Source organism: Microtus pennsylvanicus, chromosome 11 (genome assembly GCF_037038515.1).
Source record: "Microtus pennsylvanicus isolate mMicPen1 chromosome 11, mMicPen1.hap1, whole genome shotgun sequence".
Lineage (NCBI taxonomy): Eukaryota > Metazoa > Chordata > Mammalia > Rodentia > Cricetidae > Microtus > Microtus pennsylvanicus.
Genome location: NC_134589.1, coordinates 100,115,465 through 100,187,553, shown reverse-complemented (window position 1 = coordinate 100,187,553; position 72,089 = coordinate 100,115,465). Strand labels below are relative to the sequence as shown.

General features: G+C 41.4%; 1 protein-coding gene across 2 annotated transcripts; it reads left to right on the top strand.

Annotated features, from left to right (window-relative positions):
• The first annotated feature begins 27,599 nt into the window (after positions 1-27,599).
• Gspt1 (G1 to S phase transition 1) lies at positions 27,600-62,168 on the top strand. Of its 2 annotated transcripts, none has more exons than XM_075942058.1 (15): positions 27,600-28,226; positions 39,375-39,416; positions 39,601-39,642; positions 40,720-40,947; positions 42,311-42,344; positions 48,280-48,357; positions 49,358-49,538; positions 51,057-51,211; positions 51,373-51,513; positions 54,176-54,269; positions 55,435-55,515; positions 57,907-58,080; positions 59,152-59,241; positions 59,839-60,007; positions 61,679-62,168. In XM_075942058.1, the coding sequence occupies exons 1-15, from the start codon at positions 27,887-27,889 to the stop codon at positions 61,729-61,731; spliced, it is 1,902 nt and encodes a 633-aa protein (XP_075798173.1). In that variant the 5' UTR covers positions 27,600-27,886; the 3' UTR covers positions 61,732-62,168. The 2 variants fall into 2 exon arrangements, with proteins under 2 accessions (XP_075798173.1, XP_075798174.1); XM_075942059.1 differs by having other exon boundaries at positions 27,748-28,226; positions 40,723-40,947.
• The last annotated feature ends 9,921 nt before the right edge of the window (positions 62,169-72,089 follow it).

Below are 72,089 nucleotides of genomic sequence, written 5' to 3'. Positions count from 1 at the left end.
GCGGCTATTGGCTGAAGTAGCGGAAAGAGCTCCTGCAACAGAACTTAACTCAGATCTTGATGCCTGAATGGAAAGCACCTTATCTAATTAGCTACATCCTTAACAATTTAATTCTACATTGACAGTTTCATTTTTTTTTCAAGACAGGGTTTCTCTGTGTTACAGCCTTGGCTGTCCTGGAACCAGCTCTTGTAAACCAGGCTGACCCTAACTCACCTGTCTCTGTCTCTCGAGTACTGCCATTAAAGGCATGCACCACCACAGCCCGGCCTTGTGGACAATTTCATAAGTTCACATGAAGTATATTGATTATATCCACCCCAACTTTCATCCCCCCCCCATTCACTGCCCTGCATGGCCCCTTCCACCTTCATGCCTCTTTGTCTTTTTTCATCTTCATAACACATGGTCCAATTAGTACTGCTTGCTTGTAAATTCGAGTGGGACCATCAACTAAAGCAAGGGTAACTTGCCAATTACCACACCCCCAAAGAAAAATGACAAGCGTAAGGATAGACAGGGAGTAACCATTTAAGAAGAACTGCAGTTCCCAGGCCCCTGACCTGAGCAGACAGAGCCCTACCCCCGAGAAGGCAGGAGCAGGAGGGCACGCACATCTGCCAGTACTTCTCTCCAGCTGCCTCAAGCCAGGAAGCCTTTCCCATTTTGCTGAGCTCAGCAGGATTCTAGTGGTTTGGACTTTCCAGTCTCACTGGTAACCATCTGTTAACAATCTAAATAAGTTAAATTCCTTTTATTAAAACATTCAGTTCCTCAGTACCTCTAGCCACATTTCAAGTACTCAGTAGCCATAGCCCATGTGTCTGAGGGCATGACATGTCCCATCACTGCAGAAAGTTCATTTTAAAAAGCACAACTAACAGAAGCCAGGGACAGAGCTGCAAAAAGAGCATGCAATGGATTAGAGCTATAATCATCTACCAAGGAATGGCTCTCAAGGGGTCCTCAAGGTCACTTTGGTTATTGTTTGCTCCTCATTTACTCCTTTGACTGTGAACTTTACAGATCAGGATGAGCACCCTTCCAGCTGAGTGCTGGCATCCCGGGATATGGTTTTCCCAAGTGTGTGCGGGGACAGGTGGGATGGGCTGCCAGGAAGGCCTTAGGATGCTTATTTGGAAAGTAGGGTTGTGGGCTGGGGATTTTAGTTCAGTGGCACAACATTTGCCTAGTTATACGTGAAGCCCTTGGTTCCCTTCGCACTAAAACCTAAATTAATAATAATAACATGAATACACAGAACTCTGGACTTCCCACCAGCTATTCATGAATTCCTAGGGCAATTCTCTTGTTGATAGGAACTGGCCCCTGAGAAGTAGGAAAAGACTGTGCTGTCAGACAGGTGTAATGCTACAAGTTGTGGGAGCAATTAAAAAGCCCGCTCCACCTCCCAGCAGTACTGCATTTGCTGTCCTAACAAATATTAAAAGAAGAAACATCAGGCTGGAAATGTCTTGGTAGAACACTAAAAAATAAAGAGATCAGGCCATGGTGGCATAGACCTTTAATTCTACCGCTCAGAAAGCAAAAGCAGATGAATCCATGTGAGTTCAAGTCCAGCCTGGTCTGCAGATTAGCCAGGGCTACAGAGTGCGACCCTGTATATGATAATGATAATAATATCATTATTATTAAAATAAGATAATAATTCAACAAATCTGGATTCCTGTTGCAATTATTTGTGACTGATAAACCTAGTGTAGCTGGTCTAATCTGAGAGCAGGGTGACCATGGGTCTCACATAGTCTTCAGTCCCAGGTCAGGGACAATGAGCAGGAGATCAGCTTCAGCCTGAATAAGTTAGAGAGCCTGCCCCAACGCTGACAGCTAAAAGAGGCCTGGGATGTTGCTTAGTGGCAGAACACTGGCCTAGTTTATGACAGACTTTGGGTTCAGTCCCCAAAACTAAATAAACAAACAAAAGAATAGAAAAGAAAAACAAAAGAAAGATTAAAAAAATAAAAAGGGCGTGACAGAAGTCAATATCTAGTCGGGGGCTTCATCCCTGCCCCTGGCGCCCATTTTTGGAATGCTGGGCAGAAAACTCCATTCCAAGCTCCGTCCCCTGGGAGTTGCCACAGTCCAAATTCCATCTCTGAGAAAGCCTGCCAAACGGAGACACCTCCTCTTTGAAAACTATATGTAATAAGAATAGATATTAAGTATAAAAATTAGAGTTACAGGGACTGGAGAGATGGCTTAGAGGTTAAGAGCATTGCCTGCTCTTTCAAAGGTCCTGAGTTCAATTCCCAGCAACCACATGGTGGCTTAGAACTATCCGTATTGGGGTCTGGTGCCCTCTTCTGGCCTGCAGGCATACACACAGACAGAATATTGTATACATAATAAACAAATAAATATTAAAAATTAGAATTACAGCTGGGTGGTGGTGGCGCACACCTTTAATCCCAGCACTCAAGAGGTAGAGGCAGGCAGATTTCTGGGAGTTCGAGCCCAGCCTAGTCTACAAGAGCTAGTTCCAGGACAGGCTCCAAAGCTACAGAGAAACCCTGTCTCAATATATATATATATATATATATATAATTACAACCAGCATAAACAATATCAAGCAAGAAACACGTGCTAAATGTTTAAATAATTATTCTATCCTTACAAGTCGAAGTCTTATATTAGAAAAGGCTTAGCCAAGTCATAAGAGGAAAGTAACTATGACTATCCAGTCTTCAAATTCACTGAAGGCCTGAGAATGGAGGAAGTACAATCAAGTAGCTTCCAAAATGTGCAGTAGATGACAGAGACAACTGGCCACCTGAGCAATCACCCAAAGTCTCATTTGCAGCATTTGAGAAACCAACTTTGGCTAAGGCCTAGAGTAACTGACAGACGATTTTCAGAGGCAGGAAAAATTTTCAAAACTGTCTTAGTCTGTCTTGGCAAGGTTTGGCAGTCTTTTTTCTTGTATCCTGCTTGTCCAGTCCAGACACTGTGCATTTTGTCAATGGCCAAGGCATGGGCAGTTCCTTGCCCAAAGGCCGGTATTGCAAGAAAACAAGCTCCAAGTGGAGTGTCTTCGGTGCTCAACATTCTCTCGGGAATAGATCCGTGCTGCCAGGAGCAATTGTGTCTCATGTCAACAAAACCCTAAATTCTTTAAATGCTATGTTCTACAGTCCTTTGAAGTGGTTGAAGATTACCTATCTACATAGAATACAATCTCTATGTATCTAAACAACCTGATTAGTCTAACTATAAGTATGATAAACATGGATGACTATTGACCTATAATACTTAATACCTGCATAACTTAAAGACTAAGACTTTATATTAAAATATTAAGCAATCTTTAAACAATTGTGCAGTAAATGAGGACAATGACTTCCAAATGTAAACAATGTATAAGTATCTTGATCAGAGGTAGAAATGTATCATGCAATATGATAAATATATCCTAAAATTGTATCAACATACAAAATGTCTTAAAAAGAGGTAGAAACATGCATGCATATAATCTGACAAAATAACTTTGGTACAAAAATTGTAGACAGAAATAGGAGTATATTCAACATAACAAATATAATTTGAATTTATATCAGTATACAAGAATCTATACCAATGTAAATTGTCTATAAATAATAGATCACAAGTATTAACTGTATTACTCACTGCTATTATTAGTAGTAGTATAAAAAAGCTCACACTAATTTATTATCCTTTTCAATGACTTCTTTTTTGAGACCCTTGAGCCTACTAAGTTTTCACCCCAATCCCCAATCCTATGCCAGTAATAATCAACCCCTAACTGATATCCCTAACCCTGAGGACAAACTTTGTTAGGATAAGGGCCATTGTCTTCTAAAATTACTTCCAGCTGTCATGGGGACGATGTTCTTTTTATAAAATCCTGTGAAAGTAAAATGATGGTTAAGTTTCAAGATTACTGTCGGGTATAATTGCAAATAGTCTCTGAGTAGTCTATAAAATTTTTCTAAGTTCTTATTTGGAGTTCTGTCCAGAATGTTGTAAGATGGTGTACTATATCAGCTAACTAATTTAAAACCATCTTGAGCACCTAGTACCCAAAACTGGTCTAAAAATAGTGCTTTCACCATCATGACGTCATATCAACCAGGTGGAATCATTGTTGTGGGGCCCCATCTTCTTCCTGGAATCTTCAAAGATTACTGCAGGAAAATTTGGTGTTCATTGTGGAAAACATAAACATTATTCACATAGACATATATTCAACAAAAGATACAATATAGGGAAAATAGGAGAGAAAACAGAGAAACATTAAATTTTTCCTTAAATTCTTTCTTCTTTCTGTCCCATACCAAATGGCTCCTGACATGAGACAGAAATTCTCAATTTTTCTTTTAACAACATGTTTGGATTTAAAGGATAGCCATTGTCCAACTCTAAAGCCAGCTTTGATTTTTAAATGAGTCTATAATTCTACTAGGTAGTAGATATTAATATATATGTACAGACAATGAAATTTTACCCTATAGATGACCTGTCCTCATAAGTCATATTCCTCTTTGTTCAGTGATCCTTTCTGGATAGTTATCTTTTCCTCTTTAGGCATCCAAATGGTCTTTGACTTTTTGAAAATGAGTATTGTCTGCAAAGACAAGAATAGAACCCTGCCCCAACCCTTATGAGGTTTTCTTACCACCTGTATAATTGTGACATGAGCTGTCCTTTCTTTTTCTCAAGAGGTTTCTCCTTTTCAAATCGAATCTTTATTAATTTTGATGGTATCCATAGCTTCTCTTCTCTTCTCCTGTGGAAAAAGTAAAACCACTTCCCCAACATAGCACACACATCTGGTTTCCTGAGGAAACACATCTTTGAAATGCATTAGTTGATTTAATTCAGAAGACTTTCCTATTATCTAATATCTCTCTGCTGCCATTGTTCCTTTCTCATTAGCATTAAGAAAAATTCAAGGTTAATAAAGCATTATGCAATCTATTTCTGGATATTTTCCATTCCTTTCTGTTTGTTTAACATATCCTTTATACTTTGTTTTGATCTTTCTATAACTGGATGACCTATAGGATTGTTTGATATATCTGTAATATGCTTTATATTAGAATAAACAAAAAACTATTTCATTTTCTTAGACACATATGTTGCACCATTGTCTGTCTTTATTTGTGTAGGTAAACCCACAATGGCTATAACTTCTAATAAAAGTATGATTACTGAATCAGCCTTTTCTGAGCTCAAGGCAGTTGCCCATTGAAAACCTGAATGGTGTGGTGTACATGTTTTAATTTTCCAAATTCTGTAAAGTGGAATGCACCCATCTGCTAGATTTCATTCCTTTGAGTACCCTTTGGGTTACTCCCTGCAGGTAACGGTATTTAGTTATAGAAAGAGCAAGTAGGACATCTCTTTATAATCTCCTTAGCTTGTTGCCAGATAATATAAAACTCTTTCTTTAAACCTTTGCTATTGGCATGATGTTTCTTATGAAATTCTGAGTCCTTCAGTCAATTTCTGCATTATTTTGTGCTAGAGAACCTGGCAACCCCATATGGGATTGGATGTGTGTTGTGTATATAGGACAAAGCCTGTTCCTGATTATATCTTGAACTGTATAAATAATGAAGTCAATTCCATGTCATCTGGTATGTATAAATTCAGCAGTTTCAATATGCAAGACAACTCTTTCTATATATTGTGAATCAGCAACTATCTTGAAAGGTTCTTTAAAATTTCTTAGTACCACGAAAATAGCACAAAAATCTGCCTTTTGGACAGAATTATAAGGGCTTTGTTCCACCTTACTTAAATCTTCTGATTTGTAACCTGCTGTTCATGATTTATTTGCATCAGTATAGAATTGGTGTGTCCAATGTGGGGAAGGATACAAGTAGTCCTCTTTATAAGGTTCTATCACTTTTCGGATAATTGCTATTAATCTCACCTAAAAAATTAGCACAAGCTCTTTGCCATGGTTCATTGTCTTTCCATATTTTTTTTAATTTCATCAGTAATAAAAGGCACTATAATCTCTGCTAGGTCTATTCCTGCTAGTTTACCAAGTCTCAATTTTCCTTTTATAATTAATTCAGAGACCTTTCCTACATAAGCTTTTAATTTTACTTGTTTTATGTGGTAAAAAGATCCATTCTAAGATAATATCTTGTCAGGAGCCAATTTCCTCCTAAAATCATTACAGGAACCATCACCCTGGGGAGTCTGCAGAGAACCCCACACCCCTAATTGTGTTAAGAATGGTTCTATTGACAGAGCCTACCCCACACCCAAATTGGCTGTTAATGAGAGCTATCTGTTAGCGGAACCCACCCCGCATTCCAAACTATCTAAAGATCTAGGTGTGTCGACTTGTGACTTCTTGGCCTACAGTGACTTGACCGAAGATAACCTCCTGCCTACGTGACCAACTCAGACCATGTGACCAACGTGAACCACGCGGCAAGAGCCCAGACCCCTGTGCCCATCCCCCAACTCTTTACCATATATAAAGCTGTACCCCATCTGTAATAAACGGAGGCTCTGACAAACCTTGCATAGCCTTCTTCCTCTTTCTTAGCCCATTTATCTTCCAGGTAGTGCCTCTCCGTGACCCTGGAATAACTGAACTGCCAGGCGGGCTACTAACCCTAGACTAAGTAACCCGCCTAGGCAATCAACAATATCTTCCCACTGCATTAAAATTCCTGTAGGGAAAATTCTGGAAAGCAATATGACTAGAATACAATTAAGATTTGGACCTACCCCATCCATATGTGTTTCCTGTAATTTCTCTTCAGCAACAAATAATTCTCTCTCAGCTTCATCTGTTAATTCCCTTGGAGTATTTAAGTCTTTGTCACCATCTAAGGTTTTGTTTAAATAAATTATTAGATCAGGTGTTATCCCAACTTCCGATCATAGACTGGGAATGTCTCCTAACAATCTTTGAGAATCATTATGAATCTGCAATAGGTTTCTCATAATTTGTGCCTTTTGTGTTCTTATTTTCTGTAAACCTATTTTATAACGTAGGTAATTGACAGAATCTCCTCTTTGTATTTTTTCAGGAGCAATTTGTAATCCCCATTTAGGCAAAACTTTTTTTTACTTCTACAAATATTCTTTCTAAGATATCTGTGTTTGAATCAGATAGCAAAATGTCATTAATGTGATAATAAATTATAGATTTAGGAAATTGTTGCTGTATCATTTCCAACACCTGACTTACAAAGTATTGGCACAGGGTGGGACTATTGAGCATTTCCTGTGAGAGAATAGTACACTGATATCTCCTAGTAGGCTGAGAAAACAGTAAAGGCAAAATTTTCTTTATCCTTTTCTTGTATAGTAAAGAAACAATCTTTCAAATCAATAATTATAAGAAGTCACCCTTTGGGTAATAGAGAAGGCAAAGGAATTCCAGACTGTAGAGGCCCCATAGGTTGAAAAACATTGTTGACAGCTCTTAGATCTGTCACCATTATCAATTTTCCAGATTTCTTTTTAATAATGAATACAGGAGAATTCCAAGGGCTGGTAGATTCTTCAATATGGTGAGCATCTAGTTACTCTTGTACCAGCTGTTTTTCTTTTTTTCTTCTGTTAAAGGCCCTTGTTTAACCCATATTGGTTTCTTAGTTAGCCATTTTAAAGGTAGGGCTGTTAGTACCTCTGAAGTTTTGCTAGTTGCATTGTGTTCTTGTACAGCCTGAATGGCTGGTGACGTTTGCTCATAGTACCTTATATTATTCTTCCCAGAAACATGAGTTTTTGAGACTGTAGGAATGTTAATCTGCGTATCCCATTGCTGCAGCAGGCTACGACCCCATAAATTCACTGCAATATTAGCTACATACGGCTTCAGTCTTCCTTTCTTTCCTTCTTAACCTATGCATTCAACCCATCTTGTGGTTTGTTTCACTTGAGATAGAGTTCCAATTCCTAGGAATTGAATATCTGCCTCTGGAAGAGGCCATTCTGTATACTAAGATTCTGGAGTAATAATAGTCACATCCACACCAGTGTCCAGTAACCCCTCAATTACAATGTTATTTATATAAACACTTAGCTTTGGTCTTTCATCATTTATAAAAGTCTGCCAAAATATACGATTCCTATTTCCTACTTGAGTTTTTGCTTTATCCTCCATGTCTATTCCATCATCCAGAACAGTATGTTTTTTTACAGTAGGCACTGGAATATTAATTTTCTTGGTGAGACATGTTCTCCACAATGACTGAGAATGACTGGACCATGTTTGACATGGGGGCCTGTCAGAGAACCCCCAAGGAGTTTCCTGATGATATCAGGTTGCCTTGTCTGTCTGTTGTTGATCTACATTCATTAGTCCAATGTCTCCTACATATTCCAGAGGGTTGAGACTGCCTATTTTTGCCATTCCCAGAGGAGACATTATTCCTAGGAATTCCTTGTCTACAGTCCCTTCACAGTTGTCCTATTCTACCACAATTAAGACATTTGGCATTTTGGTATCTCCTCACACCTTTGGAAATTGCTTCTCTTACCCAAGCCTCAGTACTATAATCAAAAGTCTCAATGTTCATTGTACGCAGGATCAGATTCATTCATCCATTGGTGCTGATCTGACCTTTAAAGGCCCAAGTATCTTTTTGCATTCTAAATTGGCATTTTAAAAAAGCCAGAGATTAAATAAGTACTTGTCTAGCTTCTGGGTCTGTTACTCCTGCTTATACAGACTTAGCTAATCTTTGTAAAAAGTTACTAAAGGGTTCTCTCTGGCCCTGTTTAACTCTGGTATATGATTCAATTCTTTTTCCTAGTTCTTGAATCCTGTCCCAAGCATTTAAGGCTGCTGTGTGGCATAGAGAAAAGGTGTATTCATCATATATATCCTGGCCTTTGGGTCTGATAATAGCCCTCACCAAGAATTTGATCTTGAAGCCAGGCGGTGGTTGTGCACACCTTTAATCCCAGCACTCGGGAAGCAGAGGTGGGTGGATCTCTGTGAGTTGGAGGCCAGCCTAGTCTACAAGAGCTAGTTCCAAGACAGGCTCCAAAGCTACAGAGAAACCCTGTTTCAATCCCTCCCCCCAAAAATGAATTTGAGCCGGGCGGTGGTGGTGCACGCCTTTAATCCCAGCACTTTGGAGGCAGAGGCAGGCGGTTCTCTGTGAGTTCGAGACCAGCCTGGTCTACAAGAGCTAGTTCCAGGACAGGCTCCAAAACCACAGAAAAATCCTGTCTAGAAAACAAAAAAAAAAAATGAATTTGATCTTGGAAAGCCTAAAATCCTTTTGCTTTCCCCTGTTGTTTTCATAGCAGCTGTGGTCCATCTTCAAGGACTGCTGAAACTAATCAGAGTCATCGTATGAGGTGGCCTTATTGCTCAAAGCCCACATTTTCACCATTTCCCTAACAAATGGTGAATTCAAGCAATAAGATACTATTTCTTGCTTAATTTCCTATAGATCGCTCATACCTATATATTGTCGTTTACATTCTTTGAATACTTTAGGATATTTGGTACCCAAACGCTTCTCAGAGATTACTGGATATGCAGATGAAACTCTGGGTAAGTCAATCCAGACTCTGGCACATATTGGCAAGGCTAAATCCTATTTTGTACCTTCCCTCCCTGCTCATCAGTTCTAATAATTTCCTCAATTGTGATGGAGGAAGGTCATTGGTTAAAAAATAAAGAAACTGCTTTGGCCCATTTTATTGGTTAGAACATAGGTGGGTGGAGTGAACAGAACAGGATTCTGGGAGAAAGAAGCTGAGTCAGGGAGACGCCATGCAGCTCTCTCCCGGGCAGACGCCATGCAGCCAGCCACCAGGTCAGACATGCTAAATCTTTCCTGATAAGCGCACCTCATGGTGCTACAAAGATTATAAGAAATGGGCTAATCCAGGTGTGAGAGCTAGCCTAGAAGAGGCTAGATAGAAATGGGCCAAGCGGTGTTTAAAAGAATATAGTTTCTGTGTAATTATTTCGGGTAAAGCTAGCCATGGGGGTGGCCGGGTGCCGGGGATGCAGCCCCGCCGCACCTATTTCAACACAATTGTTTCAAATCATTTTACCACTGCCTTTTGTAAAGTCTGAATCACCTGTCCTATGTGCAGTTCTAGTGTCCTGATTCATTTAACTTCTGGTTCTTATTCTTCACATATGATTCCAAGTTATGAAGTTTGTCCAGTAAAGATAACATCTCATCCTTGAACATTATTTGGATGGTGTGCATATTGCCTTTCTGGAAAGATACCCTATTCATAACCTATCGTAACTTTTTAACAGATTCCAATCCAGATTAAATTCAACAATATGAATTCTTTTTTTTATTCATACTTTATTTATTATGTGTATTTATTTATTATGTATAAAATATTCTTTCTGCATGTATGCCTGAAGGCCAGAAGAGAGCACAGATCTCATTACAGATGGTTGTGAGTCACCATGTGGTTGCTGGGAATGGAACTCAGGACCTTTGAAAGAGCAGGCAAAGCTCTTAACCACTGAGCCATCTCTCCAGCCCAACAGTATGAATTCTTTCAGATAATTTCTCAGCACCCTTTGACATGGATTGAATTTTGTCTGTCAAATTAATGTTATCCTTTTTACTGGTATTAATTCTTTCAGTTAGATGTAGTATGTGAAGACTTTATCATTTTTTTAATATTTATTTATTTATTATGTATACAATATTCTGTCTGTGTGTATGACTGCAGGCCAGAAGAGGGCACCAGACCTCATTACAGATGGTTGTGAACCACCATGTGGTTGCTGGGAATTGAACTCAGGACCTTTGGAAGAGCAGGCAATGCTCTTAACCTCTGAGCCATCTCTCCAGCCCAAGACTGTATCATTTTTAAAAACATCTCATTCTTGGCTCTGTTATCAAACCATTTAGTTATGGATATAATATGAAAAACAAAGCTAGTTCCCAAAATCAAATAAATGGATGTATTATGCAAATGTATGTGTGCTCAAACCTATGTACGTGTGTGTGCACACAAACACACACACACACCTACAGGCACACACAGACATATGGGAATAAGCACAAATACATACAGAAAAACTGTTTAAATTTTTAAATCACATTTAATTAGTTCATTGGTGGGGCAGAGAACACATTCCATGGAACACATATGGAGGTCAAAGAACCACCAACAAGAATTCATTTTCTTCTTCAGCCATATGGGTGCCCAGGATCCAACTCAGGTTGCCAGTTGGCTGTAACTGCTTTTGCTTGCTGAGCCAAGTCCCTGCACCCCCCACACTCCCCTCCCCTCAAAAAGATTGTTGGAGCAGGAGAGGCACAAGGTAACACTTGGCACCAGGAAGATGACAATTCTGGAACTGTTTAGAATAGAGAGAGAGGGGCTGGAGAGATGGCTCAATGGTTAAGAGCATTGCCTGCTCTTCCAAAGGTCCTGAGTTCAATTCCCGGCAACCACATAATGGCTCACAACCATCTGTAAAGAGGTCTGGTGCCCTCCTCCAGCCTGCAGGCATACACACAGACAGAATATTGTATACATAATAAATAAATAAAATAAATATTAAAAAAAGAAATAGAATAGAGAGAGAAAGGAATTGGCAAACCCGCCATGGCCCGGATACACCCAGGGCCCCAGCACTCCTGGACACCTACGCAGCCAATTTGGAGGCACCCTCTGAAGGGCCTTCTTTTTATCACTAAAGTGAACATAATTTGTGCGATAATTTCAGAAACTTTCCCAGATACTTGGAGACCATTTGCAAAGATGGAGGAGGGCAGGAGGATCAGTGTGAACACCCCTCTTTCCCCCACCCCTTCATCAGAATGTGTTTTGATAAGTGGGGGCTTGAGGACAGCATAAGGGCTACTAAGCCCCCACCACCACCAATTAAAATTTTTAAGCCTCCCAAAAAAAAATAAATGGATGTATAAGGAAGATCACATAAGCCTTGCAGAATACCATTCATAGCATAAGCTATTATTAGTTATTAAATGATTATTAAATACCTGAATGGTAATATTGTCAGTAATCATATAACTTTCAAATATATCAATTTTCTTACCTCCTTTAGAAAATTTCAGTGAGTAGGTTTTTTTAAAAATATTTATTTATTTACTTATTATGTATACAATATTCTGTTTGTGTGTATGCCTGAAGGCCAGAAGAGAGCACCAGACCTCATTTCAGATGGTTGTGAGCCACCATGTGGTTGCTGGGAATTGAACTCAGGACCTTTGGAAGAGCAGTCAGTGCTCTTAACCACTGAACCATCTCTCCAGCCCAGTGAGTAGGTTTGTAACAGTCTTTATAGGCAGGCATTCAGTCGCAGCTTCATGGCAGAGACACACGGAGGGGAGGCGGTAAGCATAGACTTGACCCCACATTGGGTGCCAGATGAAGGAGAACACATCAGATAGGCTGAACATGAATAAAGGAATCCCACACTAGCTCCAGATAGTGTATAATAAGGGTTCTTTATTAAAAGGGAACTCACAGATCACAATGGGTAACAGGAATGGAATCCAATATCCAGGTGTGGTGAGCAGGAGAGAGAGTATGCAGACCCACATGCTTTTTTGGTACCCAAGGCCACACCCAACTTGCTCCAGCCTCTCAAAGGCCAGTGGCTGAAGGAAGTTCCCCATCAAGAGATTACATGAATTTCAGAAGAGACTTTGAAATTCGGACTTTTTAACATTGTTGAGACTGTGATAGACTATGGGGACTTTTGAAGTTGGACTAAATGAATTTTGCATTACGATATTGTTACAAGATTATGGGGAAAGGAGTGAAATATGGTAGTTGGAATGTAATTGGTCCAAATAATCTCACAGGGAGTGCACTATTAGAATATGTGGCTGTGTTGGAGAGGATTGTGTTGTCTTATTGTGTGGAGGCCAAAAAATGAAGGCCCATTTCCACCTTCCACAGAGTTAGCACCTTCTAACTCAGGAGGTGGTTGACTGGCTCTTTTGAAGTTAAGATAGCTCAGTGCCATCCTGCCGGGTGGTCAGGATATGCAGATGTGCTTTTTTGTTTCTGCCTTTTGTAACTATGAGGTCACCTAAGGAAGGGCCATCTTCTATGTACCTGACCTAGAGTGTGCGACTTGGGGCACCTTGCTACCTAGACAACAGAATGCTAATGATTGGATGTCTCAGAGCTGATTGTGTAAGTTAATCTTTTATATCATGTTAATAAAGTCTTTTGTTACCTTCTCCCTCAGTTTGCACTGGGTATAAAAGCTGTGGAAAAATAAACACAGGAGAATTTCAGGATTTCAGCCACTGGAATGCCCTTCTGATACTTTCTATGTTTTCTGTCTTATTATTTTTATGCATTTTCATATTCTTTACTTATATTTCTTCAGTTCTTACGCCCCTGCCCTGGTAAGAAGTAATTTTGTTGAGGCTGGTCCTCAACATTATTGGAGGAAGGGTGTCACTGTGGAAGCAGGCTTTGAGGTCTCATATTTGCTCAAGATACTACCCAGTATGACAGTCCACTTCCTGTTGTCTTCCATCAAGAGGAAAGCAGCACCATGTCTGCCTATATGCCACCATGCTCCCCACCATGATGATAATGGACTGAACCTCTGAAGTGGAAGCCATCACCTCAATTAAGAGTTGCCATGCTCATAGTGTCTCTTCACAGCAATCAAAACCCTAAGACAAGTGTACACCTGTTTTTCTGGAAGAATCAGACTCATGAGAATAAGATGTTCCAGGTTTCTTCACAGGCAGAAGCATATTCAGAGTGATTGACAGGACACCAGCCTGCCTGTCTCTCCAAGCCAGGGAATATGTGTTAGGAATATTTTCCTAACACAAGCTCTCCACCGATGCAAATTCCCAATCAAGCCAAATCAAAACAAGCCAAATTAAGAGATATCCAGGTTTAATGGGAGTCTACACTCTCGGGTGGCTCCGAGAGGGGAACCAGGAAGCTGTGCAAACGTGACCACCACCAAGAGACCACGTGTTCCTCTTTTGGGAGTTCACGTAAATATTCTTGTGAGGACCTGGCCTGCTGGGATTTGGAGTCCAGAGCGCTAACTCTCAGGGTTAGGGGGCTGTGATAGATGCGAGGGACTGGGACCTACACTCCCAACTTAACAATATGGACTGCAATTTCCCTCCTGTTTCTAGGGTCATTGGGTATTATTTAATCTAGACTGCTTCTAGGGTCATTGGGTATTATTTAATCTAGACTGTTTCTAGGGTCATTGGGTATTATTTAATCTAGACTGTTTCTAGGGTCATTGGGTATTATTTAATCTAGACTGTTTCTAGGGTCATTGGGTATTATTTAATCTAGACTGTTTCTAGGGTCATTGGGTATTATTTAATCCCTCCTGTTTCTAGGGTCATTGGGTATTATTTAATCCCTCCTGTTTCTAGGGTCATTGGGTATTATTTAATACCTCCTGTTTCTAGGGTCATTTGGTATTATTTAATACCTCCTGTTTCTAGGGTCATTGGGTATTATTTAATCTAGACTGGAGGAGATGCACTAGATAGTTGAACAATTATAGGAACTTGGTGTTGGGCCAATCCTGGGCTTTGGTTTCTGCTCATCCCCCTGGGAATCTTTGTTTTAGTCTGAGAGATGATCCAATTTTATCTTTTGATTAGAGGCAGAACCCCTAGGAGATACTTTTCTGACAGAAGGTGAGACACCAAAATTTTGCTGGTTATCTTTAGTCAAACTGTGTCTCATCAGCAGAGGGAAAGTGGCTTTCAGTTTATGCAAAAGGTCTTGTACCAAACAGTTCTCTGTTGTTAAACATCCTTTGAGCTACTTCCAGCAATAGGACCTACTTATATTTTTAATTTTTCTAACTTGGTTGAAAAAGAGATATGAATCATGAAGGTATAAAACATCCTCTTTCCCTTCCCTGGGGCTGCTTCAAGCAGACTGAGGAGGGGAGGAGCTGAGGGAGTTCTCACCTGGGGGAACTATTCCACCATGGCCCCCACCCTGTGCACTCTGGAGGAGAGGCCGGGCCCTTCCCCACCTCCACACAGGGACCAACCCTGTCCTCGAGCAGGCTCACACAAGTGCTCCTGCTCCAGAGTGGGACAGGTGGAGAGTTTTATTTGTTTGTTTTGTTTTCAGGGGTTTGGTGGGGTTGTTTGTTTTGTTTTGTTTTTTTCTTTTTTGTTTTCTTCTGGGTGATCTGGCAGAGCCAAAAAGATTATTGATATGCCCCAACAGAAGGGAGACCAGTCTGAAGCCAGGTGTTCTCACACCAGAGAAAGCCACTGAAGGAACCAGAACTGACAGAAAGACACACACACACACTAAAAATAACCAGGGGCGGCCACCACATACTCATACACTTGACAGACAGGGAATTCAGTGACGTCTCCCACAGCCACTGATCACTGAATCAGGGGTTTCATCTAACCTTTCCTATGTGTCCAAACAGAAGACACCTTAACCAGACTTACCTCCAAAGGGGACAGACCAGGTAACTTTCTAACTTGTTTCATTTAGGGGTGGAACTGTCAGACTTCTCTGAAGACTTAGCAGTGATTGATCAAAGGGAGTCACGAGGACCTGGAATTCAGCACCTCCTAGGTGCTCCTTGATCATTGTACTCTCCCCCACTCTGAGGGGCTCTGAGATCCCTGGTGTCTTAAGGTGTGGTCTTTGGAGGTCTCACTGGGGCCTCCAGAAATGTGGGGTAACTACCAGAAAAGACTTCTCAGACATGGGTTTAAGGCAATAGAAAATCTTTATTAGCTGGCTGGTTGTTATACTTAAAAACGATCCCCAGGCAGGCTGGTGGAGCCCGCCATGAGAAAAGTGGCTACAGCTTCCCACCAGCGGGAGGGCAAGCACCGCGCGGGCGGTGGCGGCAGGTAACAGACACATAAACACAGGAAATAGCCATAAGTATTTATTAAGGAAGAGAGAGGGAGAAAGAGGGAGAGAGAGAAAGAGAGAGAGAAGAGATAAAAGGAGAGAGAGACAGAGAAAACACGTGCGCACATCAAGGAAGCAGAAAAGGAAGGGCCAAGATGGCCGCTGTGGGCAGGTTAGAGGTAATGGGAGTGGGCGTGGCTTGTCCCTTAAAGCGACAGGAAAGCACAACATTGGTGACTTCACTAAATGTTGGGGATCTCATGGTAGCCCTGAGCCTTTCTCAGAGTGAGCTTTCTTTCTTTCTTTTTATTTTTTCTGATACAAAGTTTCCCTGTAGCTTTGGAGCCTGTCCTGGAACTAGCTCTTCTAGACTAGGCTGGCCTTGAACTCACAGAGATCTGCCTGCCTCTGCCGCCTCCCAAGTGCTGGGATTAAAGGCCTGTGTCACTACCGCCCAGCTTCAAGGTGAGCTTTTAAGCACAAAAACATATTCTGGGTTGACATACTTCAGTTAACAAGAATAGTCAGCCAGAAGCCAAATTCATTTAGATACTTACCCTGATCTGTGAATGTTGATGGATTAGACCTTTGTTTTCATTTTGTGAGTTTTACAGCCTGAATGGCACTTCCATCATGAAATCGGTTTTGCTTAGGTCTGGGGCCCTGTTACACCTAGCATGAGAAGGGTTAGTCAGGCTTTTGGACACACAACATGATTGGCACTGTGTGAGTGAATCCTGCTGTCTGCAAATGAATGAACTTCTGATGTGAGTCAAGGCTGGCTACCAGGCTGCTTCTGTGCATCACTGAGCTGTACACTCAAAGAAGGGATACAGGAATAGCCATATCCAGCACAAAGAAGGGATACAGGAACAGCCATATCCAGCACAAAGAAGGGATACAGGAACAGCCATATCCAGCACAAAGAAGGGATACAGGAAAAGCCATATCCAGCACAAAGAAGGGATACAGGAATAGCCATATCCAGCACAACAGCTATTTGCAAAGTAATCAGCGAGCTGGTTCCACCTGCTACTCACACATCTTTTAAAGCTTGTTTCTGCTAATACAGGGCCAGAGCTAGGCACAGCTGACCAAGGTCCTGGGTGTTCTCTACTTCAGAGCCACAATTCTCCGAAATATAAGAGACCCAAGGAGAAGTGTTTGTTAACACTGTCTGTGTTTCAGTCACAGATGACATTGTGGCTCTTTCCATCCTTAAGACAGAAAGGACTTCTGCTAACCAAGGGGAAAGTTTGCTGTGGGAAGTGTCTCTGAACCCTGGAGAAACCAGAAAAACAGGTTTTGTAGGAGTTCATTGAACTTTTCCACAGACAGAGTGAGGAAGGCAATAGGTCCCTTCAGTGCCGCTGTGATTGCTGTCCTGGCCCCAGGTCCCTAAAATGCCAGTGTGATTGCTGTCCTGGCCAATGGTCCCTCAAATGCCGCTGTGATGTCCTGGCCACGGGTCCCTCCGGTGCCCCTGTGATTGCTGTCCTGGCCATGGGTCCCTCCAGTGCCGCTGTGATTGCTGTCCTGGCATTACACATTCCAACAGCAGTAGCATCTATTACCAATCCATTCTCCTTATACTTTAAAAAAAATAATCTCGTCCCCTGCACAATTTTCTCATTGATGATTTATGTGTTTAGTGATTTTTTTTTCCTCATGGAAGGGGCAGAAACAAGACAGGTCATTTTCTGTGACCCTGGCTATCCGGAAACCTACTATGTTGCCCTGTACCTGCAGCAATCTATCTGCCTTAGTGTCCTGGATGTTAGGATTACAGGCTCATTAGGATTTATCTTCTCCCCTACTTTCCTGTCTGCTGTTTGCTCTAGCAAACCATATCTCTGGTGGTATACATTACAGAAACATCCACAGTGGGGACTGAGATTTGGAAATGCTCAGACGACTGTGACCATGCTAAGAACCACAGTCTGAAGTGGGTGAACTGCAGCCACATGAAGACGTGAACAACCACCCATATAAAACCTGACAGCTAAGCCAAAAAACAGGATCAGTTTTTCAAAGTGTTTGTTTCCTACACTGGCAAACACAGAATCCTCCATTCATTCTGGGGTATCTGGTTCCAGAGCTTTTCCGGTCTCCACTCCCATCTCATGGGAAACACGGGCATTACAGACTAGAGATACACATCTGGTTTAGGGTGCTTCTGGGGATCCGCACTCAAGTCCTCATGCTTAGATGGTAAGTGCTTTATGCACTGGGTCATCTCTCCAGACCCCCATATTTCCAGCATAGTTCAGATTAGTCTATGGAAAAATATGATGGGGCTGACCAAGTGGCTCAGCAGGTAAAAGCCCTTGCTGGGCAGGGCTGTCAACCTGCTGCATCCCTATAACCCACTTGACTCTTGGAAAACGTTTTCCTTTGGCATTCACATATGCACCACGGCATGCATATGTGTGTGCACACACGTACCAGAAAAATTAAAAAAAAAAACCCTGAGAACTCTATAGTCTTAATTTTTGCTGTCTTTTGATGTTTGGCTTATTTTTCAATAGAGCCTTACGTAGCCAAACCAGGCCTTGAACTCCTTCCTCCACCTCCCAAATGCTAGAATTAGAGGCATATGACACCACGCTGATTGTTTTCCAGCCAGCTTAAACTGGAGATGGTGGAACATGCCTGTACCAAGCCATTGGGAACTAGAAACCTGGTCATGTTCTGCTATATAACAAGTCTGAAGCTAGCTTGGGCTACATGAGACACTGTCACACACACACACACACACACGAGTGCTGAGTGGATATGTAAAAGTTGGAAAACTTGTGCTTTGATGATGGGGGCATGCATAAAGATACAATTACTGCAAAAAACAGATAGGGCTCTGTGTGTGTGTGTGTGTGTGTGTGTGTGTGTGTGTGTATTTTCTTTTTTGTCTCTTTTCATAACCCTGGCCATCTGGGAACTCATCATGCAGACCAGGCTTCCCTTGAACTTGCAGAGATCTGCTTGCCTTTGCTTCCTAGAGTGCTGAGATCAAAGGTGTGAACCACCATGCTGGGCAATCCTTTAAAAACATTAAACACACAACCTATGAGTCCTCAATTCTATTTTTTTGCTTTTCTGTTTTGGTTTTTCAAGACAGGGTTTCCCTGTGTAGCCCTGTCTGTCCTAGAACTCACACTGTAGACTAGGCTGGCCTCAAACTCAGAAACATCCACCTGCCTATGTCTCGTTTGTGCTGGAATTAAGGCTAAATTAAGGCATTTAATTCCACTGCCTGTCCATCAATTCTATTTCTTCAAGAATAGAAAGCAGGACTGGAGATTTATTGCTCTTCCAGAGCGTCAGAATTCACTTCTGAGAGTCCATGCTGGGTGGCTCCCAACCACCTTTAACTCCAGCTCCAGCAGATCCAGCATCCCTAGCCTTTGCAGGCACCTGCACTCATGTGCACATACCCACACAGACACATGCATTTACACACAATTAAAGAAATAATTCTTGGACATGCAAGACATTTGATGAGTAAAGGTGTAGCACGATTAATAAAAACCCAGAAGCAGAAAATGGGTAGGTTTGGGTTCTGATTCCTAGAGCTGGAATTCCAGTCCCAGCTCTTGCCTGGGCTGGTGGCTAAAAAGCCTCAGGCAAATGGCTTTTTTGTAAATAAGTTCCTCAAAAGTCAAGCACTAATGGAGGAGAGTCATCTGTCTATCTGTTGCTTTCAATGGTTAATTAATAAAGAAACTGGTTGGCCTGATAGGGCAGAAATTTAGGTGGGTGGAGTAGATAGAACAGAATGCTGGGAAGAAGGAATGAGGCAGATGCCTCAGGCAGATGCTATAGCTCTCCTCTCCAAGATGGACGCGGGTTAAGATCCTTCCCGGTAAGCCACCACCTTGTGGTGCTACACAGATTAATAGAAATGGGTTAGTCAAGATGTGAGAGTTAGCCAGTAAGAGGCTAGAGCTAATGGGCCAGGCAGTGTTTAAAAGAATACAGTTTCCGTGTAATTATTTCCGGGTATAAAGCTAGCTGTGCAGGAGCTGGGCAGGAACGCAGCCTGCTGCTCCTACTATGGGGCACCAAGTGAAAAGTATAATTAATAAAAAATCAGGGGCAGATATTGTGGTTCAACTGAAGACCAGAAAGCAAAGCATCCAGTCACTGGTTCTTACCTCGACCTCAGTTCAAACATGGCAATCCTGCCTCCAGAAATCTCAGAATGAGACTGAGATTTAAAGCTGCCTCCTCCTGTTTTATAATCCTCTCTAGTTCTGGGATTAAGGGTGTGCACCACTACTGCCTGGTTTCTATAGCAAGCTAGTGTGGCTACGGGGATCAAAGGTGTGTGTCATTGCGTCCTGGTCTGTAAGGCTGGCCATTGTGGCTGTTTTACTTTCTGATCCTCAGGCAAGCTTTATTTGTTAAAGTACAAATACATAAAGGTACTTGCCACCATTCCTGATGAGTTTGATCCCTGGAGCCCAGGAAGGAGAACTGACTCTCACAGGTTGCCTTCTGACATGAACACATACATGCCATTGCATACATGCACTTATGTGCATGGACATAAACACACTAAATAAGTAAATAAATAAATCAATAGGTAAAATATGGAGGAATTCTTTCTAGAAATGACAAGTTGGAGAAATGGCTCATCAGTTAAGGCACTATGTTGAAGGGAGTGGGGCCCCTTGTTCTGTCCCACCCAGCTAGCTGCCACTCGAAATAATCACACAGAAATTGTATTAATTAAATTACTGCCTGGCCCATTGATGTGGGAGTGTCATATATCAATCTGTTGATTTCATTGGCTAAGCAATAAAGAAACTGCTAGGCCCATTGGATAGGCCCACCCTTAGGTGGGTGGAGTAAACAGAACAGAACGCTGGGAGGAAGAGGAAGTGAGGTCAGACTCGACAGCTCTGCTCTCCGGAGCAGACACTTCAGAGAGACGTCATGCTCCCCGCTCCAGGGAAGATGCACGCTATGACACTCCGACCCAGGATGGACTTAGGCTAGAATCTTCCCGGTAAGACCGGTGCTATACAGATGATAAGAAATGGGCTAGTCCAGGTGCGAGAGTTAGCCTAGAAGAGGCTAGATAGGAATGGGCTAAAGCAGTGTTTAAAAGAATACAGTTTCCGTGTAATTATTTCAGGTAAAGCTAGCCGTGTGGGCGGGGTGCTGGGGACACAGCCCCGCCGCCCCTTATTACTACAGCCCATTATTCCTGGCCTCTTATTCGCTAACTCTCCCATATTAGTTTAACCCATTTCTAATAATCTGTATATCACCTCAAGGTCGTGGTTTACTGGGTAAGGTTCTAACCAGCATCTGTCTCAGACAGGAGAATCATGGAGTCTGCCTGTCTGTCCTTCTTCCCAGCATCCAGTTCTGTCTATTCTGCCTACCTAAGTCTGCCCTATCAAAAGGCCAAGGAAGTCTCTTTATTCAACCAATGAAAGCAACACAAATACAGAAGGGCCTCCTACACCAGCAATAGCTGTTCTTCCAGAGGACCCAGTTTGATTCCCAGCATCCCTGTGATGGCTCACAACCACCTGTAACTCTAATTCCAGGGGCTTCCAATGTGCAAAGCCCTGGGATTGATCCCTACTCCCACATAAAACAAACAAAATATAGAAGCAGCGATTCAAACAGATGTGTATATGTACATATTCATAGAAGAAATACTAAAAGTCAAAAAGTATAATTAACAAAATGACTGGTCTATAACGACAATGAAATTATTATTTGATTTTTGAAAATGCTGATACATACGACATGTGGATGACCTGAAGGACATTATGCTAAGTGAAAATTAGCCAGTGTCTAAAGGGCAGGCACTGTCTGACCCACTTCTATGAGGTCCCTAGAACAATCCAGTTTGTACAGGTACTTGTCAGTTGGCCAGATGGAAATATGAAGGGTGTTAATATTTCCTAAGAACACCTTTCAGCAGGGACAGGGCTCTAGGGGAAGGCTGCAGACAGTGCAAACAGTTCTGAGGATGTATGCAGCTTAGTGAGTGGAGTGCTCGCCTAGCACTGCTTCACCGCCAGGTGGTGTGGTCTGTAATCCCAGCAGCTGAGAGGCAGGGCAGAAGGTCAGCCTCCTCTGCACTCTAGTTTAAACTTAGTTGGGGATCAAAAAATAACATAGTATTGGAATTGTTTTATCTCTGATCTCAAAATATGAAACAAAGTATTAAGGTCTGTTAAAAAAAAATGGCAACCTTGAGATTCTAGGCAAAAGTATGCCCGTTCCTGGTTCTCCATACTGTTCTTTATTTCTAATGTTCTCAAATGGGGGAAAGCTCCCCTTCTCTAATTCTACTCCTGTTCCAATTTTTGTTAGAAAAATTTTTAAAATAATTAACTTTTAAAAATCATTAAACAAGGGGGGCTGGAGAGATGGTTCAGAGGTTAAGAACATTGGTTGTTTTTCCAGAGGTCCTGAGTTCAAGTCCCAGCAACCACATGGTGGCTCACAACCATCTGTAATGAGATCTGGCGCCCTCTTCTGGCATGCAGGCACTTTTGCAGGCAGAACATTATAATAATAATGTTATTATTATAATAATAAATAATAAAAATAAATAAATATTTAAAAAATCATTAAACAAAACAAAAATACCCCTTTGGTAAAGATTTGGGAACCCAAGCTGAAGTCTACTTTTACATGGACTCCAACAGTTCAGAAAACATGTTAATTTGCTAGTATGAAAGGTTTTTTTAACCTTTTCACTTTGTATTTTAAAATACCTGTCAGCCATAAATTGCAATACTACTTTAGAGCTCCAATGGACTTACCAACTAGCCTATCAAAAGCTAATATAGAGATCAACAGAAATTGACTATGGGCAACGTTTAAATTCTTTTTGTTCAAAAATAAAAAACAAAAAAAGAGCAAAAAATAACAACAACAACAACAACAAAAGTACCATATAGTCTCCCTGTTTCCTCTCCTGGTGTACACATGGGGCTTTGCCTCTCTCCTCCTCTCTCTCCCTCCTTCTCTCCCTCTCTCTCTTTCTCCCCCTTTCTTTCTTTCTTTCTTTCTCTCCTTTTTAATAAATTCTTATATGGCAAAAAAAAGTACCATATAGCTGAGTTTAAAAAGGCACATTTAGAAATTCTGATTTGGTTTTGAAAGACAGTGGTATTTTATGGAGGATGGAGGGGTGGAGCTCTTGATAGAGCACATGCTTAGCATACACCGGACCCTAGGCTCAATTCTCTAGCACCATGTTGGGTGGGAGAGAGCAAAAGAGACTAGTAGCAATGAAAGATAGGAATTATCAAACCTTGAATGAGCATAGCTTTGCGAGAGAAAGTGGTTGTCAAACTAATCCTTTGTATACATCCTATCAAAAATTAGTCCTGAGCCAGCAAGATAGCTCAGTGGATAAAAGTACTTGCCATGAACCTATAGAATGGGAAAAGATCTTCACCAATGGATAGTGGACTGATCTCAAAAATATACAAAGAACTCAAGAAACTTGACATCAAAAGAACAAATAATCCAATAAAAAAATGGGGTATAGATCTAAACAGAGACTTCTCAACAGACAAATCTCAAATGGCTGAAAGACACTTAAGGAAATGGTCAACATCCTTAACCATCAGAGAAATGCAAATCAGAATAACTCTGAGATTACATCTTACACCTGTAAGAATGGCCAAGATCAAAACCACTGATGACAGCTTATGCTAGATAGAATGAGGGGTAAAGGGAATGTTCCTCCATTGATGGTGGGAGTGCAAACTTGTACAACTGCTTTGAAAACCAGTATGGCGATTTCTCAGAAAATTAGGAAACAATCTACCTCAGCAATCCTGCTCTTGGGTATATACCTAAAAGATGCTCAATCATACCACAAGGACATATGCTCACCTATGTTCATAGCAGCATTATTCATAATAGCCAGAACCTAGAAACAACCTAGATGCCCCATGAAAAATGGATAAAGAAATACATTTACACAGTGGTAAATGTGTACTACACAGTGGTAAAAAATAATGACATCTTGAAATTTTCATGCAAATGGATGGATCTAGAAAAAACTATATTGAGGTAACCCAGACCCAGAAAGACAAATATGTACTCACTTATAAGTGTCTTCTAGACATAAAGCAAAGTAAAAAACCAACCTACATTCCACAACCCCAGACAACCTAGACAACAAAGAGGATCCTAAAAGAGACATACATGGATCTAAATACAAAGGAGAAAAAGACAAGATTTCCTGAGTAAATTGGGAGCTTGGATAGAAGCAGAGGGTAGAAGAGGAGGGGGAGGAAGGGTGACGAACAGAGAAAAATGTATAGCTCACTAAAAACAACAACAATAATAAAAGAACCAGAAAAAAAAGTGCTTGCCATGCAAGCCTAATGACCTGAGTTGGATCCCCAGAACCAGATGTCTTTGTCAGTGTGCTACTGCTGTGAAGAGACATTAAAACCATGGCAATTCTTACAAAGGAAAACATTTGATTGGGGTGGCTTACAGTTCAGAGGTTTAGTCTATTACCTCAATGGTGGGAAACAGTTGCATGCAGGCAGACATGGTGCTGGAGAAGGAGCTGAGAGCTCTCCATCTGAATTGGCCGGCAGTAGGAAGAGAAGTGGCTTTAGCTTCTAAGATCTGAAAGCCTCCCTAGAGACACACTACCTCTAGCAAAGCCACGCATACTCAAACAATGCTACGCTTCCTAATAGTGACACTCCCTATGGACCAAGCATTCAAACACATGAGTCTATGGGGGGCCATTCCTACTCTAACCACCACATCACCACACCAGATAAAAAAGCTGGATATGAGGCTGGAGATATGGCTCAGTGGTTAAGAGCACTGGCTGCTCTTCTAGAAGACTGGAGTTCAATTCCCGGCACCTACATGGTGGCTCACAACCTCTGCAACTCCGGTTCCAGCATCCTCTTTTGCCCTCTGTGAACACTGGGTATGCAGAAACATAACATGTACTCATAAACACATTAAAACAACAACAACCACCAACCTGGTGGATATGGTGATATGAATATGCAATCCCAGCATTCCTACGTTAAGACAACAGGCTCAGAAGCTTTGCAGGGAGGTAGTCTAGAGTACAAAGCATGGCAGAAACAAGAAAGACCCTGCCTCAAAAGATAAAAGGTGAGAAAGTCCCAAGAGTTGTCCTCTGACCTCCATGTATGTGTTGTAGCACACACACACAGACACACACACACACACACACACACACACAAAGTAAGTACCTAGTCTGTACCTCAAAAATCCTGAATGAGCCAGGTTGTGGTGGTACACGCCTTTAATTCTAGCACTCGGGAGGCAGAGGCAGACAGATCTCTGTGAGTTCGAGACCAGCCTGGTCTACAAGAGCTAGTTCCAGGACAGGCTCCAAAGATACAGAGAAACCCTGTCTCGAAAAACCAAAAGCAACAACAAGAGTCCTGAATGTTATAAAGGGCAGTCCCTTCACTTTACACTTACAAGTGCATTTTATTTGCCTAACGTATGCTAGGTGATGAACACAAAAACAACAGCCCTGGACTCAAGTTGCTCACTTTTAGCACAGTGGTAGTTATTAGCAAGCATTTTTCTTCCCGCTGGAGCTCAGTCTGGTAAGCCAATGCCTTTGAAAGCCAAAGGAAGGTTGGCATAATAGCACATGTTTACAGTCCCAATGCTGGAGGTGCAGACATCCATCCATGCCAGATTAAATAGCAGCTAATCTTGAATTGACAGGGAACCTCCTGCCTCTGTTCTCCTTGGTACTGGGATTACAGGATTGAGCCAACACACTGGGCTCATGAACTGCTTTTCTAAACCACAGTTTTAGCAATTTCTGGACTGCATAGAAACTGTTAATTCAATTAGTTGTTAAGAGCTAACATTATCAGAATGTGATCAGCCAGCGTCCTAGGGTTTGGCTCTATACATGGCAGGGTGATTGGAAGACTGTGGTGAGCTACTCCAGTCAGCTGCATGCACATGTGGACATTGTCTCTGGAGTGGGCTGAGGAATGCAAATCTTGAGTAGAAAATGGAGACACCGACTAAAAGAAGAAAACAGTGGTGCTGTACAGTTTCCAGTGGTTTAGACTAGAAGATCTCAAGTTCAAGTCATCCCGGGTCACACAATGAGACCTTGTCTTAAAACACACACAAGAAAAAAGTCATCCACAAAACACTACTTAAAGCTGAGTGTGGAGGTGTATCTGTAAGCAATTCCAGCACTTGGAAAGTGGAGATAAAAGGGTCAGGATTTCTAAGTCAGCCTGGGCTGCTTCTGCCCCTGCTTAACAAACAAACCCAACTAACCAACCATAAAAAAAATTCCTAGTTTGAGGGCTTGCTGTAAAAAGTAACTGAGAGAGGCCGGAGAAATGTCTCAGAGGTTAAGAGCACTGGCTGCTCTTCCAGAGGTCCTGAATTCAATTCCCAGCAACCACATGGTGGCTCACAACCATTTATAATGAGATTTGATGACCTCTTCTCGCATGCAGGCATATATGCAGGTAGAACACTGCATACATTAAAAAAAAAGAAGACAAAAGAAAACAAAACAAAACAGAGAGTTTCATTTTAGTTCTCTCCTTAGGCAACAATTCTCCCTTAGCTCCTTCGCAATACAGTTGTCTAAAGTCAGCATTCCAAAACTTAGATCTAGATTTTAAAAAATAAAGTTGTAAAAACATCTTCTTTACACATTATTCCGTAATTTCCAAGCAGATTAGTTGCATTCTGTCTAGACACCTTTCAGAGGAAGTAAAATTAACAGTATGATTTTCTGTGTCTTGGTCTCCAGGCGAATTACAGAAGTTAACAGGTACCTAATTAGACCGGGTTTTTCCTACTTCCTGCAGTAAGGGACTAAAGGTGAACTGTAATTCTTGTCACTTTCCCCACATTTACTAAAATGTACATGTAAGTGTGAGGTGCAGTTATTATTAAAGTATTAAATATAGTTGACAAATCTGGCTATTCAAAAAGAAACCACCTAAAAGTGGATAAGGAACTGGAAGAACCCAAATCGCCCATTGGCACCGCTGGACACACCGCTGGATATCGCAATCATGATTAATTCGGAAATCTGGCAGGGAAGAGGAACAGATGGAAAGAAGTTTAGGTGAGGGCTTTTAATGACTAGTCAAACATAACGTGAGTCATCAAAAGTTTCCAGTTAACAATCCCTTCTGCCGTACATCCTGGGCCCATTCCTTTATGAGCCACTCTGCTGTTTAAACGGTAACATCTCAGGTTTTACTGCCTCTTCCACAAATGAATACATAAAAGGAAAGACGCTCCCCGCCGGCTTTGAAATGTAGGGCAAACTCTGGTTGGGGTGGCGAGAAAAAGAACAAGGTACAGAGACTGAGGAACACAGAAGGCAAAAAGGGTGTTGAAAGTGGGGAAGAAAAAATTTTTTTCCCTAGGTTAGGCCTGCTGTTGGTGTCCTTACAGGCTGGGTTGGATCGTGCTGAAGGGCCCAGCCCACCGCCCTGCCCCAGCAAAGTAGGGCCTGCCCCTGCCCCCACCCTGCGACAGACGGGGCAGCCGGTCGGCCACCAGACCTCTGCCTTCTCGCGCTGCCTGCCGGGAGCTCCAGCCGCTTCCGGTGACGCTTGATCGCTGAACTCCGACTCCCGTCGGCCCCTGAGAAAACCGCAGCAGGTTTGCGCGGGTGCTGTCGGAATCTGTAGTTTATCTGTCGGCCGAGCTGCGTAAACGGGAACGCGGGCTAACATAGCCGGGAACTACCGAGGCGAAGGTACGGGTAGTAGCGAGGGGTCAATTCACGTCAAGCGTGGGGTTGGCGGTGAGGCCGGCGGCGGTAGTTGGGGTTGGGTGGGAGGAGATCCTTTCGCACACACGAGGAGGGTTGAGCTGCTGTCGCTGCGGTCGCGAGTGCCCAGTCTGGATTATAGCTGCCGCCCAAGACGCCGAGGAGTGAGTCGTTGGCCTCCGGCTCCTCTGTCTTACCGTCCTCGCTGGGTCAGCGCGGCCTGCCCCTCCCCGGTCGGCCGCCCCCGCCTCCATTTCCCGCCCTCTCTTCACCACACACACGGCCCCCCCGATCATGGATCCCGGCAGCGGCGGAGGCGGCGGAGGCGGCGGTGGCGGGAGCAGCAGCAGCAGCGACTCTGCGCCTGACTGCTGGGACCAGACGGATATGGAGGCCCCCGGGCCGGGGCCTTGCGGCGCCGGCTCCATGGCGGCGGTGGCTGAGACCCAGCGCGAGAACCTCAGTGCGGCCTTCAGCCGGCAACTCAACGTCAACGCCAAGCCCTTCGTCCCCAACGTCCACGCCGCAGAATTCGTGCCGTCCTTCCTGCGGGGCCCGGCCCAGCCGCCGCCATCCCTCGCCGGCGCGGCCGGCGGCGACCACGGAGCGAGCAGCAGCGCGGGAGGTCCTTCGGGTAAAGGGCCGGGCTGGGTGTTCTCAGGGCCCGGGCGGCGGGCTGAGGCCGGAGTTCCGCGCCGGCGTGGGTGGGGAGGACGCGCGGCCAGAGCGGTCCGCACGTGGGGCGCTGACAGCGGCGCCGGCTGGTCTGGGTGGGGCACCTCCAGTCCCGGAGCTGGCAGGCTTGGGGCGCCCGGGCGGGGAGAAGCGGAGAGCCGGCGGCACTCGCCCTTCGCCGAAGGCCGCGGTTTACCCGCAGACGTGGGAACCGTATGGGACCCGGCAGGCCCTCGGCCAGGGAGTGCCACGAGGCCCAAAAGTGGGGACTGATGAGGCCTGAAGTCCCGCAGGTGGGCGCTATGAGAGCCTAGGAGTTGGGGGGACAAGACTTGTCTCTTCGCCTCACTCAGAGAGCTAGTGCTCCCTGCTGCAGTTTCTACTGTTGGAACTGTAATTGCGTTTTAAATGTCTGTGGCACCGGCCGACCTGAAGGAATCCCAAGATGCATTGCAGGCCTGCGGTTCGCCAGAAACTGTTGGCTGTCAATACAAAGACCTTTTATCATTCTTAATAGTTTGAAAACTTCAAAGGTTCAAAAATGTCCTCAGTAGTAACATGTGGTAGGAAAGCTCATTGACTTGTGTGAGGTTTTTCAGTGGGATTTAAGACCTTCTGAGTGGCACGTTTAGACTTTAATTGCTTGAAAGTGTTGACCTTATACGGACTGCTTGCTATAAGAGCTCTGTTTGTGTGCGTGTATTGGTAGCTTAGTCTGTTACTTGAATATTTCTGATAACTTCATAGTTGTCCCACGCAGCAACTACAAGATTCACTTTATGTCGTTTCTAGTTTCAGTCTTTAGACATCTCTTTACAAGCTGACTGTGGGGATGGTAACCTGCTTTCAGGGACTGGTGTTGTACCAGTGTCTGTTGAGTGAACTTAAGTATTGCCTTCGCGCTGGTGCTTATTGGAGTAAATACGGTATTGTCTTTTTAAAGAGAAAGGGGAAAAGGAAGGAAAAAGGCTGACTCTTTAGTTCTTTAGCAGGGAGGCTGTGGGCCAGATCGTTTGAGCTCATTTCAAGTGAGAGTATTGTTAATTTCTCTGTTTTAAGTTCTGGACCTTAGCCTGTGTGGTGGTACCCCAGGTAATGTCTGTAGTTCCAGAACTCTAGAGGTGGAGGCAGGCGGATGCTTAGGGAAAGCAGAGAAAACAAATGTCAGTGTCACCGAGCCTCCCTCTTCCTGGTGTGCAGTGCTTGTCTGTGACCCCGGGGACTCAGGAGGCTCAGGTAGGAAGATCTTTAGGTGAAGGCCACTGGTACTATCTGAAAAGTCCCTCTAAAAATAAAGTAATAAATACATAAATGCCAAAAATAAGCAAAGTGCTCTTGGAAATGAGTTTCTTAGGAAACTTTTGCTTCAGTTTGCTCTCCAGGAGTGAAAGGGTGTTTAGGGAAATGCTTTTGTGAGGAACATGTGTAAGCACGGTTTAGATGAGACTGTTTTGGGTGGCTGGGGTGAAGAATGAACTTTGGGGCTGTATCATGCATGAGGGATTTGTCATACTTACCTGCCCCCCCCACGCACACCATGGGGGTTTGAATGTTTATTGACTGGCATTTCTTTTATTTGTGTATGATTGATACTTCCCTTTAAACAAGGAAAACCAACTTTATTTTGTTTTGTTTTTCAAGACAGGGATTCTCTGTGTAGCCTTAGCTGTCCTTGGCTGTCCTGGAACTTGCTCTGTAGACCAGACCGGCCTCGAACCTATGACTGGGATTAAAGCTGAATGCCTGGCTTAAAATTCTATTTTATTTATTTGCTTTTTGGTTTTTCCAGACAAGGTTTCTTTGTGTAACAGCCCTGGCTATCCTGGAAGTCACTTTTAGACCAGGCTGGCTTCGAACTGCCTGTCTCTGTCTCCAGAGTGTTGGGATTAAAGGTGTGCGCCACCAAATTATTTTAATTGTGTGATTTCTGTGAGTGCAACACCTGAGAAACATGGAGAATTTCCATGAATTCCAGGTCAGTCTGGGCTAGAGTAAGAACCTGTATCCATCAAGGAGAAATAATAATAAACATTCTGTGTGTGGTGTCTGAATATTGCCTGTGTATTAGTCTGAAGCTATATGGGACTAAAGTTTGGAAACTGTGAGTTTATAAAATGCTACCATCAGTGAATATTGCTTGGGGAAAGCAGAAAAAAACAGATGGCAGTAGCACCAAGCCTGTAACTCACTGAGGGGAACGCAAATGCTTTTGATGGTGAGGAAATGGTCCATAAGGTACGTGGCCTGTTGCCTTCGTTATCAAGCGAGTCTGTGCTTGGTGTTTCTAGTAGGAGAGCTGTGGTGAGTGGAGCTCGAGAATAACCTTTAGGGTGTGCCTGCTGGTGACAACCGTCTCTCCTTTCTCCTGGAAACAGAATGATTTGCCCCTTTTTTTTCTTTTCCTTGAAATGCAGTAGAGGAAGGGGCTTTAGTGCCAAGAGTCTTTACTGTTCCTGGAAAGGCCGTCAGTCAGAAAGAACTGGTCACCCGCTGTTGAAAATGTAAAAACACCAAATTCAGGCTGGGTGGTGGTAGTGCACACCTTTAATCCCAGCACTCAGGAGACAGAGGCAGACGGATCTCTGTGAGTTAGAGGCCAGCCTAAGCTACAAAAGCTAGTTCCAGGACATGCTCCAAAGCTACAGAGAAACCCTGTCTCGAAAAACAAAAAAATAAAACAAAACAAAAACAAAAAAATATTAAAAACAAAAGAACACCAAATTCCTAACAATGATTAAGTAAACTCATTTAAGTGTTATTAAGTATAAGCATAATCCATTTAAGTCCAATTTTCTGCAGAGCCAAGTAAATTGTGCTAGTGACTATAAATGAAAATAGAGGTCTTAAAAAAATGACTGGAAATTTTAAGTTTTAGTATATTCTCAAGGTTAAACAACCATTGTCACTTAATGGATTTTTTTTTTTTGAAGACAAGGTCATGTTGCCTAGGTTGGTCTCCCCAGTGCTGCATAGCCAAGAATGACCTTGGACTTTTCTTAATCTTCCTGCCTCTATCTCCCAAGTTCTAAGATAACAGGCTTGCCCCACCACAGAAAGTTACACGGTGTACATGATATTGGGGCTCAACCCAGGGATTTGTGCATGCTAGGCACACACTTACCAACTGAGCCCCCCCATCCTTAGTCTTGTTTTGGATTTTTAAAAAAAGATTGATTTATGTATTATGTATACAGTGTTCTGTCTGCATGCATGCCTACATGACAGAAGAGGGCATCAGATCCTACTACAGATGGTTTTGAGCCACCATATGGTTGCCGGGAATTGAACTCGGGACTTTTGGAAGAACAGCCAGTGCTCTTAATCCCTGAGCTATCTCTCTGGCCCAGATTTTTTTCTTTTTTTTAAGGCAGGTCTCACTATATAGCCCACGTTATCTTCTCAGTCTTCCTGCCTCAGCCTCCCAGAGACTGAAAAAATTACTTGTGATTGCCACTATGCCTGCCTGACTTTCTGATCATTGGATAGTTTTAAGTTTCTTCGTTGGGGCTTGAAGATTAGAGAGTATCCAAAATCAAAATGGGTATTTTCTGCAGAATTCTTATACTTTGTTATGTTAACCAGTTCCTATTTAAAAAAAAACTGGATAGTCTTTTATTTTTAATGGCACTGATAGTGCAACCCTGAGCCTCTTGTACATGCCAGGCAAGGACTCTACCTAGCATTTACCCCAGTCTAAGAGGGTGTGTGTGTGTGTGTGTGTGTGTGTGGTACCCTTGGTCATGGAAATTAAAGGAAGACATAGAGTGTCCTACTTTATTACTTTCTGCCATACTCCTTTGAGATAGGATCTGTTATGAACCCGGAGCTAGGCTGACAGTTAAATCCCCAGTGGTCCTCCTATCTCTGCTCCTCTGGGCCCCACAGCACTGGACTTATATGCACCTGTGCCTTTTTAAAGTGAGTACTGGGGATTTGAACTCAGGTTTTGTATAGCAAGCTGTCTGATACACTGAGCCATCTGCCCAGCTTCCCAACCTTTGTTTTTGATTTAGGTTTTGTTTTACAATTTAAATGCCTACAGGAATAAAGATGTAAAGAGTTAGTAGGCCTCATTGGAACATAGAGGACAGTAGGAAAAAAATTGGTGGTAAGTATTGTTCCTAAAATATTACAGTGATGGAGATTCGATTTTGTTTCTTGGTTGATGTCTTCACACATATGGACAGCTTAAGTATGAGGATTTAGGGGCATCACCTAGTATAAGGTTGAGTGGTTGTTTAAACTTAAAATTTTTGACTGGAAACAAACCTTTGGAGCATGTTTTACTTAGTGTTGTTAGAATATAGTTTATTGCATGGTTGTGTATATATATAGTTTACCTCTTTGAAATCGTACAACATGGAAAGGGCAGGCAAAGTGGCTTAATAGGTTTAAAAAACAAAATAAAACTTGCTAAGCAAGCCTGATGACCTGCTCTTGATTCTTGGAACCCATATAACTAAGTGGAAAAGAAACTGATCTACAGAGTTGTCCTCTCACCCTCGCATGCACACACACAATAATAGTAATAAATTTTGAAAGTAAAATTATTAGGGCAGCTGGGGACATAGCTCAGTAGTAGAGCACTTGCCTGGTAATAAAACGGCCCCAGGTTAGAGCTAGCTCCTTGGCACTATAAGGAAACAATATCAAATTCTCAAGACAAGTTAGGGAAATACAGTAGAGAACAAATACAAGCCTTCATTTGCTTGCTTTTGTTTGCCAGGGAAGAAATTAATGTTAAAAATAGCATTATCTTTCTGGCTAAAGAGAAAGAGATGAAAAAGACTTAGTTAACTTTTGTGGTGAGTTAACATGGTGGAAGGGAATTTTTTGTTCAGCTGTTCCTTCTAGCAGTGAACAAGCATTTGCCTGTCTACTGAACATAGGATGCTTGCAAGGCATTGAAAGAATGCTCTGGTAGGAATATCAGGGTAATGAGTATGGTCTTTGAAAGATTCTAGAAAGAAGCCAAGTAAGTTTACAGTAGTGGAAGACTGCAGAAGAGTGCAAAGACAGGTAAAGGATGTGGAGCAAGAGGCTGGTAACATCCAGGACCCTTCAGTAACCCTAATGATAACACTAAAGACGTGTCTATTTTCTGCCAGGTGTTCTTTATGAATGCCTTGGTTTTGTTTTGAGGCAGGATCTTACTGTGTTTTCTAGGCTGGGCCATAACTCATCTATCTTCCAAGTGCTGGAATTACTTTTAGTATTTTCAGGAATTTAACAAAGTAGAACATGACATATCTTAGTATTTGATTCTTTCTTACCAGACAGCAGTGGGTTTGGGTACCTAAAGTTTTGTCCTTGTTTTCAGTAGATTTTAACTAAGTAGCTTAGCAGTAAATATAGTTTGCTTATTCATAAATAACTTTGTTCTTTAAGAACTTGTTACTGTTTCCCACTGTAATTCTTCTTTCAAAGGGAAAGAAACAGTAAGAATTTCTAAGCATTTTCCATTGCTATAACTTATTTCCAAACAGGTTCCAACTAGGTGATTGTCATTTCACTTGAAGGACAAAGAAAGAAAAAAAAAAGAAAAGTACATATGACTGTGTAGCACGAATAATAAAAACCCAGAGACAGATATTGGGGTTCAACCTGAAGATCAGAAAAGCAAAGCGACCAGCCACTAGAGATCTTTTACCTCTACCAAATCTTCAGACCGAAAGGGCAAGATCTTGTCTCCACAAATCCTCGGATCCCACTCTCCACTCAGTCCTGTCTCTTCCCTTTATATCCTCTCCACCCAGCCAGCCATATTGCCCCTGTCTCCACCTCCCTAGTGCTGGCATTAAATGTGTGATTCCCAAGTGCAGGGATCACCTTTGTGTGAGCTCTGTTTCTCTTTTAGACAGATTCAGTCTTGCTTAGCCCAGGGTGGTCTTGAACTCACAGTGATCCATCTGCCTCTGTCTCCTGAGTCCTGGGAGTAAAGGTGTGTGCCACCACTCCATATTCGTCTGACTAGTATGGCTTCTTTGCCCTCTGATCTTCAGACAAGCTTTATATATTAAAACACAAACAATATACCACCATATTACTGAGCAATATGTATCCATCTTTGGGTAGTTGATTTTTGTAGTAGGACAATGTCTTCTATTTTTATATCTTACACTATATGAAATGCCTCTGGCGTATGTATTTTAATATACTTTTGTTTTTGAAGTAGATGAGACGTAAATTGTAAATCAGATCTTTTCAGGATTACTTGAAAAAATGTTTTTTGTTACACTACAGAAAGTCATATCAGGTTGGTATGTGGCATTGCTTTAATGATATAATAAATAGGTTCTTTGAACATTCAGGCTGAAAGTGACTCCAGCAGAATATAATCTTAGTTTCGAATAGAGAAATTGAAGCCTAAGCATGCTAAGTGGTTGTCTGAAGTCACTCCCAGAGTTAATGACACCGTTGAATCCTGATTTACTAGCTGCTAGTTTAGAGCTCTTTTTGCCCTACCATGCTATATAGAAGGGAATGCCTATAGCCAGTGTCTATAACCAGCATGGGTTTTCTGACAGAGTAGCCCTAGAATTTGCCTTTCTAATGTTTTCATTCTTAAAGGTTTTTGTAATAAGTGCAGGACTCTGAAATGCTTGTTGTAAATTTATGGAGCAGTTACCACAGCTTACTGCTTAGTCTCAACTCTCAGTGCTTGGATACTGCCACCCCATTTTATAGATGTAAAGATTACAGATTATAAAAGCTAAACACCTTAGTAAGAGTATACTCATGAATAAATGGAGGCACAGGCTCTGGTTTCAAAGCTTATTTAGGTGATAGTGACTCTAGCCGGGTGGTGGTAGTGGCACACACCTTTAATCCCAGCACCTAGGCGGCAGAGGCAGGTGGATCTGTGTTAGTTTGAGGCCAGCCTGGTCCACAGAGTAAATTCCAGGACAGCCAGACCTACGAAATGAGACCCTGTCTAAAAAATCCACCACCAACAACAACAAAAAAAAATAAAACAATCTCAAGACCCTTTCAGAACCAGGCCCATGAGTCTAATTTTCTCCATCTTCTGTCTCACTGCTGAGTTTCAAGTATTATAACTGCCCCTTCCTGCATTCAAAAAATTCATGTAGATGGCTTTGAACATGTTTCTTTGCCTTTGTACCTGTGTTCTCTCCTCCCCTCTCCCTTTCTTTTTTCACTTTGAGTCTGTTCATGATGCCCAAGCTAGCCTTGAACTCTTGGACTCAAGTGATCCTCCTGCTTCCACATTCTAAGTACCTGGGATTTCATGTCTCAGCTTTAGCATTTGTTTCCAGGGTCTTACTGTGGTAGCCCTTGCTAGCTGTGAACTCACTGTGAATCCCAGACTGACCTCAACTTCAATAATCCTCCTGTCTCGCCCTCCGGACTGACAGTACAGGCTTACTACAATGTCTAGCTGCATTTCCATCTTTAGAATGTTTGAGAAGTAAGACAAACCGTGGTGTTTTATGACTTTGTTCTGTTGTCTCCTTTAACTGTTTCCAGTGTTGCCTATAGAAGAAAGAAACCTCTACATGCAATTTTGGTGAGATGGGTTGGTCTCCTGAGTGCTAGAAATCTTTAGTTCCTTATTTAAGCGATAAGTCAACCTCCTGAGTAAGGCACTTTCCATAACCCTCCTTTAGAAAGCTGGCACTTCCAAAATGGTTTTTACTGTATTCAAGCTTAGTAAAAATTCAAGCCCCATGGTGATGGTACACACTCTTTAATCCCGGTACTTGAGAGGCGGGGCAGCAGATTGCTTTAGTTCGAGGACAGCCAGGGCTACAAAGAGAAACCCTGCCTTGGAAAACAGAACAGAACAAAAAGTTCAGTGATTGCATGGAGTGGGATAAGGAAAGTGCAGGGAAGCAGTGTGAACCTAGATGAAGCTAGGTCTGGAGGCACACGTCTATAATCCAGGCAGGAAGAGTGCCACCAAGTTTAAAGATAGCCTGGGCTACTTTATGAGTTCAAGGCTAGTATGAGCTACAAAGTGAGACCATGTCTTTTGTGTGTGTGTGTGTGTGTGTGTGTGAGAGAGAGAGAGGGGGGGGGGGAGATTGATCCCCAGAAACTATGTTGAAAAGCCAGATTTATGTCTATAATCCCACCATTACTATAGCAAAATGAGAAGCAAAGACAGTAGAATCACCCCCAAAGCTCATGGGCCAAGCTAACTGGAGGAATACATAGTCCAGTAGATGCAAGAGAGACCCTGCCTCCCCAGTAATGTGTAATGGAAACCAACTCTTCAAACATTGTTCTGCCCCTCATGCGTGAGCTTAATGCCACTGTTGCATCTGCTTGTGCATGTTCTCTCTCTCTCTCTCTCTCTCTCTCTCTCTCTTTCTCTCTCTCTCTCATACACACATACAATCAACCAATCTGGGGGAGAGGGGCTGGGGCAAACTGAAAAAAGAAATGAAAACTGCTAAAGTTAGTTCATTAAATTTTTTTTTAATTTTTAGTTAAATTCTGGGGCTGCAGAGATGGCTCAGTGGTTAAGAGCACTGATTACTCTTCCACAGGACCCAAGTTCAATTCCCAACACCCTCATGGCAGTTTACAACTGTCTGTAACTACTTCCAGGAGATTCAACACCCTCACATAGACATACATGTAGATAAAACACTAATGCATATAAAATAAAAATAAATCATTTTTTGAAAGTTAAACTTTCTAGCTGGGCAGTGACGGTATACACCTTTAATCCCAGCACTTGGAAGGCAGAGTCAAACAGATCTCTTATTTGGAGGCCAGCCTGGTCTTTAAAGCTAGTTCCAGGCCAGTCTAGGCTACCAAAGAAACCTTATCTCAAAAAACTAAGGGAAAGAAGGGGGTTGTTTTTACTTTATGTGTATGAATGTTTTGCCTGCATGCATGTTGTGCACCACTTTTATGACTGTTAGACCGCCCGAACTGGGAGTTAGTATTGGTTTGGTGTTTGGGTGACTGTCCAACAGATGGTTGCGAATCACCAACCGCTGGGAATCAAACCTGGGTCCTCTACATGAACAAGTGCTCTTAATCACTGAACCATCTCACCAGCCTCTTCTTTATTTTTTGAGACAGGGGCTCTCACTGAACCCAGGGGCTCACTGATTAGACTATACTGGCTAATCCAGCTAGCCTATTCTCTGCCATCCCAGTGGTAGGGATTACAAACATGTGCAATACACTGGGCTTTTGATGTGTCTGCTTGGGGTTGAGCAAGTGCTTCTCAGACTCAGGCACATCCCCAGCCCTAGGAGAATCATTTTAACTTAAGACACAGTTGTCGTCCTGCTACACTCCAACTTCCCCCTCCTAGAATTATTCATGTTTCAAATAAATGCAGGTATGTTTCTAGCTGTGCGGGGAGCAGGTACATGGGTGTGCACAGGATGAGTGAGTGTGAGGACAACCTCAGGTGGTGTTTTCAAGAATGTCGTCACTTCCTTTGAGGTGGTCTGTAAGTGTGGGTAAGTAAGTCCACAAGAGCCCGAAATAAAGGGATCTTTGGTGTGTTTCGGCATCTTAGAAAGCCTTTAGCTGTATCATTTGTGCTTTTCAGGGAAAAAGAAATCAGACTCACATAGGGACGCCATAGCAGATTAGTTGTTCAGCAACTGCAAACTGAACTGTTGCTTGATTTTAGAATTCTAAGAATTCTGACTTCATCAGAATCACTTAAAATAATAATAATAATTTTGGCCAGGCAGTAGTGGCACATACCTTTTTTTTTAATTATTAAACGTTTTCATTTATTTTATGTCGGGACCACAGCTTCCCCTTCCCTTTCTCCTCCCGTGCTTCCTCCCTCCCCTTCCCCCATCCACTCCTCCTCCACCTCTGCCCAGAAAGGTGCAATCCTTCCATGGGTGTCAGCAAAGCATGGCATATCGAGTTGAGGTAGGACTAAACTCCTCCCTTTGTATTAAGGCTGGGCAAGGCAACCCATTTTGGGAATAGGGTCCCAAAAGCCAGCTCAAGTACCAGGGACTGGACTGGTCCCATGCAGGCTCCCTAACTGTTGGTCCAGAGTCTGTGAGCTCCTATGAGCCCAGGGGTTGGCACACACCTTTAATCCCAGCACTTGGGAGGTAGAGGCAGACAGATGTTCGAGGCTAGCTAGCTCTACAGAGTGAGTCCAAGATAGCCAAGGCTGCACAGAGAAACCCTGTCTTGAAACAAACAGAATAATAATTTTGAGACAGGGTTTCTCCATGTAGCTCTGGCTGTCCCCTAACTAGCTAAGTAGACCAGAGTGGCCTTGAACCCAGAGAGATCAGCATGCCTCTACCTCCTGAGTGCTGGGATTCCATTGGGCAAGAATCACCTTTTCCGAATATATTACTGTATGTATTCCAGAGGCTTCACACAGTTGCCATTTAGTGTCGAATTACTTGGGGATTTGATAACATTGCAGTCTCAGCCTTCTTGGGTTGGAGGATTATCAGAAGTAGAGAAGAGAGAGGCATATTGAATAAGTACAGTCCAACTAATTGTATTTGTTCTGGGCTTTGTATTATATTTATAATATCTGTGAAGGAAAGATTTGGGAAATAGGATTAACATTTTTAACACATTCCCACTAGTGAAAGTCTGTAGAGCTTTTAAGTTACCATTTTGTGTAAATGCCGGTGTGGAGGTCAGAGGACAGCTTTGTGGAGTTGGGTCTCACTCCTTCTACCTTTATGTGGGCTCAAGGGATTGAAGTTGTCAAGTTTGGGTGGTGAACTCTTTACCTGCGGAACCACCTTGCTGGTGCCTTTATTTCTCTTATTTCCCTGCAGTTGGTAGTTTTTGTTTTTTTTTTAAAGTAGGCTAAACAGACTTCTGATTTGAAATCCAAGTTAGCTGCCATTGTTCTGATTTGCTGAGGTTTGTGATATGCTTATTGAACTTCTTTTATTCTGTGTTAAAAGATAAGTAAATAAGCTGGGTGGTGGCACATGCCTTTAATCTTAGCAGAGGCAGGTGGATCTCTGTGAGTTTGAGGCCAGCCTGGTCTACAGAGTTACTGCCAAGACAAGCTCCAAAGCTACAGAGAAACTCTATCTTGAAAAACCCCAAAAAAGAAAAAAAAAGATAAGTAAATAAGAGAACTCAATTTCTAATAAAACTTACTTTTCTTAACCAGCACCTGTGGAGTCGTCTCAAGAACAGTCATCATTGTGTGAAGGTAATTTTTTTTAATGTCTAACCAAGAAAACATTAAGTTGTCTGTGATGTTTAAAATTAGATACTGTGGGGGGAGGGGGAGGAAAATGGGAGGTGGGGAGGAGGTAGAAATTTTTAATAATAAAAAAATAAAAAAATTAGATACTGTTTTATGAATATATATTGTGTCTCAATTTTTTTTCTAGGTTCAAGTTCAGATGTTAGAATGGACCTTTCAGAAACTGTTGGTAAGCCTTTCTGACCTTATTAAGACAGTATGGGAACTCCAGATTTAAGGTGTGCATGGTCTGATGACTGAACTGTCTTAGCTCCAGCCACACTTCATGTTTTGCTATTAAAATTTTAACACAGCCTGGACTATTATGAATGCACATGGAATCGAGAAGAAGAGTGCTGTTCCTTTGACTTTCGTTTCTTGAGACTAATCTTTGTAGCTTTGATCTCTTTATTTATCCTGCTGCCTCTGCTGTAAGAGTGCTGGGATTCCAGGCATACGCCATCACTAGTCAAACATTTCATCAAATTCCCGTCCATTCTTGTTTTTTTTTATTGATTTTTATTGAGCTCTACATTTTTCTCTGCTCCCCTCCCCCTGCCTCTCCCCTCCTCTTCAGTCCTTTCCCAAGGTCCCCATGCTCCCAATTTACTCAGGGATCTTGTCTTTTTCTACTTCCCCCATTGTTTTTTTTTTTTTTTAAAGATCTATTTACTATGTATACAGAGTTCTGCCTGCATGTATTATTCCTGCAGGCCAAAAGAGGGCATCAGATCTCATTATAGATGGTTGTGAGCCACCATGTGGGTGCTGGGAATTGAACTCAGGACCTCTGGAAGAGCAGCCAGTGCTCTTAACCTCTGAGCCATCTCTCCAAGCCCCCATCCTTTTTTAAAATAACTCCATTAGCCTTAAAAGTTTCCTATTAAAGTTAATGCCGAAAGTTACTATTTACATTGAAAATTTACCTCCTAAATTCTTTCACACTCCTTATTCTGGTTTCTATACTTTCCTTCCTCCCCCTCCCCCCGTCAGGGCATCTTGATACTGGAATAAGTGGGGTTGGGCTTTTTTGTTAACTTGTAGTCTGTCCTTAGGAAATGACACCATGCTAGTATAGCTGTGTGTTATGGTATAGGCTCCAGCTCTCTGCTGTCAGGAATGAGGGCATCTTGAAAATCCACCCATCTCTGTCTGTGTCATGGGTGTTAGGAGAGGGGCCTAAGCAACTTATATTTGCCACTTTAAAGACTGTTTAAAATGCAGGCAGGTATTGTTCAAGATATTGAGTTAAAATACTTTTCTTCAGTAGAAAATGGAGAGACAGAAATGTCCGCAGAAGAATCATGGGAGCACAAAGAAGAAATAATTGAAGCAGAGCCAGGGGGTGGCTCCTCAGGAGATGGAAGGCCACCAGAGGAAAATGCCCAAGAAATGATGGAGGAGGAAGAAGAAATACCAAAACCTAAGTCGGTGGTGGCACCACCAGGTGCTCCTAAGAAAGAACATGTAAACGTAGTGTTCATTGGGCATGTTGGTAAGTTTCCTTCATAGAGCTCATAAACACTGACAGGCGTTATTGGAAAGAGCGTGTGGAACATCTTTTGTTTAGCTACTTGGAGATGTTGAGTGAAACTGGGTCAAAATATTGGAATACCTAAAGTGTTCTGTATCCATGCACACACTGAGAGTTGACTGCAGGGTCACATTAAAGTGCTTTCTTCGTTTGTTTGTAGGCTAGGTTTCTCTGTGTAGCCCTGATCTGGAACTTGTTCTTTAGACCAGGCTGGCTTCAAACTCAGAGATCCACCTTCTTTTTCTGCCTCCTGAGTGCTGGGATTAAAGACATGTACCACCACTGCCCAGCTGTTTTTCTGTTTTTTAACTTGCTTCAACTGACAAAAAAATAAAAGTGCCTGTGTTTTGTTCTTGAAGTTTGGGCAGATGAATTGTTTTGTAGTGCCATAGAAGCTGGAGGAAAATGAGCTTCATTGTGTGTGATGGATAATTAGTCTGCAGACCATTGGTGATGGTTTGCTATACTGTGATACTTAATTAGTATCCAAGAAATGTGCATGTTTTGTTCTCTTTAGTTGAAATGTTCCTTTTAATGGGATTAACATTGTTACTACTCATCTTAATTTTGTATGAAATAAAAAATTAGTAATTTAGAGTAACTTCTGGGTATTTGCCAAGTAACTGGGTTAGCCAAACAAGACCTTGCTTAATTATATGATTTCTGACTTTTCAGATTGTGGGAAAAAATAGTGAATTCTGTGTTATCCCTCCACCTTGAGACAGGGCCTCACTATGTAGTAATCCAGACTGACCTCCAGCCCTTGTTCTTCCTGCCTCAGCCTCCTGATTTCTAGGATTGCAGATGGATCCCACTATGCTTGACCTGTCTCTCTTTTGCTATATTATACTCCCTTTAGAGAAGAATAACTTTGAAATTTGTAGAGAACTGCTTATCCTGTTTCCTAAAGTCAGGGATGACTTTAATCCCAACATTCAGTAGGCAGAGGCAGGCTGATCTCTGAGTTTGAGGCCAGCTTGGTCTACAGATAGTTCCCGGACAGCTAGAGCTACACAGAGAATCCTTGTCATAGATAGATTGATAGGTAGGTAGGTAGGTAGGTAGGTAGGTAGGTAGGTAGGTAGGTAGGTAGATAATTTCTTCATCAGGGAAGTATTTCTCAGTCCTTATTGCCCTATGAAGATCTTAGCCTCATTCATTGTACATGGGAAAAGGTCCCTAGAATTTAATCCTGAAATTCCTATTACAGTTCAGTTGTTTTTGCAAGACTTGATTATACATGCAAAAAAATCCCTCCAGTTATATTTGTGTATATATCAGTTGTTTTTAACCTATGTTCCCATATTTTTGTTCTTCCTTTTAGATGCAGGCAAGTCAACCATTGGAGGACAAATAATGTAAGTCTCTTTTATTTAATGGTAGAGTTAATCTGATTGGATAAATTTCAGGCATTGTAAGTGTTCATGTTGCCATTCAAGGGAGATAAAAACTGGTCACCACCTCAAGTTAGAAACTTTAATAATAAATTATCTGTACAGAAGGTAGCAGTTAAGTAATTTTTGTTTTAGTGTGATCATCAGTTTTTAATCACTGTCAAACTCTTATGACGCACTGTTTCTAAAACCCATCTTTAAGAAACAAAACATGTTATGTGTGTGTGCTTGTGTGTGCATGGTGGTGGTGATTTTTGTACTTGAATAGCTGGGATTTAAGGTGTGAACCACTCCTACCTGATTGCTATGACTTTTTAAATAATTTTTATGTGCATTGGTGTTTTTACCTGCGTGTATGTCTTTGTAAGGGCGTTAGGTTCCCTGGAACTGTAGTTACAACGATGTTGTGAGCTGCCATGTGGGTGCTGGGAATTAAACCCAGGTCCTCTGGAAGAGCAGCTAGTGCTCTTAACCTCCAGGTCTTGTCTCCAATTCTACAAGACCCCCCCCCCCTTTTTTTTTCTCTATTTTTTTGCAAGGCATGTTGTTGCATACCTTTAATTACAGCATTTTGGGGGCAGGTGGATCTCTGAGTTCAAAGCCAGACTTGTCTATATATAACATTCTTGGCTAGCCAGAGTGACATAATGAGACCTCATCTGGAAAGCAACAACAAATTTTTGAAGGTGTTGTTTTTGTGTGTATATGCATATATGCATGTGCAACTATGCATGCAGGTAGCTAGGGAGGCCAGAAGAGGTTGCTGAATCCCTTTGGGATAAAATTACAGGTGGTTTTGAGTTGTCTAATGTGGATGCTGGGAGTAGAACTGCGTCCTCTGCAAGAGTAGCAACTGCTCTTAACTGCTGAGCCGTTTTCCAGGCCTTATTAAAATTTTATGAAAAATAATATAGTACCCAAGATTACAGAAAGTCTTAATTGGCTTTGAATATACAGATAGTCCCTGGCATTAACGAGAAACCATACTTTGAACTTTGATCTTTTCCTGGGTGGTCTGCTCCTCCTCTGTGTTGTGGACAGTGACTGTGATAGCTCCCAGTCACTGATCACCAAGCTAAACAGCTCTCTACAGTGTACTCCTGACAGTGTCAGCTGAATAGTGTGTGTCCTTTATGTCTGAACATGAGACATTCGGCACATTAATTTTTTTTTAAAGATTTATTTATTAAGTATACAACATTCTGCCTCCATGTATGCCCACACATCAGAAGAGGGTACCAGATCTCATTACAGATGGTTGCTGGGAATTGAACTCAGGACCTCTGGAAGAGCAGTCAGTGCTCTTAACCACTGAGCCATCTCTCCAGCCCTCAGCACATTAATATTAAGTGGACCTTGTGTCACTTGATTTTGCCCAACAGTGAGCTAATATAAGTGTTCTGAGTCTATTAAGGGAAGTTAAACTACGCAATAATGTTAGGTAGTTTAGGTGTTTTATTTAGTTTTTATTTTTGAGGAAACGGGGTAGCCTTAAACTCAAGTATGTAGTCTAGAATGACCCAGAATTCCTGATCCTTCCACTCTACCTCCGAAATGCCCCAATAAAATTATTTTGGTTTTGGAGGGGAGGGTCTCACTGTGTATCCCTGGCTGGCCTTGAACTTATCCTCCTGCCTCTGCCTTCAAAATGTAGGGATTAAGCACCACCATGCCTGGCTATAAGGCATTTTTGACTGGTGATGGAGTAAGAGAGAACCATGGCAAATTAAAGTATATTAATGAAAGCTAACTTTCTCTTTCGTTGAATATATATGTTTTTTATTTTATATGTGTTAGTGTTTATGTAATATTTATGTGCACCATGTACATGCCTCATGTCCACAGAGGCCAGAAAAGAGGGAGTCATATCAGCTGGGTGATGGTGATGCACGTCTGGTCTACAGAGTGTGTTGCAGGACAGCCAGGGCTGTTTGATACAGAGAGAAACCCTGTCCTGAAAAACAAAAAAAAAAGAAGTCATCACCTGGAACTAGTTACAGATGGTTGTGAGCCGCTGTGTGGGTGCCTGGAAATGAACCTGGGTCCTCTGCCAGAACAACAAGCATTCTTAACCACTCAGCCATCTCTGGTCCCTGGCTTCCTGTTTTCATTTGCCCCTCGTGTTGGTGTTGATACCCAGGGTCTGTGAGCACTGAACAAGAGCTCTGCCGTTGAGCTACATTCCCAAACCAGAAGTTTGCTTTTGACTCACGAATGGACTGGTTTTTTGCTCCTGAAATTTATGTGAATTGAATCAAAGGCAAGTAGTCTGGCTATCATTCCACAACTTTTCTTTTTCTTTTTTTTTTTTTTTCTTTTTTTTTTTATTTTTTATTTATTTTTTTGGTTTTTCGAGACAGGGTTTCTCTGTGGCTTTGGAGCCTGTCCTGGAACTAGCTCTGTAGACCAGGCTGGTCTCGAACTCACAGAGATCCGCCTGCCTCTGCCTCCCGAGTGCTGGGATTAAAGGCGTGCGCCACCATCGCCCGGCTCTTTTTCTTTTTTTTTAATCAAATAGGGGAGGAGGTGGTGTGAGAGTGTGTGGAATCAAAGCCCCATCCCTCTCATTCCAATATTACCTACATAATCACCTACAGTATGATATTCTTAACAATCTGAATGTAAAAAACAAGTGAAAAGGCCACTTTAACTGTAGCCTATGCATGTGTGTTGGTCTACATATGTCTTTGCATACATGCAAAGATCCAAGATTGGTGTTAGCTTATTCATTAAGCCAGTATCTCAGTCACACTTAGGGTTCTCTGATTTGGCTAATCTCTGGGATTCTGTCACTGTGCAGCTGAACTAACAGAAAGGGCAGACCCGCCTCCCTCACTTGAACTCCAAGTCTCAGGTTTTGTGTGACCAGTGCTATCACTAGTGAGCCATCACTCCATCCCCAATTTTTACCATTTTTATACAAGCTACCTACTTGAAAAGATACTGACCTCTGTTAATGTGTTCTGCTATTAACAACTTTTTAAGTGTGTGTGTGTGTGTGTGTGTTGGGGAAGCACATACATGGCATGTTGTTTATGTAGGACAAAAGAATTTCTCATTCTTCACCTCCCTTCTTGTTTGTTGGTTGTTGTCTATGTTAGACTAGCTGTCCTTCTACCTCCCCCCCCCCCCCCCGTTTCATGCTCCCTATAAAGGAACGAGGCCTTCTACCTCCCTCCCCCCCCCCCCCCTCGTTTCATGCTCCGTATAAAGGAACGAGGATTACAGACATGTGTGCTGCTGTGTCTGGGTTCTAGGGATCCGAACTAAGGTTGTTAAGATTTATGCAGGGTTTGGATTTTTTTGTTGTTCTTGTTGTTTGGGTTTTGTTTGTTTGTTTTTGTGTTTTTGTTTTTGACACAGGGTTTCTCTGTGTATTTGGAGCCTGTTCTGGAACTCATTCTGTAGCCCAGGTTGGCCTCCAACTCACAGAGATCCGCCTGCCTCTGCCTCCTGAGTGCTGGGATTAAAGGCGTGCGCCACTGCCCAGCAACAGTATGTTTTTACTGATGGGTTGTAGAGTAGCCTTTTCACTGTTTTCTGGTTTCGTTTTGTTTTTTTTATCCAGATTGTGAAGAACATCATACTGTAGAGGATTATGTAGGTAATATTTGGGATGAGAGGGATGGGGCTTGGATTTGACCTGAATGAAAGCTAGCTGCCATTACTAGTGAATGAACGGTTCAGACAGCAGTCTCACATTGGCAAAAGCTATTTTAAAATGATCTCACTTTGGAAAGTCATTTGACAGAATGTCATTGCCTACACCTGCACATTATTAGGATTTTATATATATTTATATATATTATACTAAAGGGTATACATAATGATCTTTAGTATTACTAAAGAATCTTTAACATAAAAATTTTTTGTCTTACATGTTCACACTCATGTGGGTATATGTGTGTTGGTATTTCAGAAAGATAGCAGAAACAATGTAGAGTTCCTATAGTCCCTTTATTCACTTTAACCTAAAATGAAAATCATCCTTAAACTGTGGCACAGTAATCAAAACTGGAAAACTTGGGCTGGGGATATAAATCAGTGTTGCGAGCACTGACTCACCAACCATGCGTAGTCCTGGGTTGAGTCCTCAGCATGGTTTACAAAAAGAAAAAAAAATGCAATGGTGGCACGCACCTTTAATCCCTACACTCGGAGGCAGGCAGGTCTCTGAGTTCATTAACATCTTGGTCTATAGACTGAGTGAGTTTCCATGACAGCCAGGACCACACAGAGAAACCCTATCTTGGAAGGGGGGAAAAAGCAATTCAGAGGCAAAAAACTTCAACTTTGTTGGTGGTGGTTTATTGTTTGGTTGGTTTGCATGGCTGCCTGCAAGGTGCAACTTTGCAGTGTCACTCTTAATTAACATCAATAGGACGTTTGACGACAGGGCCCGGCGGTGGTGGCGCACGCCTTTAATCCCAGCACTCGGAAGGCAGAGGCAGGGGCAGATGTCTAAGTTCAAGGCCAGCCTGGTCTACAAGAGATAGTTCCAGGACAGGAACCAAAAGCTATGGAGAAACCCTGTCTCGAAAATCAAAAAAAAAAAAAAGATTAAACAACAGATCATGGAGTCTGGAGAGATGACTCAGGTTTAGAGCACAGGCTGCTTTTCCAGAGGTCCTGAGTTCAATTCCCAGCAACCACGTGGTGGCGTGCAATCATCTAAAAGGAGATATGGTGCCTTCTTCTGGTCTAGCCTGCAGATACACATGTGGACAGAACACAGTAATATGTATGTGTATGTATACACACACATAATAAATAAAACTTTAAAAAATAAATAAAAATTAAATAGATCTTAATAGGATTTCACCATATTTTCCGTGGTTATTTTTTATGTTCTTAAATTATATATGATAGGGCATTATTATATCTCCATAGCCCTTAATTAGTTACATTTCCAGTTTCCTTGCTTTATGGCCTTGGTAACCTTTAAAAACAATTAAATTATTTGTATTTGTGTGCATATATTTGTGTACCTAGATGTATTGTGCATATGCATGTATCTGAGCAGGCTAGAAGAGGGTATTAGATCTCCTGGAATTATAATTACAGGCAGATGTAGGCTACCATGTGTGTGCTGGGAACTAAACCTGGGTCCTCTGCAAGAACAGCAATTGCTCTTAACCACTGAACCATCTCTCCAGGCCCTCTTCCCTTTTTAAAAATGTATGTGTATGGGTGTGTCCCCAGGATACCAGAAAAGACTGTTGGCTCCGCTGGAGTTGGAGATACAGGTGATTGTGAGCTGACTGGTGTGAATGCTGAGCACTGAACTCAGGTCCTCCTGAAGAAAAGAGCCACATCTGGCCCTTGGGCTTAGTAATTTAAAGAATGTGAACTGGTTATTTCATATAGTATTCTGTAGTTCAGTCAGGACTGATACTTTCTTGTATTAAGAATATCACAGAAGACAGCTAGCTATATTTTGTACTGTAGGGATCATGATGTTAACTCTTTACTTATGCAATATATTTCACAAAGTATTGATATAAGCTGAGAGTACCTTGGTAGGGTGTTGACCGTCAGTGTTTTTACCATGAAGTACTTTTGTTTTCATCTAATAATTTGAAATGATACAGATACCATTTTATATTTAAATTAGCTCTACAAATGGTACATTTACTTTAAAAGAGTTGGAGTTTTTTGCTAGTGAGATGACTCAGTGGGCAAAGGTCACCAAATCTGGACTCATTCCCTGGAACCCACATGGCGGAAGAGGAAGACTGATTGCTGTTAACTGTCCTGGTTCCACATAAATAAGTGAATGTAGTTTCTTTTTTTAAATAGCAGTTTTTCTGTAGCTCAGGTTCCCTCCAGGCGCTTCAGTAGTGTCCTCATTGTGCTGAGTAACTAAAGTGTGTACTTCTTTGTCTTTAACCCTTTACAGGTATTTGACTGGAATGGTCGACAAAAGGACACTTGAGAAATACGAACGAGAAGCTAAAGAAAAAAATAGAGAAACTTGGTATAGTAAACTTTTATGATACTAGAAACTCGGGGATCACCTGCCTCTGTTTCCCAAGTGCTTGGATTGAAGGGGTGTGCCAGCATGCCTGGCAAATGGGAAAAGTCCTAATTAGTATTAGACTCAAAAAGATTACAATGCATGTTTCGAAATAATTTATGTAGAATTATATAATTCTTACATAATGAAATAATACCAGAATTTTTCTTCATTTCTTTTTTTTTGTTATTTTGAGACAAAATTTCTCTGTGTAGCTCTGGCTGTCCTGGAACTCACTCTACACCAGACTAACATCAAACTCAAAACTCCCAAATGCTGAAATTAGAGGTGTGCACCACAACCGGTGCATATCAGTAGAGGAAGAATTATTTGGGCTTATAGTTCCAGAGGAATTAGAATCCATCATGGCTGGGAGGCATGGCAGCAGGCAGTCATGATGGCTGGAGCAAGCAAGCTGAGAGCAAACCTGAAGTGCAAGCCTGCCTTCAGTGACTTACCTTTTCCGACAAGACCACACCTTCTAGAACTCCTTAAACCTTACTGGCCAGATAGCCCATGCCCAAGACTTTGGGGATATTTCATTCAAACCACAACATTAATATTATGACTCGTCTTTGTTTTTTCTTTTCTCTGTCACCTCTTCTTTCTTAGAGGATTTTTGATATGTAGCTCAGGATAGTCTCAAATATTCACTGTGCTCCTGCCTCTCTCTTCCTGACACTAGAATTACAGATGTGCAATATCACACCCAGCATTTAAGTAATCTTTCTCCCTATGTTGTCAGTTTAGTGTTATGAATGTTTGCTTATAGACTTTCTGACTATGTATAAGCTCTGTTTGAATCATAACAATACATATTTAATTTTCCTGTTTTTATTTTACTAGTCTTCCTTATGACACAGATGAGTAGTGGATATGAAACTGGGTGTCACATTTTATTACATGCTTATTAGTAGAAGAATATAATGATAATCATGGTTTTTTTTTTTAATTCTTCCAGGTACTTGTCTTGGGCCTTAGACACAAACCAGGAAGAACGAGACAAGGGGAAAACAGTAGAAGTAGGCCGTGCCTATTTTGAAACTGAAAAGAAGCATTTTACAATTCTAGATGCTCCTGGCCATAAGAGTTTTGTCCCAAATATGATTGGTGGTGCCTCTCAAGCTGACTTGGCTGTACTGGTAAGAAAGACATTTCCATTCTGGGCTTTTTTTGAGGGTAGGCTCTGGGCATATTTATTAATTAGTAAATAGCCCGCGTGTATCTTCTCTTTTCCCATTGATAAGGCTTGAACCCATGGTGTTTGCATATTGCTGTACAAATACTCTACCACTGATTTGTGATACAGGGTCTTACCATGTAACTCTTAACTGGCCTGGAATTCAATATGTAGGCCAGGTGGGCCTCAAACTCAGAGATGTACTTGCCTCTGATGTATGGTGTGCTCCACAACCCGACTTCAATGTTTTGATCCACCCTCATAAAGTTGTAGTCATTATAACACTATACATAATTATAATAGTCATTTTTGTCACTCCTGTTTTCCCAGAACACATTATAATAATTTATTTGAAAAAAAAAAAAACTCCATAAAGGCCGGGCGGTGATGGCATACACCTTTGGTCCCAGCACTCAGGAAGCAGAGGCAAGTGAATTTCTGTGAGTTTGAGGACAGCTTGGTTTACAAGAGCTAGTTCCAGGACAGGCTCCAAAGCTACAGAGAAACCTTGTTTCAGGGAATGGGGGAGATTAAATATTTTCTCATTGCTATTATCTGTGTGTTTAAATTTAGTGGGGTTTTTTTTTTTATGCTAAGCCCACAAAGATTAAAATTAATGTTGTTTCTCCTTTCCTTCTTGCTAGGTAGTACATACTGTCCTCAAACTTACTATCCTCTCATCTCAGACTCTTAAATGCTAGGATTACAAGTATGCATCAGCATATACTCATTTTGGTTGTAGTATTAAGAGATTAAACCCCATGGGGCCTACAGAGATGGCTCAGTGACTAAGAGGACATACTGTTGTTGCAGAGAAGCTGAGGTGATTTTCAGCATCCATATCGAGTGGCTCACAATTGCCTGTAACTCAAGCTCCAAGAGTATCTGATGCTTCTGGCCTTAGCAGGCACCTACACATACACACAGAGAGAGATTGAGATTGAATTTGGAGCCCTGAAATTGCTAAACACATATTTTCTCACATCTTTAACCTAAAAAGAACATACTTGAACTGTTTGAGTTATATGCACATATCCTAGATTTAGGGAAGTTGAAGGGGTTAGTAAAAACCACTATGTTTGTTTTGTTACTTGCCATAGCACATGGAAATAGCTATTCCAACGAGCCATACCTGCTCAACTCCAAACTCTTAAGTCTTGAAGCCATTTGGACACATGCCCCATTTCCTTGGAAAGCTTTCTTTTCATGATTTCAGGTTTTTTGTTTTGTTTTTTGAAACAGGGTTTCTCTGTTTAACAGCTCTAGTTGTCCTGGAACTCACAATGCGGACTAGGCTGTCCTTGAACTCACAAGAGATCCACCTGCCTCTCCCTCTCAAGTACTGGGATTGAAGACATCCACCAGCCACCTAGCTGGAAGGCGTTCTTATAGAAGCTAAAAGTATACATGTTTTGCTGCTAGATTTGATGTGGGAGGAACCTGAATGTTTAAGAATAAATTACTGAATTTCTTGGAATAGGTAATCTCAGCCAGGAAAGGAGAGTTTGAAACTGGATTTGAAAAAGGAGGACAGACAAGAGAACATGCAATGTTGGCAAAGACAGCAGGTGTCAAACACTTAATTGTGCTTATTAATAAGATGGATGATCCGACAGTAAACTGGAGCAACGAGAGGTAAGCTTACATGCTTTAGTGACTTTTTACAGACATGTTGGTGAAGAAATGGATGTTTTTGTTATTGTTTGCATTGTTTCTTCCGGTTTTTTCTAAGCTTTAATTTGTTTACTGATGAAACTACTACTCAGCATAATTGTGTTATTTCTAAATATTCTTAGATATGAAGAATGTAAAGAAAAACTAGTACCGTTTTTGAAAAAAGTTGGCTTCAATCCCAAAAAGGACATTCATTTTATGCCCTGCTCAGGACTGACGGGAGCAAATCTGAAAGAGCAATCAGATTTCTGTCCTTGGTACATGTGAGTAACCTTTTACTACTTTTTCTAAAAGGAGATGGGCATATCTAAAAGAAATTGAAATATATTTTGGCTGTAGTCTTGGTTTTAAAAAATACCAGGACCTTTGCCTTTTAAAACATTTATATGGTTTTTTTTATGTGTGTGTCTGTTGTATGCTATATGTGTAATATGAAGATGTTCTTTGCCCATGTTTACATGTGGACAGGCCAGAGGTTGAAACCAGGTGTTTTAAGAGTTTTTCATCGAACCTGAAATTACCTGATTTGGTTCGGGCCCTGGGACCAGCCTGTCTCCTCCCCAGTGCTGATTACAGACGCATGCCACCACCTGGCTGTTCCATTGGTCCTGGTGTTTGCATAGCAGGCAGTCTACTCACTGAGCCGTCTCCCTGGCCCTATTTGGTTTTTTGTTTTGTTGTTGTTGTTTTGGGATTTTTTGAGTCATGTGAGTTCTTTATTATTATTATTATTATTATTTGTTTGTTTGTTTTTTGAGACAGAGTTTCTCTGTGTAGACCTCCTAACTATCCTGGAACTCACTTTAGACCAGTCCCATCTTTTAACTCCTAGAGAGATCTTCCTGCCTCTGCCTTCTGAGTGCTGGGATTAAAGACGTGGACCACCACTGCCAGGCTTTTGTATGAGTTCTTTATGGGGTCTTCGGCCTATAACTTAAGCCAATAGGTTTCTTGCCTTATAAGCATGAGGACCCTGAGTTCAATTTCCCAGTGCCCATCACTCAAACATAGAAAAAACCCCAACAGGTTTCTTATGTACAAGTCCCTTACTAGGTAATTAATCAACATGTACTTTTCCCATTCCATATTAAGGTCATTCTTGCCTTCCCCTTCTTTCATCCCTAGTTGTTTGTGTTGGGTAGAATCCAGAGGCCTGCCCCACTGAGCATGTTCTGCATCACTGACCTGTCCTCGGCCCTCCATTGCTGTTTTTACTGTGGGAGTGTAGGTGCACATGTGCTACGGTCGCTAGGTGGAGGGCAGAAGACAGCTGTTAAGGTTGCTCCTCACCCTCTTTTCTGCTCTTCACCCTACTCCATGATCTTCCATGCGACTCCTGTCTCTGCTTCCCATCTTCTCCTAGCAGTCCTAGAATTACAGATGTGAGTCACCAAATCTGTTTTGTAAAACATAGCTAGTGAAATGGCACAGCAGCACATTATGGTGCCTGCTGCCAAGACTGGTGGTGTGGTTCACTCCCTGAAACCCATGTGATAGGAGGAGAGAGCAAACGTCTGCGAGTCCTCTGAAACGTCAGCTGGTCCCAGGTTACAGAGATTTAGCTTTACAGAAGGGGGAGAGGCCAGTTTAGTTTCTAGGTAACGAAGTGTTGATTTTAGGTTTTCAGGGCTGGAGATGGCTCATCAGGTAAGAGCACTCGAAATTGATTCCTAGCACCTACATGATTGCTTGTACTTCAATTCCAGGGTCTCTGACGCTCTCTTCTCACCTCCTGATAGATAGTAGGCATGCACACATAGACAAAGCAATACACATAAGAAAAAATAAATCTAAATTTAAAAGAAACTTTTTTCTTTTTATATTTAGTTTTCAGTTTTTTTTTTTTTTTTGCATAAGGTTTATGGTATTTAGCTAGGTATATTTGCTTTGGTGTGGGCATTCCATTATTCTGGTATAATTTCTGTGTTGTATTATCATCTTCATTAGAAATCAGGTGGCCATAAATGGTGTTTGCTTGTTTGTTTTTCCCTCAGTTCTCTTGTGTTCAACTGTTTATCTTAAGACTGCACAGTCTTGCTTGTAGAACTTTGAAATTGTCCAGAAAAACTTTGGTTTTCTTTCTTTTTTTGGCTATTGTGAATCTCTTCCACACAAATGGTTCAAATTAGTTTATAATTACTGCAAAACAAGCAGTCTTTCTAGGCAGTGTTGCCTTATGGAATCCTGATCTGATAAGGATTAAACTTCACAGTCCATAAATTAGGAAATAGAGAGTTGGGCGTTGTGGTGCATGCCTGTAATGCCAGCACTTGAGAACCGCGGCAAGAGGATTGATTGAGTTTGAGGCAAGTCTGGAAGATATAGCAAAGTCCTGTGTCCTCATCCTTGTGTAGGTAAGAGTATATAATGCAGGCTGTCACAAGTCACTTTTTGCTAGACTTAGCATAAATTCATGGGGAAGCTAGGCCAGCATGGCTCAGCAGGTTAAGGTGCTGGCCACCAACCCTGATGACTTGAGGTCTTTCTCCAGAGCTCAGATCACTAAAGGCGAGAACTGACGCCTGCAAACTGTCCTCTGACTTCTGTGTGCACATACTCACACATAAACAAACACAGTAAGTCAGTTAATAAACATCCAGCGTGTTTGTAGTTTTTCATTTTGTTGTGTTCTGTTTTGAGACAAGAATCTCACTATGTAGACTCATTTAGTCTGGAACTTAATAACCTCTTGTCTGAACCTCCCAAGTGCTGGGATTACAGGGTTGTATCACCATATCTGACCTAGGAAGCTTTTAAAAGTAAGGTATTTTGTTTTATTTTAGTTTTCTGAGGTGTTAAGTTTCATGAAATATAAAGAAAAATAAAATGTTATATATAACCATTTATTATTTAAATTACAATACTATAACTTAGATTTTTAAAAATTATGTTAACTTTCTTTAATAAATATTGTTCTATTCTCAGTGGATTACCATTTATTCCATATCTGGATAATTTGCCAAACTTCAATAGATCAGTTGATGGACCAATCAGGCTGCCAATTGTCGATAAGTACAAGGTACCTCAAATATTAAAGTTACTGGATTTCAGGGGAGTTGAAATCATTGTGTTTTGTTGTAAGTTAGAAAAAAAATATCTTAATAATGTTTATTAGCTTTTAAGTGTTTGCTTATAGAAGGCCATGATTTACTCAAACTTTTTACATTAAAAGTTGTAGCTATTGTTAAGTAGCCTTCCAAGAATAGTACACTAAATTATAATAGTACCAGTACATGAGGGCTTATGTTGTCGGTATGCACTTTGTTGGGTGTGGTGGTGCATGCTTTTATTCTCTAATCTCAGCACTTGGGAGGCGGAGACAGATGGATCTTTTTAACTCAGGGCCAGCCTGGTCTACATGGCAAATTCCAGGTTAGCCAGGGCTACATAATGAGACCCTGTCTCAAATAACAACTCCACATCTCAGACCCCACAAAAAAATCGACTTCGTTGATTTCAATTGAATTTCCAACTTTGTTTTTTAGGTAATTTGTTTTGCAATACAGGGCCTTGAACTTAGGGCCTTGTGCACACCAGGCAAGCTGTCTGCCACTGAGCTACATCCCAAGCCCTCAACTTAATCTTTAAACTCTGACAGTAACAATTCATGTAATGTTTTACCTACTTTTAAGCCTTTTGTCCCTCAATTAACTCCACTCTAAAGCTTACAAACAAATAAGTTTCTAAATTTATACAAACAGTTCGATCTTCCAACATAAAATTCTATGCTGTTTTCTGTATGAAGCTTTCTTTTGCACGTTAGCCATTCCTTGTTATTGATATAATTGTACTAAGGCCTAAGATACAAATTATTATGGAGTATTTATTACCTCCTTTATGTTTAAGAATAATCATAGGGGCTGGCGAGATGGCTCAATGGTGAGAGCATTGACTGCTCTTCCAAATGACATGGCTTCCCTTCCCAGCACCCACATGGCAGCTCACAACTGTTACTCCAGGATCCAACACCCTCACACAGGCATACATGCAGGCAAGACACCAATGCTCATTAAATAAAAACAAATAAATTATATAAAAAGAAAAAAGGTTATACTTTCAAAAATGAATAATCATAAGCATTCGATCAGTTATTAGCTAAAGACTTTCCTTGGTAGATTTCACCTGCTATAATCAGGAATAAAAGTCTGAATGTTTTTTAATTATTTTATTCTAAATTTGATTAGGATATGGGGACTGTGGTCCTGGGAAAGCTGGAATCTGGATCTATCTGTAAAGGCCAGCAGCTTGTGATGATGCCCAACAAGGTGAGAATTCAGTGTGTGTCTTCTAGAGTCGCTCTTGGAAGCAATGTCTCAAAAACAGAAACGTTTCAGTCATATTTTATACATAGTAATTATTTTGTTAATGCTCAGTGTGAAATAGAAGAACAGATTTGTTTTTGTATTCAGTGACAATTGAAGCACGTTAGAACTAGAAGGAGCAACAGGAAAGTTTGAAACTATCAATCTGTCCCATTATCAACGTGGGCAAATAACTAAGAGATTTGGAGTGGCTGAGTAACTGCTGACAGGACCGATTATCAAGAGAGCCATGGAAGAAAACTCAGGTTCAGTTCTGGTGTGTCTCTGTCTGCATTGTTTTGATGCCACAAAATACTATGTCCAAGACTATATTTGCAGGGAGATCTTTTGGGGTTTTGTTTGTTTTGTTGTTAAACATACTCATCCCCCAAGGTAAGGATCTTGACCTTGGCCAATCAGGCATTTCTTCATCACTGAGCTAAATACCCAGCTCCCCAAGGTCATTCATACTAGGTAATAGGATTTGAGAACAGTTTGAAGAACTTAAAAAAAAAACTAACTTGGGTGTGGTGGTACTCGCCTTTAATCCCCATACTCATGAGGCAGATGTGTTCGAGACCAGCCACAAAGGGAGTTCTAGAACAGCCAGGATACACAAAGAAAGGGTCTTGAAAAAAACAATTAAAAAAAAATTAAGGTCTGGCAGGGTGGCTCGGTGGGTAAAAGGCTCGGCCCTTGCTTCCTAAGAACCCTTGTTAAGGAGAAAGGAGAAAAACTACAAAGTTGTCCTCTGCCCTTCTCCATATGTGCTCCATGGCTCTCACCACACATGCGCACACACCACAATGATAAACAAACAAAAATCTTTGCTTGTGAGTTTAAAGTAGAGTCGATGATTTCTACTTGGAGGTATTATAAAAGAAAAGATAACTCCGTCAATGACATTTAGGACATTAGCAGTTCTGCTATGGTGACCATTGCAGCACATGACTGTCTGGTTCCTTTCTCATGAGGAAATCTTTCACTCATTAAACAATGTGCTTTTCAAAAGACATTTGCTTGTTTTATTTTGTATATTAATGTTTGGCCTGCATCTGTGCAGCGTGTACACCTGGTGCCCAAGAGCCAGCAGAGAGCATTGGGTCTGCTATAACTGGCGTTATATACAGACAGTTGTGAGCCATCAGTTGGTGCTGGGAATTGTTCATGGGGCCTTTGTAAGAGCAGCAAGTGCCCTTAACAACTGCCCTTAACAGTCTTTCCAGTCCCAACAATATGCTTTCAAAATTCACTTGTTAAAATAACTGAGAAACATATCCTTATTTCAGGATTGGCCTGCTGTGGTAAATAAGTTTTTAAAAGTTTTTAATTATAAAATTTACCTGAAATGAAATCAAGTATTAAGTTTGGTATTTGTCTAAGTCTCCTGTGGCTGTGATTAAATACCCTGAGAAAAGCAAATCAAGGGAGGGGCTGGGGAGATGAGTCAAGCAGCTCAAAGCGACCTCTAATTCCAGCTCCAGGGGATCCTGTGCCCTCTTCTGGCCTCCACAGACATTGCATGCACAACATTCTACACACAGAGATAAGCATACACCTGTACATAAATAAAAGTAACTTTTTTCTTTTTAAAGCAAATCAAGGGGGTGGGAGAGATGGTACAGCAGTTGAGAGCACTTGTTGATTTTGTAGAGGATCTGTATTTAGTGTCTAAACACCCACACTGTGCTTCCCGACAAACATAATTCCAGTTCCAGGAGATCTGATGCTGTCACTTCTGACCTTTGAGGGCACCAGTCGGGCACATACAGAACATACATAAAATGTTTGTTTGTTTGTTTGTTCGAGAGAGAAGCAACTCAAGGGAATAAGGTTTTGTTTCAGCTCTTAGGCAGGAGAGTCAAGGCTACAAAAGTTTTAAGCAGCTGGTCCCATGATCTACAATCAGGAAGAGGGATAAGTCACTAGTGTCAGCTCCCATTCTCCATTCTATACTGTAGGCCCCCAGTTCAGGGAGTGGTCCCAGCCAGGAACAGTAAAGATGGTTCTTCCCACATGAGTTAACTATGGTGATTCTATACAAGCATAATCCCTCCCTGGTGTGCCCGGGCATTAGCCTCTCAGTGATTCCAGATCACTAACAATTACAGTGTTGTCGTTTTGAAAATGAGGTTTGCTCTGGATTCTATTTAGAAGTTATTAAAATGTGATATTAAAAAATAATAAGTTATGACAGTTGCAACTAATCTCTGAGATTGAGCCCCTTTTCTTTCCCTCTCAATTTTTATTTTGGCATGTGAATTTGTAGCTTCTTAACAAATGAACATTGAGGTGATTTTATGTCCATAATCCAGTTCATGTATCAGAAAGCCTCCAACTTTGTTTCTTTTTAAGCACAATGTGGAAGTTCTTGGAATACTTTCTGATGATGTAGAAACAGATTCTGTAGCTCCAGGTGAAAACCTCAAAATCAGACTGAAAGGGATTGAAGAAGAGGAGATTCTTCCAGGATTCATCCTTTGTGATCTTAATAATCTCTGTCATTCTGGACGTACATTTGATGCCCAGGTAAATAAGTTACTGCAATCATCTTCGTGGTTGATATAACCTAAGTGGTTAGAATTTCAGTGCCTTTTGTCCTATTTGTGACATTCCACATAACCAGTATCAGAGGAACTGAAACATTCAAACTCATTTGTACATCGCAACCATATTATCTTGAAATTTCTAGATGCTATAAAGAATTTATTAGATGGTATTTTTTGTGAATTCCATTTACTCTTTGGTTTATAGGTAAAGTTACAGTATTATTGACTTTGTAAAGGCAGACAGTGATACATCATCAATAATGTTTAGTTTGGAATGTCCTTGATTGTGACTGCAGCATAGTTGTTTGCTACTCCGGGACGGTATGTTTTCAGACGTGGGCCAAACGGACATTTAATCTGACCTTCTTATGAGAGTGACAGCAAACCACTGTTACCATCACAGAACTCTTGGAGTACTATTAAACTGGGCCTGGAGCACAGTGGTTAAGAGTTCTTGCTGCTGTCACAGAGTACATGGGTTCAGTTCCAAGTACCGGCAGGTTACAATGCCTGTAACTCCAGTTCCAAGGGATCCAGAACCCTTGTCTGCCCTCTTCAAGCAGCAAGCATGTGTGCACATGGTAAACAGACAGATATCCAGGCAAACACTCATACACATAAATAAATGTTAACCCTTCTCCTGAAAAGTATGACTAAGGTTTTTTTTTGTTTTGTTTTGTTTTTGTTTTTTTAATGCCAAGTATATTTACTTGTTTACTAACTGGCCTTGGTTATTGGATAAGAAAAATGGATACACTGTGAAGTTCACATCTGGGTAATTTGTGGGAGGTAATTTGTTACATTAGTTCCATGGGTAGTATATACTGAAGGCTTCTCAGAGCCCGCCTGATAAACCAGGCACTTCCCAATTTCTGTACAGTGGAATGTTTGAGGGTGAGCCTTGGTTGGGCAACTTGGGCTATCCTGTCAACAAAAGAAAAAGGTATAACACATATTAAAAGTTAGTGATTCCTGTTGCTTCTTGGAATATCATACCTTTAGAACAATTATGATAAATTGTGGGGTTTTGTTTGTGTTTCTGACTTGACAGATAGTGATCATAGAGCACAAGTCCATCATCTGCCCAGGGTACAATGCGGTGCTGCATATTCATACCTGTATCGAGGAGGTCGAGATAACAGTGAGTTTGGGTTTTCAGGGTAGCTGGCTTGCTTAATTTTTCAGAATATTGTATCTTGATCATTTCTGATCAAGGTACATACGTACTTTTTCTGTGGTGGGGAGGATGGGTGTGTCGTGCTACATGGGTAGAAGTTAGGGACAACTTTCTGGAGTTAGTCTCTAATTTAATTTACTTCTGCTTTGAGAATTAGACTCAGGTCAAGAGACTTATCTGGCAAGTACCTCTGCCTGAAAAGCTATCTTGCTACCTTTCTTGTTTGTTTGGTTTTTGAGACAGTTTTGCTAAGTAACAGCTCTGGCTGTCCAGAAACTCGTAGACCAGGCTGGCCTCAAACTCAGAGATGCCTCTGCCTCCGCCTCCCGAGTGCTACAATTAAAGACATGCACCACCACTGCTTGGCTTGTTTTTGTTGTTTTAAGACAGGGTCTCAGTACTAGCTTAGGCTGGCTTATCACTCATGATCCTACCTTGGCTTCTCAAGTATTAGGATTACAGGTATTTAATACCTTGCCCAAGTTACATTTTATTCTTAGAGTTACTTATATTTAACATTTAAATTTTTTTCTTATCCTTTTTTTTTTTTTAATTGACTAGGCCTTAATCTGCTTGGTAGATAAAAAATCAGGAGAAAAAAGTAAGACTCGACCTCGTTTTGTGAAACAAGATCAAGTATGCATCGCGCGTTTGAGGACAGCAGGGACCATCTGTCTGGAGACCTTTAAAGACTTCCCTCAGATGGGACGCTTTACCTTACGAGATGAGGGTAAGAGGTTTTCAGTGTCTCTTGATGTTAGACTTCAGTAGATAGCATGGTCTGAGCACTGTCCATATTATAGCAGATTAAAAAAATCCAGATTTCTGTTCCATAATAGTCATATGTGATAAGTATACTGAGTTGAATATATTAAACAACAAATGGAATTACCATATAGTACCAGTAATGTTGTATGTAGACTTAATTTTAATATCTTATACTAGTGCACTCAGAAAAAATTGAATTTACTAAGACATTTTTATAATGAAGACTTGTGTAATAAATAAGGGTTATATGACGATCTTTTGTTACTTTAATATGTAATTCATATCCCCTTTCTCCCTCCCTTTGGTTGATACATAATAACTGTAGTTCTCGTCTAACAGTCTCAAAATCCTTGTATAAAAACAAAATTATGTTTTGTAATGTTTTTTTTAAGATGATGTCTCTTATAGTCTACTGGGAATCAAAGACAACACTTCTGACATTTGAGGCCGCAGTCTATAGGCCGAACTGTATCCCCAGCACTGTGTGTTGTTTGAGACTGGGTCTCATAGTGGAGCCTAGGTTGGCCTCCAACTCATTGCAGTCCTTGGCCTCCTGAGTGCTGGGATTACAAATGTGAATTCCCATGTCTGGCAACTAGAAAACTATATAAAACTTTGTGGTTCAACAGAAATACAGATAACTGTTTAACATGGTAGTGTCCGATATTGTTACGCCATGGTAGAGAAAACAGTATAAAAACTGTTCGTTTTTTTTGTTGTTGTTGTTGTTTTGTTTGTTTGTTTGTTTTTACCTTTTTCCCCAAAGCTTGACTGGGTCATGGTTTCACTTTAAACACCTTATCCACCAAATTTGTTGATAGTGACATTTTTTTTTTAAATATTCTTTCTGCGAGTATGCCTGAAGGCCAGAAGAGGGCACCAGACCTCATTACAGATGGTTGTGAGCCACCATGTGGTTGCTGGGAATTGAACTCAGGACCTTTGGAAGAGCAGGCAATGCTCTTAACCACTGAGCCATCTCTCCAGCCCCCGATAGTGACATTTGTTATACTTAATAGTTTAGCAGGATTTTTTTTTTTTTGAGGCGTCATTTCTATGGAAAGCCCAGCCAGCCTTGAACTCAAGAACCCAAGTGCTAGGACTACAGCCATTTGTGCTGTGCACCCAGCTCGAAATAATTTTAGTTGGCCTTAGAGCCTGATGGAGTGTGGATAGAAGAAAGAAATTAAGGAAGATAACGTAGCTTTTAGGTTTCCGAGACCCGTGGGTTCATACTTATACTTACATCCCCTTCATCTCTTGGAAGAGTCTTTTCTGTGAATTGTACGCTTAGAGACAGGGTTAGCTTTTTAATAGCTATACAGATACATGTGAGGCATTATGTTTTGTTTCATTAGCAGATCTTAAGTTTAGCCATGTTGTTGGATGACTGTACTTCATTAATTTTTATCATTAAACGGTATTCTGTTGTATGGATGCCACTTCCCAGTCGGACTCATTTGAAATTACCTAACCAGATATCCTGGTTTGGGTGAGTAAAGCTATTAAGTCAGGAATTTGCACAATGACAAAGTTTTCTTTAGGTTAGAGAACCTTAGTACATTCCATAAACTCACTGAAAGTACTGAAAGGTATATTTTTTGTTTTGTTTTTTTCAAAATTTCATTTCTAGGTAAGACCATTGCAATTGGAAAAGTTCTGAAACTGGTTCCAGAGAAAGACTAAGCATTTTCCTGATGACCCTGCACAATACTGTGAGGAATATTGACTGCAAAAGCCTATTCACACCGCCTTCTCTTATTTTCTGCCCATTGACAAACCTCTCCCCATATTTTGCAAAGAAAATTCACAGCAAAAGTCCACATTATGTCAGCTTTCTCATATTGAGAGCTCTGCTATGCCACTGTTGAATTTTCCCCAAGATTTTGCCCCTTTCAAACTTTGCTTCTTTGGACAGATTTGGCAATAGCTTTGTAAGTGATGTGGACATAATTGCCTACAATAATGAAAACCTACAGGAATTTTTATTTTTCATTTTCCCCTTAGGCATAGTTAGTCTTCCCCCTCCCCCCCCCAGGCAGATCATTCTGAGTGTGCGAGTGTGTGTGCACATGTTAAAAAGACAACTACCATGTTAATAAAATATTCAATTTGAAACCGTTTTCGGTATTTGAATTGCTTTGGAATACTGTTTTTTTATCTCAATGTAACATTGTTGCATTAGCTTTTTAACTGCCAAGTAATTGAATACATTTTATTACTTGGATTTTTCTAAACTCTTCTTACCCACTCACTTTAAATGGGGCATTTACAAACACTGTTCAAGTTTGTATTAAAGGAAAGAATTTGTTGTTTGATTCCTTATTTTGATGGTTAATGCATACATAAACATCTTTATGCAGCGGCAGCACTACTTTACTAACTAGGTCTATTCTTTCCTGCCAATTTATATTTAATATGATTTCTTAAACACAGTAAGTTGTTTGGAAGCAAACAGCATTACTGTCATCTTTAAGAGTACAAGCTTAATGAACCTACACCCTAGAGACAATTCCATTAGCTTGTTACATTAATGGAATTTGTAGTAAAGAAAGCATGTTGAGACTGGCAAACGCCCTTTAGTTTTTCTGCAAGCTGCATGCATCTAGTATGAAACCCTATCAGTTATACATGCCAGTACCACAAGTTACTTTGCAGTAACTAAAGAGTCGAAGAGCCTTGCTTCTTCATGCCAATTCTCAATCCATTGATGAAATGAACGTAGTCATCACATACTTCCCACACTAAAATGAACGGTAACAAATAGAATTAAGCACAGGATAGGTTTTTAGCTCAATTATTGTGAGTTTTCTTAAATATAAGCTGTAATTTGCTAACCTTGCCGTGGATGAACCACAGTGCAGCATTCTGTGGTGGTTTTAGTTCAGAGGGTAACTTTCTACACCAGCTGTCATGGCTGCAGTTTTTCATGAGAATAAGTGGGACGTAGAAGAGACAGTTTCTGGGCTTGCCAGGGTCTCCATGTTTGCTTCCATTTATGAGATTTGGCCTCTTTTACATTGTGATTCCTAAGAGACTTTTAACTGTATGTTTATTGGTATGGACCATTCCTGTAATCTTGCTCCACAGAAAAGAAAAGCCTAGCCAACTGTATTTCCAGTTAGAAAACAAAACACAAAAGTGTTTTTTAAACACTGAAATGCCAACTGCAGAGATAAATGAGTTACTGTCTTCTGGACAGGACCAAGGTAGAGCCCTCCAGCTTTGAACTACACATATGGCTATTAAATTGCATAAAATTTAAATTTTATAATGTTTGCAAATATCTGGGCTTTTATTTTTCTGTGACATTTGGGAGCTCTAAAGAGAACAAAATGGGTTTTTTTATATTTCCATGCTAATAAAAATTAGCAAATGCTTGAGTCTTAATGAATATTTAGGAACTTTGAGTTACTGAAATTATTTCCAAAGACTTCCCTTTTGAAATTAAACATTTTTAAAAACAAGTTATGTCTGCTATTAAAACACACTGTTAAGAACGTTATATGCACGTTGCCAAGATTCTTAAGAGAAATGAGTTGGACAGCACTTGTGAAAGGCCTACCTCTACAAGATAGCATAAGTACAAAGGTGATCATAAAAACATTACTGGAATTACATCACATCAACAGAATTAATCAACATTACATCTTAGGGACTTTGAAGTTTGAGAGAAGTATCTCTATTTAGACTTGAGGAATATATCAGATTGTCATTTGAATAAGGAGATTAATGTCTGAAGTACTCTTGGGATGTGTGCAGATGTTGGATTTCTAAAGAGCAATACAGTTGTGTGCTATCATTCTGTCTTTGGCAAATGTAATAAGCTTTATATGTTGACAATGCAAAATAGGATAACTATAACATTCTGGATATTAAAAACCTTCCTTTTTTCAGCTATATTTAACATAGGCATGTAGCATCATCATATGGTTTGCCTCATTTTACATTAATGATCATCACATCACTTTTATGCTAGGTTATTTAAGTGAATACACAGAATTTTAAGTAATGGCATTTAAGATGACCTTAACTGTCATCTTTTTCTGTGGAAGAGGAAATACAGCATTTTTTGTTTATACATAATTTGCTATCCAACAGGGAAAAAATCTCTAGTAAATCTAAACGACAAGAATTTTGGCTAAGTGTATACTGTCTGAAAATCAGTCACAAAGTAACTGTAAATGATTAAACACATTTTGCTCCTTGTTTTTTAATGAGAAATCTTGAAGTACATAATTACATGTGAAAACTTTGTAAACTGAAGTACAAGCTATTTACTGTAACAAGGTAATTAATTCATGTCTGCTGTTTATGAAAACCACTAGATCTACTTTACCGTGTGGGACTTTGAAAATTACTTGGTTAACAATTCCTGTCATTAGTTGAAGTGCTCCAAATATTTTGGCTTATACTTGGAACCAGATGCAGTTTTATAACTTAAGAATCCAGGATGAACATGGGGGGAGGGTCAGCTATTCTCCCTTGGCCGTCTCCAGGAACACTAGTAATCACTTGATGATCGTGGGTGACTGTTACACATGACAGCACTCTAGCACCTTTGCTCACTGGCTGCTGCTCCAGGAATGATGGCTTCATTGCTTTGGGTAGGGATTTAGGAAGTCAGGGACAAAGTGTAGCTTTCAGTGTTAGAAACTTCCAACCTTTAAACCATTTGTTACAATTCCAGTTACAGTACTATAGCTCCGACTGTAGAATGAATAGGTGTTATATTCGTTGTTGGCCTACCTTATTAGAATAAGCTGCAATTAATCCTCTCACAGATCTATATGTAAAGTAGATAGATAGCAGTTAATTGGACTTGGGAGATTAACTCCAAATACTGTATTTATTTCTTAAACTAATTTTTCAGTGATTCTAACAGATGCCATCTAATTATTCATGATCTGTTTCTTTAGAAATCTTGCCACAGCAGTAACTTGGTAAATACATACAATTACATATGCATAATTCATGACTTTATAGGTTTAAATTTAGCAATTGATTAAATTAGATTTCATAGTATATGGATAGAAAGTGTTATTTTCCAGTAGTAATTCAGTCAATTGCATTTGAACCAATTTATTGCTAGAATTCAGATGGGTAGGTTTGATACTTGATGGTTTTGGTTCTGGGATATTCTTAATTTTTAGAATCCTGGAACTTAATGAGTCTTCCCTTCAATAAATATACTTCTCACATACCTCTAATCCAATGCTTCCTTGAAACAGTAATGTGCTAACCATGTTGTTTACTAAGGATTATTATGAAGGCATGGAGGTAATGGGGGTAGAGATTTCAAACTTGCTTTCTGGTGCAAGGGAAAAGTAAATAGGCACTAAGCCTGATTAGGCAGAAAACACGGATTTCCACAGCAGCCCCAGAACAGTATTGCTTCTTTCTGCCTTGTCATACATGCCACTGTGCCCTTTAAATCTTGACCTGGAAACCTCAGGTTTGTGGACTGCACAGGCAGATGGCATTTAGTGCTTCTGAGGCTCCCCTCTGCTAGGCACGTTAGCTTAGTGCTTCAGATGTCAGCCTGAGTCCTTGCTACCTCCTTTCCTGCCGCCCGGGGAAGAGTGTCTGCTGGAGCTGGAGCTCCGGCCCTGCTCAGGTGGTGGTCTTCGCCTCCATCTCTTCCACATTAGGTGAAACAGGTCTGAGCCTGCAAGTCTGCATTTAAAGGGACATGGGCTCTCCGAAATGTATACAATTCTTAACTAGTTTCTTCAGCTTGTTTGAAGGGAAATGTGGATCTCTCAGGCCAGGGTTTACTGGCTAATGTTTGCTGAACTGGTTAACACCTAGGGCCCATTTTAAAAGAAAACAAGTTTGAGAACTGGCTAGGGTTGATGGGTTTTTAGCCTAATTCCAAAGCATGAATGAGTGTTCTAGGTAGGAAAGAAACCCTTTTCTTATGATTTGTAGCTACCTTCTGTGCCTGACTTGGTGCCTGTGTGAGGATTACACCCTTAGTCTGCTCTTGCAATTATTCAAATGACGTTTAAAAATGTTGTTATGTAACAATAAAAATTGTCATCTTCCTTTTGATGTGCTTGTCTGTCTATAATCACCTGTGCTACTCTGTGCTCCTTTCTCTAAAATATTTTTGTATCAAGTATTGGAAATATCTAACAGACTTACTGAATGGACCTAATAGGCTGTTATTTCAGAATTTAAGAACATGTTTGTTTGGTGTGTGAGGCTTTTGTATGGTTAAATGACAACCTTACAGAACAAAAACAGCCCTCCAGGAAGGGTTATAATAAATAACATCACATTGTGTGGTTTTATGTGAACAATAGAATTGGAGAAACATGGATGATTATTCTGTCCAAGCTATGAATCCTAAAAATTCATGATTTTTAATAAAGATCAAGAGACCAAATGGCATGTGCACTTCTTTATTGTGCAAGGGTGAGTAATTTAGCAAAACTAGTATACACAGTAGTTAAGTGAGTGACAGTGATATACACATCTTCAGCGAGGGAAGGCTGAGACAGGAGCTTAAAACCATGGTGATCTCCCAGTTTCTGCTTCCTAACTGGTGAGATTACAGGTGTGTTCCACCACACTCTAGTTCATTCCCTTTGATGAGAGGCAGTGACTTCCTGCTTCAGCGTCCTTACGTGAAAGGTCAGAACTTTGGTCTTGTGTTAAACTAGTCTTAGCTTAAATGGAATTTGCAAGCAGGAATGTGGTAGAGCAGGGGCCAGAGAGACTGCTCACCAATTAGGAACAAAGAACTTTTTTAAGATTTATTTATTATGTATAGTTTTCCCTGCATGTGTGCTGCAGGCCAGAAGAGGGCACCAGATCTCATTACAGATGGTTGTGAGTCACCATATGGTTGTTGGGAATTGAACTCAGGACCTCTGGAAAAACAGTCAGTGCTCTTAACCTCTGAGCCATCTCTCCAGCCCACAAAGAACTCTTGACGGTAGGATTTATAAAGAAAAACAAGCACATAACCAGGTGTAGTCTGATGAGTTGTTTTTTTTTTTTTATGTGTATGTATGGGAGTTTTGCCTGCATATGTATGTGTGTGCCTAGTACTTATTGAGAGCATTGAGCCTTCTGGAACTGGAGTTAGAGAATGAACATACAGGTGCTGGGAATTTAACCTGGGTCCTCTGAAACAGCAAGGAATGCTCTTAAGCTGCTGAGCCCCTCTCCAGGCCTGTGGTTTGTTTTGTTTTTAAACATTTCCAAGAATGGAAGGAAGAACCCTTTGGTTTGTTAAACATCTTACAAGCATTTCTGAGAAGAAACCCTGTCTGGTTCCAGTGAAAAGGTATAGGGTTAGGATAACCTGCCCTCTTCTGGATCATACCATTCCCCACTTTGTAGTTATTTCTGAGTCTCAGATTTTTGTTAAGGGGTAATACTGGGTTCTTAGGATCATTAGCTTAAGTGAGGCACCCCCCCTTTTTTGTTTTAAACAACTTAAAAGGCAGCTGATTATTCAAGGTTGCACTGTGAGCCCTCTGAGGACAAGCAGCAGTGACTCTGCAAAGCCAGTGAGTAGGGATGTGAGCCAGGGGCAACAGTCAAATATTTTATGGTAACAGGAACCAGTGGACTTACATTCTGTTGTCTGTGGTCCAGATTGTCTCTAACATTTTGTAGGGATTGTTTTGTAATAGCTGATTTTTTTTTTAACCATAGAAACAGCAGAACTCTTAGGGGCACACATAATCCGTGTGAGACATAGAAGCTGTGTCTAGACCTTGGTTTTGGTGACTCGCTTCTCCAGTGGGCTCCACCTGATCATGTCTATGGAAAGCTGCAGATGTTTGATAACAGCAACTGCCAGCTCATTTATGGAACTAGGGCTATGGTGTTTAAAGCACCCGGCCCTGCCACTCCCATTCCCACTAGCATCACAACAAAGAGTTTCCCTTTCATGGTGGTGGGGTGGGCTCCCTCTGTGCCTGAATAGGCATACATCTCTGGAAGAACATGAACACTCAGACAAGAAACAGGGCTTAAAGTCTCTAAAATCATGCAGAGAGTGAGTCCAGTGGTACAGGCAAAACAGGTTCCTGACGGAGCAAAATACACATGTAAACCAAGTGTCAGCCTAAAACTAGTCTTACTAGTAGTCAAGACTACAAGACAGTTAAAGAGTAGTTTGAGATGACAAGGCAAGGGGAATTTTCAATCACATCTCCCAGAGTAACTGAAGTTTTCAGGAAGGGACAAGCTGACTTATTGGAGACATTAATTGGTAGTTATGCCTCCAATACAGCATTTAAAATGGGGACTAGACTTCATTCAGACAAAGCCAACAATCCTGGGCCAGCTCACTCAGATAATTCAGAAGGTAGTGTATTCCTTGGAGCTGCAGGGGTCTTCTCAGATTGGTCAGTCATTGAAGGCCTAAGAGTTGGTAACAAGAGACCTGTCAAAGGAGTGTGCTCAGTTGTGGGCTGTTTAGGAAGGGGAGGAAAGGCAACTAGGAGCTTGTGTAGTTGCAATGTCAGGCCAATGAAGTGTAAGGGGGTATAGGGTAGCCTTTGTTGGATGCTGAAAAATGCTCCCATGATTCCCTGACATAAACAGTTTGATACTGAAATATAACGTAGAAGGCCGTTTACTTTTAAGTACAAGGGATTGCTGGCAGATGGGGTTGAAGAATCTCCTGTGGGTCCCCTCCAGACAGAGAAGGAGGTATCATTTGGGCACGAGTGAGTGGCTACAATTATTGGATTTCCAGTAAGGGCAAAAGACTTCTTGGTTGTATTAAGACTTGTCCTCAGCCAGGCAGTGGTGGCACACACCTTTAATCCCAGCACTCAGGAGGCAGAGGCAGGTGGATCTCTGAATTTAAGGCCAGCCTGGTCTATAAGGGAGTTCCAGGTCAGCCAGCACTACACAAACCCTGTCTTGAAAAACAAAAAGACATGTCTTCATCTAGAATGTCCCTTCCTGTTTCTGGTTCCTTTCATTTTCTGGAAAAACTGTCAGTCCCCTTAATGTCCCAATAGTCCTACAGGACATGAGCAGGTGTCCTGCCAAAAGGGAAATTCCTGTGACAGTAAAGAGGTTTAAAATCTTCATGGTGTCAATTTTTAGTTTCACCAAGTGACTGGACCCATCTATTCATTCAGATGGTCGTATCTCAGGAAGAGGAGAGGGGCTTGGACAGAGGGAAGGAATATGAAGTTGCATATAAACGTCCTACTTGTTGGAGAGTCTTAGTTTTAGGGACCTTGTTTCTGGCATGGCAGCCGATCTTTGGATTAACACAAGAGTAGTGGATTGAGGCAGAATGACAGTAGAAGGTCCTTTCCATACAGGAACTTTGTAATGTATACCCGAAGTGAATGGCACGGTACAGAGAAGGGAGCTGGAAGCATGTCTCAAAGGTTGAGTGTGCTGCAGCCTGAACCGGAAGAGACTGCTTAGTAATCCCCTCAATAATGGCGTCCCTCAAATTGGGAAACAGAAGAGATGACCTCCCAAACATAATCTTTTATGGGGTAAATCCCCCCCCATCAGAGAAAGACATCCTGAGGAAAGCCAGGGGCAGGATATTGGGTCAGTTTTCCTAGGTTTCCAGGATCAATTTGGAGAAGATGACTGTCAGCTGTGAAGAGACACCATGACCACGGAAACTTTTCATTACACAGAGGTTTAGTTCCTTACTTACCATCATGGTGCGTCATGAGTGTTGTAGGCAGATATGGTGCTGGAGAAGTAGCTGAGGGTCTACATCTTCATCTGCAGGCAGCAGGGACAGACTATGTACCACACTGGGCATAGCTTGAGCATATGAGACCTCAAAGCCTGCTCCCACAGTGACACTTCCTCCAACAAGGCTACACCTCCTAATTGTGCCACTCCCTATGGGCCAAACACTCAAACACATGAGTTTACAGGAGCCATTCCTATTTACAGTGACTTCATAGTCCTATTCATGCATTCAACCCATCCAGAGCTCGGGGGGCTGGTAGACAAAGTGAAGCTTCCAAGTTATGTTTAAGATCTTACTGACCATACAAATTATGAACAAGATAAAAGCAGGCCCCTTAATGAGCCAATGACAGAGGCAGCCCGAATCTAGGAATAAGCTTGTGTAAGCCTCTTGACTACCACCGTCAGAGCAGCTTCTGACCAAGCAGAAGCAAAGCTTTCACCCATCCTGAAAAGATGTCTGTGAACACCAGAAGATGTTATATCCTGCGTGAAGACACTTCATCTCAGTGAAGTTGACCCCCACCTCTCTCCAGGGGCTAGCCTAGCCCCCGGTGGACCTCAAGTACCTTTCATTCTATTCCGGGTTAACCCTTGTACAGCAAAGATATCAAGCTACTTGGGGCTAGAGAGATGATGACTCAGAGGTCCTGAATTCAATTCCCAGCAACCACATGGTGGCTCACAACCATCTGTAATGAGATCTGGTGCCCTCTTCTGGTGTGCAGGAATACATATCAGAACACAATAGATAATAAAAAATCTTTTAAAAAAATTAAAGGCATGAACCACGACACTTGTTTTTTTTTTTTTTTTTAAAAATCTGCCCGAGCAACTGCTGGCGACTTTTATGTTAACTTGACACAAGCTAAAGTCATCTGAGAGGAAACCTCAATTAAGAACCCCAGATGGGCGGTGGTGGCAGATGCCTTTAACCCCAGCACTTGGGAGGCAGAGGCAGGCAGAGCTCTGTGAGTCCTAAGACAGCCTGATCTACAGAGTTAGTTCTAGGACAGCCAAGGCTACACAAAGAAACCCTATCTCAAAAAAAAAAAAAGACAAAAAAAAGGAAAAAAGCCTTCATAAGATTGGGCTTTGGGGCCAGGTGGTGATGGCGTGCACCTTTTTTTTTTTTTTAATTTTTTGGCTTTTTTCAAGACAGGGCTTCTCTGTAGCTCTTGTAGACCAGGTGGCCTCTAACTCACAGAGATCCACCTGCATCTGTGTCCCAAGTACTGGGATTAAGTGTGTGCCACTACACCAAGCTAAACATGTCACTCTATTTAACTCAGCAAGAAAACAAGGGTTTTTTTTTCTTTAAACAAGGTTTATTTATTATATATAGTGTTCTGCCTGCATGTGTGCCAAGAGGGCAGAAGAGAGCACCAGATCTCATTCAATGGTGAGCCATCATGTGGTTTCTGGGAAATCAACTTAGGACCTATGGAAGAGCAGGCAGTGCTCTTAACCACTGAGTCATCTCTCCAGCCCCAACATTTTTTTTATGATTTTTTAAAGCATGTATATGGAGAGTTGGGTGTCCATGGAGGTCAGCTGCCAGATGCGGGATCTGAACTTCAGACCCTCTGAAAGAATAGAAAGGCTCTTAACTGCTGAGCAAGCTCTCCAGCCCCTTGTCTTTTTCTTTTTCTATGTGCGAATCTAATATTCAAATAGTATCCACCTGATGTGTGATGAGAGCTGCATCAATGAGAAAGGTCGGAAGAATGATCAAGAATGAGTCCAGACATCTTTGACCTCCACATGCACATACCCCCACATACATATGCAAACATATACACAATCAGACCCCAAAATGGGAGGCAGGTAAGCAACAGAACTATGGATAAAGGAGAGGATTTTTAAAAATGATTTATTATTATTATTTACACATGACTGCTGTTTCCCCTCTCTCCTCTCCTCCTAGTTTCTCGCCCCACCTTTGCTCTGCCCTGCCATCCACTCCTCCTCATTTAGAAAGGGTAGGTGTCGCACGAGTATCAACCAAACATGGCATATCATACTAAGGCTGGACAGGGCAACACAGTAGGAGGGAAAGAGTCCCAAAAGCTGGCAAAAGAGTCTGAGACAGCCCCTTCTCCCATATTAGGAGGCCAAGAAGAACACCCAGCTACACAACTGTAACATGTGCAGAGGGCCTAGGTCAGACTCATGTAGGCTCCCTAGGTGTTGGTTCAGACACTGTAGCTATGAGCCCAGGTTAGTTGAGTCTGTGGGTTCTCTTGTGATGTCCTTGACCCTCTGGCTCCTACAATCCTTCCTCCCCATCTTCAACAGGATTCCCCAAACTCTGACTAATGTTCAGCTATGGGTCTCTGCAT

Bases quoted from the DNA above. Each gene is read 5' to 3' on its own strand.
- Gspt1 (XM_075942058.1), top strand. From the start codon at position 27,887: ATGGATCCCGGCAGCGGCGGAGGCGGCGGAGGCGGCGGTGGCGGGAGC. The intron at 28,227-39,374 runs GTAAAGGGCCGG...TTTCTTAACCAG, and splicing joins CAGCGCGGGAGGTCCTTCGG to CACCTGTGGAGTCGTCTCAA. The intron at 48,358-49,357 runs GTATAGTAAACT...TAATTCTTCCAG, and splicing joins GAAAAAAATAGAGAAACTTG to GTACTTGTCTTGGGCCTTAG.